We start from the raw sequence: 72,089 nt of genomic DNA, 5'->3' as shown, positions 1-72,089 counted from the left end.
AGTCAAATCTACTGTGATCAGGCAGGGGCATCCTAGGATGTTACAAACACTTACTAAGCCTTCGACCACTGAGCATCAGGGCCACCAATGTTGAAGCTTCAGGATACCAGGTGACAAACAATCCTCTCCCGGGAGCCGAGAGGTTTCCCCCTACTGAACATGCAGTTCTCAGCAAGTAGCTGTGTCTCCGCCTCCCACGCCCTTGGCTGAAACTCCTTGGGCCCTTTGCTGTTGCCATGCCGCTTCACAATCCTGGCTTGCCGTGACATTTCTCACCAGGGCTTAGCCACGCTGGTCCTAGGGCGTTTCTGGAAATTTAGCCATGGCCAGCCTGTGGGCCCTCCGAGCCTCCCAGACGTTCTGCTGGGAGCCCCGTTGCTCTGGGGCTGCTCTGGCTCCTCATCTCCCTCCACCACACTCCTTGTGCCCTTGGTTTATCAGTGAGCTTCCTTCCGCATCAGTCACTCGCTCATGCTTTGGGCCATGGCTCTTTTGCTAACCTTTGTCCCCAAGGCTCTGCCCTTGGCTTTATGATCCAGTTTGGACGTGCCCAGACCCTCATGGTGCTCAGAGTCTGGGCAGTGATCTCCTCATGCCCCTGGGTGTGAAGTGGGACAGTGAGAAGCCCAGGTGATCCTGGTGACTCTGGATTGTCCATCAGTCTCGTGGAAACACCTGTGGAAAGGAGGGAGGTGGATTGTGGTGAGAAAACAGCCAAATGGGCAGAGAATGGGTTAACCACATGAAGCTGCTGCTTCTCAGAGGAGTGAATGCGGTTAGAGATCCTAAGTCAAAAGCAGGAGGGGCACTGAGACGGGCACAGGGGGAGCTCCCAGGGCACACGTCCTCTCCAGGGCCCAGCTTGTTCACGGAAAAGGCCGTGGTGATTCATTCCCAGAGGTCTGGAGGATCAGAAGAGGGTGGTGCTGTCACAGGGCCAGAGGTGGGCCAGCGCTGCCTCCCAGGGGCTTACAGTGTGGGAGTGCAGGTGTGCGACCCCAGCAGCGCTCTCCTAATCTACGAATCTCCAGCTCCCTCTCCAACCTTTTTCCTCCCTCAGGTGGTGGAAGCCCAAGGGTTGCAAAACCAGTTTTCAGGAACCTCCTTCCCAGCCCAGCTTCAAAATATGGACGTGATTGCTACTCAGCAAAAAAACAAAACAAAACAAAACAAAAACCCACAACCCACCAACCAAAAAACCATCTAGTGGCATTTACAACCTCTTGGGGAGGAGAGTGGTGGCTGGAGGACAAAGAGGAGAGGCTTTCCGCTTGTGAACTTGAATTCTAAACCTCTATTATTTACCCATAAATATACAGTTACTTAAAAACACAGCAAAGAATGACCAAGCACATTTTTTTTAAATGTTAGTTGGACAACCTCAAAAGGAGAGGCGGTGTTGCATAAGGGAGGGGCTGAAATAAAGAGCACGGAGTTATACAACATTGTAAACCAACAATACTTCAGGAAAACAAAACAAAACAAAACAAAACAGACACAGAGTTGGGAGTCCGGCGCCCTGCAGGATTGCAGGGGAAACAGCGTCTGCAGGCCCACACACGTCCTGGGGTGTAAAACGCCCAGAGGAAAGAAACTCACGCGATGTTCGCAAGGCCGCCGCAGGTCCGCGGGACGCCCCCTCTGAGGGCAGGCCTGCCGACTGGAAACTCTCCTCACCCGGCAGCAGCTCTTCAAGTAGACTTCACCACTGAAAATTTTCACACCGATGTAGATGATGATCGGCTATTTTTCAAGATAAATGGCCTGCAGCCTTGCAGGAAATTCAGGGTCTTGTGTCTGCTCCTTAGCTCCAGATTTCAATTTAGCAATCACATAAGTAATCAAGACTAATGAAGTCCAATCCATGAAAACAACCAGGGCTATGTTTTCTAAATCTTTTTTGACCACTTTCTTGCAGTGAGAAGTAGATTTTACACTGCAGCCTAGTATACGTGTTCAGGCAAATTCACACACACACACGAAATAATTTTTTAAAAATAATACTTTTAATTACATGGAAAGGACTCAATTTTCTGTTCTTTACCAAATACATTTGGTATTTTTGTGTTTTTTGGATTAAATAGTAATAAATCACCCAAATTTATTTTTAGATATGAATTAGTGAATTCAATTGGTTTCAGGTGAAATTGGCACCAACGGACATATCACTCAAAGCATGAAAGGCTCTCCTGAGTTTCAATGATTTTGTGAATATCTTCCACAGTGAATATTATTACCACTGCATTTTAATCATATGCGATTTACTTAGAGTATGTCATCCAATGAAATCAGTTTTCAGAAAGTCAGATAAAAGTGCGTCCCTTTTGAAATCACAACGTTTCAATTTGGTGGAGTGATTTGGGATGGCATTTGGCCATGGAAATATGATAATACTTTTCTCTTTTATTATGAGCTACATATTTAAACTAGTAGTGAAAACCACGTGTGGTGTGAAAATGAATACGTTTTAGAAATATATAAAGCAAACTTACTTCACAAAATAAAATATTAACAACTTTAAGAAGAATTTTTGTAGCACCCATTACCCAGATCATGATAAAAAAATGGAGCGCAATAGAAATATGTCATTGATTCACTGCATAAAAAATGCAATACCGTGAATATCACAGGACACACTTCAGTTAGTATTTTGGAAACAAATGATTTAATCTTTAGTTGGTCATGTATTGTTTTTTTTTCTCGTTTTTGCACCTTTATGATGAGAACCGTGTCCTATTCATCTTTGCATCCCCTCCTTAGATCATGATGCATTGCACCTTGACTGCCAAACAAAAAAAAAAGCAATAAAGCCATGTCCTTTACATCAAGGTGAAATGTCTCAAATATTCAAAATGTTTTCTAAGACTGAGCTTTAAATCATAATGAAACCATCCAATCCCTTTTCTCTTTCCCAACCTTTTTTTTTTTTTCCTCCTTAGGACTAGTTGAACCGCTACATATATCTTATGCTAGTACTTAAAAATTTGGTACCCAATACCTATTATAATATTTTTTAATCCTGTAATTTTGTAGAATAGGTTCTGATTCTGGTTGAAGTAGCTGAAAGGAAGTGATGGATGAAGTCATTTAAACTGATACTGTGAAAATAAATAAGTAAATAGATAGACAATCAATCTATCCATCGATCAATCTCACGCATTTATTTGGGTGTTTGTCACACATCTACTCTAGCTTGGTACCACTGATTCTTTCATTCAACATGTAACTGAGTGCCTATTCTCCAGCATATATTACCTCATACAAATAATTTAGGGATGTGGAGTGGAACGTGTTTATATGATTTTGTGCAATACTGTGTCCCCATCCACCCAGATAGGGGGAAGACAGCCAGGGCAGAGACTGCAGTGCGCCGTGTTGGGACGCAGGGGAGACTGCCCAGTTGCCTCCTCTCACAGGGAGATAGTCCTGAAGGCTTTGGAGAGAAGGCCACGTCCAGTATGGCAGATTAATGGCATGCACTCTCCATGTTTGGCTGATTACTACCCCTCTTTTAAAATAATCAGCTTTATTGATATATAACTTACATACATTAAAATGCCCCCATTCAAAGCATGCATCTCCGTGAGTCTTGACAAATGTATACCCTTGTGTACCCACCACCCAATGAAAGCATAGAACATTTCCAGCATCCAAAAGATTTCCCTCGTGCCCCTTTGCATGAGAAGGGTCCATCCCCAACCACACTCCTGGCTCTAGGCAACCACTGATCTGCTTTTGCTTTCCTTTTATTGGCCCTGTGAAATGTGACAATTGATCCCCAGCGAATCAAAAGGGAAGTGTTGGGTTAGGGTGGGAAAGGAGAGCTGTACACCGATGAGGCTGGTGTGATGGTGACAGTGTTGACCTATGAGAGACGCCCAAGGAAGATGAATCCTGAGGGATGAGGGTTGATGGGTATAGCGGGGAGACATGCCCTCCTTTGGAAGCCTTGGAGAATTGGCTCAGCTTGCCAAGATCAGTGGGTTGTTTTTTTTTTAAGATATTTGGATGAGGGCAGAAGGACTGAACCTGACAGAGCAGATAGATGTACTGAAGGCCCTTCCTGAGAACGCCTAGTTCCAGATGAGTAAGGGGTTAGAAGTAGGAATTCGACCAGAAATTCTGAATCCTGCTGAGGCCCTTCCCTATCCAAGGTCTGCTTCTCAGGAAACCCAAAATATGATGGTTTCTAATCTTAGGCATGTTTCACATAAGTCCGGAGATTTTATGTGTCCCTAGTTAGTTACTTCCTCGCTCCTCATTTTAAACAGGTTTTAAAACATTTATCATTCTTCTAAGGCCCTTTCCTTCCCACCTCTCCTTTCACACCAAGTGAATGGCCTCCCCTCTAATTCACTGAGAAACTAAAGGCTGTCAGGAAAGAATTCCTCCAACTCCCATCTCCTCTTCTCTTTCTTCTGCTCGATTTTTCTCCGTCAGCCTCCCCAACCCTAGGTGCCCCTCTCCTGTTAGTGGTGGAAGGGACGTCCCTCTGTCTGAGTCTGATTGCTCAACATCCACTCTGGGCCCCCTCCTCTCTTGACTCCTCAGAGACACTCCAGTCAGCTTCCAGAGATGTACAGCGTGTCTTCCAGGTTGGGCACATTGGGCTCAGGCGTCAGTTTGTAAGAAGAGCTGATGCTTGTGTAATCATTCGCTTCTAACCAGAGCATCCTTGACACTGGCAGTCGAGCATCTCTGGGCTTGAGAGGATGTAACAGGAGCAGAGAAAGGAAGCTGCTCTTGAGGGAAGCGTCACAGTGTGAGCCTCTTCACGGGGACACAGCGCTTTGGGAGGTCTCTGAGCCTTCCCACTCTAGAGTGGCTCTGCCTGAGGCTGGGGCCACTCCCTGTTCACCCGTGGCTCTTGGTTGAGGGACAGGACACTGCTATACCTCTTCAAACACTTGAAAAGGTTTGGAGAGGAAGGAGAGGTGGAGAATGCTCAGAGAAGCATGGAGCAATCCTGTTCTCAACTCAGGAGACGTTATAATTCACTTGCTGCTAATCTTAATTTATGACAGTCATCTTGATGATAAGACAGAACACAGAATATTTCCATTGGAAGGGGCCTAGAGATCTAACGGAGTCTTTCATTGCTCACACAAAGGGAAAAGGGAGAGCTAATACTTATTGAGTAAGATGTTTTACAGGTGTTATAAATCTTACAAGGTGGTTATCATCCCCACTTTGTAGATAACGAGACGCCACTCAGAAGAATGAAGTAACTGGCCTAGCAACACGAGGTAAGGGCCAGGGCTGGGACTAGAACCAGGTTTCCTGATTCCTAAGCCACTTGTCTTTGGTAATGGCTTTAACCCAAATCCGGCGAGGCAGTGCTCTCCTAATTTTAATGCCCCAATCTATGTCCTCAGTAGAAGATCAGATCATCTAAAGAACTCAGACAGATACTGCTCAGGAAAAATTTGAAGGTAACATAAGATCAGCCAATAGCATTTCATTACTCAGCCCTTTTGGACCCTAGTTTGACTGGTGGGATGTTAAACCCACTGGAACCCTGCTGTGTGCCTTGCTCAAATTCCACTGAAAGTTTGAGTTAGAGATACACGTTTTCCAGAAGTAGGGAGTTGTTGTTGAGTACAGGACCAGCCATCAGGGTCAAATGGGGGAGAAAGGAACCCATGTTTGCTTATAACAATGAGAACTGAGAACTTTTCAAAGGAAAGAGGGGCTAAGGGAAGAGAAAGGACCACAGATTGTGGAATGTGAAAGAAGAAAGAAGATGCAAAGAGAGCTTTTTCAGGGCAATAAGACTTAAGAGAGTCAGGGCAGTAGCAACAGAGCCCTCACTGAAAACGGAGTCACTTGGGAGGGAGGGAGGGAGCACTCTGGTTGTCATTCTGTGCCACCTTGTGGCCACCTTATCAGTTCCCACCAAATACTTCACTTCTCTTACTCCCTTTTCAGTTCCTGTTATCCTTACCTCCCTTTGAAAGTCAAAGTCACTTGAGTTGTGCCCACCAGCGACACTTAATTTCAGTGATGGGTTTCAGGGCACTGGTTTCTTTGGCCTCTCCTTGGTAGCAAAAAGGATCAAACTGTGGAATTCTGAGAGCTATGGAGAGAGGGACAGGGAATAGAGGAGGTTCTGGTGTGTTTCCTTCCAAGCTGCTGCTGCTACTGGTATGGTCAGAGTGGAACTACTGTTGGGAAATTACACCATCAATGCATGAGGGTTCACACTCAACCTTGTACTGTATTAGAAATGAAAACAGATTCTGATGCTTTTACTGAATTTTAAGCAAAAGCTTGTTTGCTTAATTAATATCCTGCACACCAAGTATGGCCTATGGCAAGAAAGGAACAAGCAAGTATGAGAAATTATGCCCCCATCTCTTTACCCAAAGAATGGTCCTGCCAGAGACACTCACATGGTGGCAAACTGCTGTGGGGTTGGGACTGTGGTTTTATAACCTATTCCAAGCAATTTATATACTTAATCCACTTAATCTTTACAACAACCCTAAGAAGTTGGTACCATTCCATCTCCCTTTTACAGATAAGGAGACTGAGGCTGAAAAACTTGTCTAGGGTCACCCAGATAGGAGGTGCCAGGGTTGGGATCTGAACCCAGGAGTTTGTGTTCATAACCCTCAGCATGCGCTGTCCCCCTCATACCTTCATTCATTTAGAACGCTGGGTTCAGATCTGCCCATGAACTCTGTGTATCCTACCCGAGTAGTGTGTCCTCCAGAGCGGCTTCCCCTGAGCAGGTGCTCTTGAGAGGTCTTTCGCTTCAGCTGTTTCCACTTATCTTTTTGTTCTCCAGCGAATACCTCTCTCTCAAACACTCAGACTATTCAGGAATAAATGGGAAAGTCTAGAGTATTTGACATTTTAACATATAAAGAAAGAGCAGGAGTTGGGGAAGGCAATTCTTATTCGATGTTTTTTTCTTCCCAAGGCTTAGCACGCAGAGGTCCATTTAGATGGATACAAGGTGAAATCAAAGAACAACACACACCACCTGCCCATAGGGTGGAAGTGATGCTGAGAACTTAAGGACAACAGAGATAAGATCTAGACGTGAACAGTCTTGCTTGTACTCTCAAATGGCTTGAAAGCCTGTGATACGACTCATCTAAATACTAGAGGACAGAGTGACTTAAAACATCAGTAAGGTGGGTCAGCTGTATGAAAAGGGAAAAGGAAGAGTCAGGAAATAGTAGACGCTGAACAACTGCCACTTAAGTTGTTGGAAAATTAAAGAGCCAGCCTGAAGTTTCCAACACCCCTCGCACCGCTATACAGTTACAGAGCCCTATGAGGAACAAGATACTAGACGCCAAATGAAGATAGATCCCAGCTCTTAAAATTCAAAAATGAAACCAGAGAAACTCTTGAGGGACAAAAGGAGAACTGACAGAGCAGAGCTGCTCAAGGGAGTGAAAATTAATGGCAGTAAAGCTGGTTTCATGAGACAGAGCGAGAAGACCGTCGAAGCCCAAGGTAAGCAGCACTGGTTATGTCCATGGTGGGAAAGAGAGCTTTCCTTGCGTTAGTAACGCTCCTGGAAAAGGGACTGTCTACATAGTAAGTTCAGAATTACAACAGCCTCTGTGGAAATCAGAAAGAAGCTTGGAAAAAAGTAAGAAACAGAGTAACGATTCGAGCTTGTAGGGAGTGACTTCAGTGAGCCACTGTGAGAACGGGGTGGCTGAATCAGGCGCACTGGCAGAAGAGGAGGGGATGGAGTAAGACAAGGATTTGAAAAGTATTAAGACGTCACGCATGCAGGGCTTAAAAAAAATCCTCATTATTATCCTCTCAGAACAGGCACACCTTCAGAAAAAGGACAAGGTGAGCACAGCAGAGAAGCACGATTTCAAGTTTTACGTGCATTTGATGAAAAACACTGAAGTGAATCTACAATAATTCTGATGAAGGCTTGGCCATATTCTTGATGACAGTAATCTCCCCACTCTGAGTGCTGATGGATGAGAATTCTTCTCCAGGCATTCAGGAGTCCTGTACCCTTCCAGTGCCCAGGCAGTTCCCAGCCTATGAGTCCAATTAACCCTAGGAGTGACAAACAGACATCCTGGATTTTCAGAGGCAGAACTAATTTAAATCAACCTCAACTTTCTCCATAAGTACAGCAGCTCTTGTTCATGTATCCTGACGGCGGACCAGGAAATACGGTCATCTTATCTGCAGGGCAGAAGCTTAGAGACTTTTCATTTTCTGCTGCTTCTTCTCTACCACCCTCTCTCTCGCCCAGTTCAGCTGTTTCCTTTCTTTGTCTAGACTTTTCATTTCTTTCTTCCTTTCTTTTTTCTTTCTCTCCTTCTTCCTCTTTCTCTCTCTCTCTTTCTTTCTCTTTCTCTCTCTCTTTCTCTTTCCCTCTCTTTCTTTCTCTCTCTCTCCCTTTCTTTCCTTTTTTTGTTTTTGTTGTCTTTGTCCTCCTTTTCTCCCTGAAACCCTGTTCCCTGCTAGGCGGTCTTGCTGGTCTGCAGAATGGGGCTGGCAGAATATCTGTCACCTCACTGCAGTCACTTTTTGCTGACAGTATTCGCTTCCTCTGAAAAACTAAACAAAACATTTACTTCTTCAGTTGAGAGCTTTACTTCACCTACATACATGCCCAAATCTTTCCTGAGCCTACACAATTACGGACTTTCATATGACCTTCTGCAACTGTCTCCTCCTAGGGGTAATAATAATAATAATAATAGTAATAATAATAATAATAATTTGCTCCCAGGGAGCAAATCCTGGGGTTGGTGATCCAGTCACCTCCTCTGAAGGATTTATCAGATGCTGGCAGAAGGTACTGCCAGGATCTAGCAGCGTGTGATCGCAGGAGTGGGCTCTGCGGGGTCCTTCCCAGCTCCCAGCATCCAGGGGACTCTCACTTCCTTGGGTTCCTCTGACACTGCTTTCCTAGCCCCACAGGAACCCCTGACGAAGGGTCCCAGCCCCTTCCCTAACTGGAACATTGGGCATTACTGACTAGTGACCATCTCACAGGGCAAGCAAAAAACAGCTCCCATTTCCGTTCTGTTTCTGTTCTCCAACCCCGCCCTCCCTGGGAATCTGACCATTCAATTTCGGGCTTTAAGTGGCAGCGTCTGATTGGTGAATCGCTGAGAGCACGTTAGAGAGGGCTGGTCCCTTTGAGCAGACTCTCTGCGTATCTGTGCTGCGGTGGAAGCAGGTTGAAAATGCGAGCCCCGGGGCGGGGGCCCCTGGGTGGGTGGCAGCATCTCAGAAGCGGCCTGTTACCTTAGCAACGCGGAAGCTCCGGGGCGGGGCCTGCAGTTCCGCGGAGCGCGGAGCCGGGAGTGGACCCCGGAATGCCAGGGACAGTGACCTCAGTTTCTTCAGCAAGCTTTTCCAGATTGACAGGAGAGATAGGATAGCCTCGACTGCCTCATTTCTGTCACTTTTATTCTTATTTGTCAACCTCAAAGTAAAAATCCACTTGCTTTGGCATGGGGATAAGAAATACTTTTATTTTATGGGTCAAGGTACCTGTTGAAAAAAAACGGTGAAAACGTTGTCAGCCAGCCCTTTCTTATTTGCATACGTCATCTGTGAGAAAGCCAGGTTCTCTGCTTGTTTTTTATATGCTTGCCGGACATTTGTATTTCTTCCCACGTAGAGAGATTGCATCGCGAATCCCCGCCGTATTCTCAGATACGTTAACAGATGCAGAAAGAATAAAGGAATATACTGAAGTCACTCAGAGTGGGATTGGAGTCGGCCAGTGTTAGCGACATTTACCCACCATATGGGTTTACCCACCATGCCTAATCGCCTTGGTTTAACCATAACAGACTGCTTTTTCTTCTCAGAGGTGGAGGGAACTCATGGAGAAGATGAGGAGTAAGCAGACAAAAAGGAAAGTGGGATCATGTACCAGGCATTCCTGGATACCCTCAGTGTAGACCAATTTCCCTCTCTCAAATAGTTTTAATTTTATTTTTATGTATGTATGCAATTTCTTCCTTTTTTCAAATTAAGATTTTATTTCTAAAGAGCAGTTTTATGTTCACAGTAACATTGAGGAGCAGAGATTTCCCATGTACCGCCTGACCCCAGACATGCCTAGCACCCCCCATCATTCACCAGAGTGGTACACACACTTATAATTGATGAACAATGTTACCTTGACACATCATCGTCACCTAAAGTTTATAGTTTATTGCACAGTTCACTCTCGGTGTTGTACATTCTGTGGGTTTGGACAAATTATGTACAGATTTTAGTAAATAACCCCAAAGTATTTTGATCTAAGTTTGTGAAATAGCAGGTTAATAGCTGGTTGATCCCAGTTTGGAATTTAAAAGGAAGAAGAAGAAAAAGGAGAAATATTACTATTAGGTAATGTACTGGTTTTCTTATATAGCTTTGAAGATATTTCCAAGAGGAATTCCCTAGACATTCTGAGCAATGTAGTCATGTCACCTGGAAGTAGACATATGGCTTCCCATGGGGGATCCTTTGAAAAGAGATCCTCGTTTGGAGATATATATATATAGTTTTTTTAAAAATATGAATTTGTGTGTCATCCTTGTGCAGGTGCCATGCTAATCTTCTCTTTATTGTTCCAGTTTCAGTATATGCGCTGCCGAATTGAGCACTGGATGTATATATTCTGGTTATCAAAATTTGTCCATGTGTCTCTTTTTTTGCTCCCTCTCTTCCATCTTTGTCTCATTTTCACAAAGGATTTGGGGGCATGGCTTAATAGATTCATTTCAATTAAGGCTGCTTTGAAATGTGAAACTGTATCAATATGGACTGTATTACTATTATTTTAGGCATTATCAAATCATTACCAAAATTCTTAGTTATCACTGACGACATCCTGTAGTACTATAGATATGCTACTGAAAAATTATGTAGCTCAAAATTGAAAATGTTGGACAAAATATTTTCCTGTTGACTTTGAATTGTTATTTGAGAAGCATTAAAGTTTTTAAAAAAATTTCTGCCACTTTGAAATCAGTAGGCATTCCTAATTCTCTCTTTAAACTTTTCTAGCACCCATGTTATTATTGAAATGTATACATTGAACCACATGGGATTGTCAGCATTTTGATTTTATTTGGTGAAAACAGTGAAGTATTGGATATTTCATGTGACTCAACTTACTATCTGGATAAGAAAAATTTCATTTAAAATATTGAAGTTAATCCTTTTTTGATATAAATCACAACCTTCTAATATATTGATTTTATAAGTTAAGATTTTATATGTTGGGTTTCCTTACAGCGGGACTCATTTAAATTTTACCAGACTTTTCTGTTTTGCACATGTGTGGTATGATACCCTGAATAGAAATTCAGGAATCTAAGGGCAACTGGAAACCTTTCAGCACATGTCTTTCACAGCATTAACCACAATCCTCCCTGACAAGTTGGAGGTTACTGACTTTGAAACATAGCCAGTTGCTGAGAACCCAGGGTATAGTCTTTCTGTGACCCCTAAAAACTGGCCTGTTTCCTATTAATGATTTTTTGTTTTGTTTGAGGCACGTTACGGTCCAGTTTCCTGGTTAATTTCCAGATCTTCTGCCATTCTTCTCATACAAGTCATTTTGTTTGTGGTGGGTCTTACCAAAGGACACCACGTACAGAAAAGGGGCTTCTGGAAATTATCATGTTTCAGCAACAAAATTGTTGAAACATCTGACTATCATTTACAGCCAACATCTCTGGTCTCGTCCATGGAAAATATCACACATAGCAGAGAAAATTGAGAAGAGCTGGCAAAAGATATCTGTTGAGTTTGCATCGTGCGCTGTTCAAATGGGTTCCTAGGAGACCTCAGACCAAGGCCATTTTTAAACTTCAGTTTAACTCTTTGGGTCTGTTCCTTTCTGCAGAGAGCCGAAGGTCAGAGTCTGGTTTTGAAGGTGAACTTGAGAAATCAATTAGTCCATCCTCTACCTGCTGACCCTGGAAACTCAGCATCATGATGGTCGTAGAGCCTGTCTCCAAGGCAAAACGAGGCTCTTCAAAATTCTTGGGCAGGCAGGCAGGCAGCGTTCCTGTGGGTGCTCACCCTTGCTGACATGTTCTAGTCCCAAGTCACCCCTGAGTGGAGGTAACTCCATGTGGTTTGGACCAATGGTTTGTCATTCATGGGAGCCATTGACTGAACTGGTTCTTTAAATCCCTTTTGAATATGTCCTATCTTTAAGGGTCCATTGGCTTGTAGATTTCTCTAGCGCCATTTTTCCAGGGTTGTTTTTGATGAGATAAGTAAAACCCGGCGAGAAATTGAGGTAGCCTGGAATTGAGCCTTGGAGGTTGAATTGCTTTAATCTTGGATGCGACACAATAAGATTTCCATGCATTTTAAAAGCGCTGAACTAGATAGGGGGTGAGAAGATTCCACAGCCTTAGGAACACACTTCTGAGTGGAACAGCAATGGTTCTACTTTCTTTAACGTAAGAATGTGAAGTTCTTTGTTAAGCCTGATAGGTCTTCTATGTATATGCTTCTAGTATGTAAATTATACTGTTATTAATGTAATCAGTAGGGTAAAAGCTTTGGGATGATTAGGGAACAATTCGGTCACCTGTACATACAGCCAGAGAAAATCAAGCTTCATTAGTTTCTCCACGATGTGAAACTCCTGGTTTATAATCACAGTTGTCTTAACTGAATCTCAGCTGGCAGTTTTCTGTCCATCAACTAAGGAAGGAATAGATTTTGTTTCATATCCATGATCTTGTTCTAATTAATGTATGAAATGCCTTTATTTATGAAAGCATGTTTGCATGACTTTAAAACAGTGCTCTCTAATAGAAATAAAGTGTTATCCTTATATGTAATCAAATTTTTTTCTAGTAGTCCCACAAAAAGGTAAAAAGAAACAGGTGAAATTAACTTTAACCCTACACTTTGTTTAACCTAATATATCCAACAATAGTACCACATCACCATGTAATCCATATAAAGATCATTAGTGAGATAGTTTATATTTTTATTTTTGTAGGACGTCTTAGAAATCTAGTGTGTATTTTACACGTACAGGGTATGTCAGTTTAGAATAACCACATTCCAAGTGCTCAACCACCACTTGTTGTTAGTGGCTGTTGAATTGGATAGCACATCCGTAAACTGCTACTGGATCTGTAGTTAAGCAGAGGATTTTAAAGGGGAAAGAGGGATGGGGCAGGAGAGAGAGAGAGAGAAGAAAAGAGCCCTTCCTTGATACAGAGAATCCAGAGCACCAGATTTCCCAGGACATGCATCCTTCTGTTCAACATTTCAATTTTAAAACCGAAAGCACCAACTTCCGTTATCTGACACCCCAGCAGGACACCGTGATCAAAACAAGAAAACCACCTTATGGGCTCAATGTCTGCCCTACACAAATTTGAGAAGTGAGAACAGGTGGCTTCTGGCTGGTAGAATGAGAATGGACTTTGGGAAGAGGACAGACAGACCTGACTTCAGCCCTGTTGTGGCTGAGCTGTGAGCTTATGCAAATCTGTAGCCTCTCTGGCCCCTCCCACTCTAGTAATGAGCCCGGAAGTGCCAGTCCAGCAGGATTTTAGTGGGGATTAAATTAGATACATCACGCGAAGTTGCCTAGTTCAGTCAGTGTGTGGTGTACTGGAGATCAGTCTACCGGGGCTGTTATCTTCCCTTCCTCCAGCTATTTTTCTAATTAGGGCCACTTTGTCCAACAGTTCTTGCCTTTCACTCTCTTTTAGGGTTTGAACTGATTTCCTACTCCAGTTCCCAGAACCTCAGTTTCTGCTGCAGCCCCTGCTCACAGGCCTACTGTAATTGTGATTGTGTTGTAAATATAAAAGCCTTATTGTCAAAGCACCAGTACTAATGATTTAAACATTCGATATGTATATGTAGGAATGAAACGTTATGTTGTACACCAGAAACTGACACAGCATTGTAAACTGAGTACACTTCAATAAAAAAAAAATTCAGCTACTGCCCATTCCAAATTCACGTGAAATGTTCCGTTTAATCACTCCAAATTTGGTGAAAAGACCAGTTGCACTTTTATTTTTGACCGATGGGTGGCACCATTGTCTAAGTCACTGCTCTCTGAGCAGGCTGATTCTTCAGTTTCCTTTTTTGTTCTTTTATCTATGGTTCATTCCCTCGATCTGGAAGAGAGCTTTCATCAAAAAGTCTAGGACACTGGAATACAATATCAGCCCCCAAAGTGCTCGAGGAAGCCCAGGACACAGAGCTGCTGTCCTTTCGGACACTTGGGGAGACAGCTCAGGTCCGAAGTCAAGGTGCCCATTGTGGGTGGGTCTGGCGCAAGGGGCGTGGGAGAGTGATGGCGGGATGAAATGCTTTCCAGCAGGTGGTCACCAAAGGACCAGGTGTGGGGAAGGAGAGGGTAGAGCGGCTGACCCTAACAGACTGCATGAAAACTGTAAGAGCCTTCATGAACAGAGGCTGCTGATAATTATCAAATGCTGGCCTAGCAGGGTCACTGTAATAACTCAGAAGTAATTTTCTTACCCTCACCCCCATTTAGTAGGACCTGTCATCTTTGAATTAGAAGAATGTGCTTAAAAATTATTCTTTTTTTTTTTTTAATCTTATTAACTGGAATTTATCCCCTACCCTGGTCCTCAAAACCCAATGCAATGACCATTTGGCACTCTGAATGATCATCTTTAGACATGACATTACTCAACTACCTGAATTAAAGAAAGTCCAATCATATTTGCAGACTTCAACTTCTTTCAGGCTTTCCTTCAAATTTCCTGATTTTTATCAGATGACTGATTTGATATGGATCAAGAGATTAACCAGAAAACATTTAGAGAATGCAGGAAAGCACCAAGGAGAAAACAGAAACCACCCATTAGCTTGGAAAGATAGATATCTTGAAAAATAAGATAGAAAAACTATTGTTTATTGTTCCAGAGATATGGACTAAACCAGAAAAACTTTTGAATTGTATGATTATGAATTTTATGATTAACCATGCTGACAAAAACAAAAGGCTGAAACTCCTTGGATTGTCTTATTTTGTTTGATTATTCAGCTATTCATTTATTTTATTTTTTTGGCAGAGGAGGTAATTAGGTTTAGTTATTTATTTTAATGGGGTATTGGGAATTGAACCCAGGACCTCATGCATGCTAAGCATGCACTCTACCACTGAGCTATGCCCTCCCCACCAGCTATTCATTTATGTATTAAAACACTGAAGAACCTGCTAAGTGCTGTCTATATACTGTGCTAGATTGAGGGGTGGGAGAGAGAGTTGAGCCATAAGACAAGGTCCTTGCTTGTAAGCTCCTTACAATTTACTGGAGAAGAGAGACAAGCAAATCAATAATTCCAGTGTGGTAACTGCCACCATAGGGGAGCATACTTTTTTACAGAAGCAGAAAGAAAGGCATCTAACTGCCCACTGGCAGCCAGGAAAGGATGAACAGGGAGGTGACACGAGCTGAGTATTTAAAGGCAAATAGGAATTGTCTGTACTGGGCCTAAGCAGTTGGAAGAAGGACATTCAGGCAGAGGAAGGAAATATGCAAAGACGCTTGTGTTTGATTGGTTGGTGTTTGTGAGGGATGGCAGTTACCTTGGTCTGAAGCTGGAGCAGAATATGTGAGTGTACTTACTGGGAATAGAAGGAGTGGTGGGAAGTGAGCTTGGACAGAGAAGCTGGAGTGTAATAATGATGGGCCTTTTATGCTACATTGAGTTGCTTAGAATTTTATCTTACAGGATTTGATGGCAGATGGATGTGGGGAGTAGGAGAGTGAGAGAAATATGGGATGATTCCCAGGCTTCTAATTTAGATGATCGGATGAATGTTTGTAACACAGAAGAGGGGCAGGATTGCGGGAGGTGAGAAAGATGATGAGTTCACGTTTGGACCTTGGGGCATGCTGCCCAAGTGACAGCTGCCTCTATGGATCTGGCCATCAGGAGGGAGATCTAGATTTCCAGTTACAAATTTTGGTTAATAATAATAACCGTTTACCGAGGGCTTCTTATGTTGCCAAATTTTCTATTAACCCTTATGTTAAATCCTCTTTCACAACCCTGTAACCACATTTTGCAGATAAGAAAGATCCAGGTACATGACTTGTCCCACATCACATGTCCAGCAAATCGTGGAGCTGGGATTTGAGGCCAGGCTGATTCCACAACCTGTATGCTCAGTCATTGCCTTCTATAGAGTCATCAACATGGAGGTGTGGTTAATTCATGGGCAAAGATGAGACACTCAGGGACAGGATATAGAATGAGAAACGGACTGAGGAACACAGTCACTGTGGGACATGTAGTAGAAGAGAGTCTTGTAGAGCCTTGGACAGCGTTGCCACAGGGGAAGGTGGAAAACATGGAAAGGATATTGTCCAGAAGCCCAAGAGGAGAATTTTGAGGAGGGAGGGGTCAACAGTGACCAATACCACAGAGGTAAAGTAAGACATGGACTGAATGGAAACTTGGGGTTTGTCTCTCTGTGTCTTCCTGTTACCAGCCCCACATTTCCAGCTGATGACCAAACACAGTAAGCACCTAGGTGTTCCACAGTCTTTGTCACCTTCTAAGTTCTGTTTCTGTTGATAATATTGCTATCTTCTCAGGCATCCAGAACGCACACTTTGGGATGATCTTGGATGTCCTTGTCCCACATGACCACCAATGACCAAATCCTGTTGGCCTTAACTCGATGACATGTCTCTTGTCGACCCCTTCCTTTTCATGCCCTCACGGATAACCCAGTTCTTTGCTTTTTACCCACACCGTTGTATTTCTATCCTGATTTGTCTTCTTGCCTCTGGTTGTATCCTCCTCTAATCTACCTTGCGCACGAGTCCTTCTGAAATCTCACCACGCCACTCCCCAGCTCAGGAACCTTCGGTGGCTCTTCATTATTTACAATATTAATTCCAAATTGTGACTGAAGGCCATCCGTGGAATAGCTCTAGCTTGTTTTTTTTCCAGTCTTTCCCCCCACGGACTTTGTGCCCTGAAGCCTCTTTTCCAGCCAGACTGAAAAATGTCTTGTTTCCAGTGTTTTGCCTCCTTAGATCTGTTATTGCTCAGGCCAGTCCTTCCACCTGCATGCACTTTCCTTCCATCTTTCAGGTTCAAATCTCACCCATCCTTCTAAGGTCATCTGAAATATTATTTTCTTGGTGAAGCTTTTCTTGATCCCTTCTACTGGAAATCATTTCAGCCTTCTCTGAATTCACATGAGTATGGCACTTCACCTGTACCTTTCTTAGGGCAATTAATGCTTTCTACCTTATATTATGGGTTTAAAAAAAATATGTGTCTTGACTTCGAGTTTTGCCTTAGAAGTCAGTCTTATTTCTTAGCTATTTTTCTAGTCTTCATCTTGCTTATCACTTATGGGTGTTTATATGTAGGAGGTTTGTTTTGTTGCGTATTTATTTATTGACTGAATGGATGGATAGCTGACATCACTGTCAGGATCTGTGCAGTCTCTAGATATTTCCTTCTCAATCATCTCTTTGGACTGAGCCTCCTAAGTGCCCTGCCCTCTCAGCTGGATGTTACAGACTCATAGCTTAGGTTTGGGAAAAGTTAATTTTGAGTAATGTTCATGAGTGCAATAGAAGGCTTAGGTAGATATTTGATTTTTTTGGGGGTAGGGTGGGCTAATTAGGTTTATTTATTTTTTATTTTTAGTTTTATTTACTTTATATATATCTATTTTATTCTTTATGTTATTTATTTATTTTTTAACGGAGATACTGGGGATTGAACCCAGGACCTCATATATGCTAAGCAGGCACTCTACCCCTGAGCTATACCCTCCCCCCTACCAGATATTTGATTCCTGATACATGCTCTAAAGAACTACATTTTCCTATTTGGGGAAAAATGTGCTGTTCTCTAGGGGCATCTCAACATCTGGTCTGGTTATTCTTGTGATGTTTCATGTGATTTCCCTCCACAGTCACGATGTTTAGAGTATGTCTTTGATGGTAGGTAAATATTAAGGGAAAAGGAAAAGTTGCTCGTCTTGGGGATGGCATCCTGTATCCCTTGGAAATACCTTCATGTTTGGTGACTGTATAACATTTCCAAGTTTTCCCTTGACTCAGATAGAACCAGATTAGAGAATTAGGAACCACAGCCAGGACACGGGGCTCAGTTTGGTGGTGCCTGCCTGTCTTGCTTGTGAAATTCAATCTGGAGTGTGGAATTTCCATAGCTGAACCTTCCATCCTGCACAGGTCTCTTTGGCTTTCTCTAGCCTTTGAGGGTATTTTCCTCTTTAGCCACAAGTGGAAGCGCTGCTTGTTAAGCAAAATGAAGGAGAACTCAAAGGACGGATCAATGGAAAATGCCTCATGGTGTTCTGTTTATTTGGGTTTCAATGTCAAGTTTAAGCCTATAATTTGAGCATACAATCAGTTGGAGCTCTTAGTCTGTTACCAGCTTGGGCAGAGCTAAATTCCTCCTTGAAAATGGAATCCAGGTTTTGTTACCTCCTTTTAAGCTGCTGTTTTTGATGGTGGAGAGGATAATCTAAGGGGAAACTCACATAAAGAGAAAGTTATTCAGATTTGTGAGCTCTCCAGGGTAGACCAGCTGTTTGAGTTTGTGTATCCTACAGAGGACAGCATATCTTCATTAGAGAAGACCACGGGAGTTAACTTTGTTGCTGGTTATCTGCCTGGTATGGAAGCTGGCAAAGAGAGCAATTCAATAGTCTTTAAAAATCTCTTCCCAGCTGCTTCTCCCTGTTCTTTCTTATCCATCTTCCTCTTTCTATCCAGTGATGGACAGTGAACAAGGTAAATGTCATATCTTCATTAAAAGGTGCGGTCCCTCCAATGCTGGGGGAGCGGAGAGTAGGAGAGACACCTGACCCCTACTGCCCTTCTTGAGTAGGTGCGACAGGAGCGGTCTGGTTCTCCCTCCACCTGGCCCGTCGGTACCCATATCCCAAATGTTAAGCTCAAAGATAAAGAGGATCCTGGTGCCACGTCTGTTGGTTTGCACATCACTTTCTTTCACTTTCCCTTTCTTTGTGTACCTTTTTACCCAATCTGGCTGACTCACCTCGACGCCTTCCCACATGGAACCTAAAGGGATTACTTTGGAATCATTTTCACTGGAAATCAGTGGATCCAAATGTGCTCACATTTTTTTCATCTCTTACTTTAGGAGGCATAAAATTGGTATTTTTGCGTAAGTACTCTGGTGACTTTTCCTTAATTCTTTGTTCCTTTGGTCCTGGGTTCTACACACTTTTCCCTTCTAATTTAGCTCTCTTGTAAACTGTGTCAAAAGTTTTTGCTGCTGTTCATTAGAAGCTTGGAGATGGGAGAGATTTTGAGTCCTGTAACTAAAGTTTAATAGGAGTCTGTTAAAAAGGGGATCAGATCAGAAGTATCTGTTGTGCTATGGGTAGCTGAGGTTTGGAAATTTTATGTGGAGTCTGGGGCTGAGAATTAAAAATTTGGATTTCAAATTGATGGTCTTAAGATTCTGGATTCCATTTTATGGAGTGCACCAAAACAGGTTGGGAGAATCAGGTGGCTCACTACATAGGGAAAGGGAACTAATTTTTGAGATTCTAGCCCAGATTGTGGGGTTGTGAAGAATCGTGTTCAGGGAGCGCTTTATAGTTTACTTGTTATTCCTTATGACAAAAGATGTTTTCTTTCTTTCCTTTTTTTAGTGCTTTTTAAAATTGAAGTATAGTTGATTTTACAATGTTGTGTTAGTGTCTGGTGTACAGCATAGTGATTCAGTCATACACATCTATATTCTTTTTCATTATAGGTTACTATGAGCTGTTGAATACAGTCCCCTGTGCTCTTTGTTTATCTATTTGTATACAATAGTTTGTATCTGCGAATCCCAAACTCCTGATTTATCTTCCCCCTCCCTGTCCGCTTTTATAACCATAAGTTTGCTTCCTATGTCTGTGACTCTGTTTTGTAAATAAGTTCATTTGTGCCATTTTTTAAGATTCCACATATGAGTGATATCATATTGTATTTTTCTTTCTCTTTTCAACTTACTTCACTTAGTATGACCGTCTCCAGGTTCATTCATGTTACTGCAATTGGCATGATTTTATCCCTTTTTATGACTGAGTAGTATTCCATTACACACACACACACACACACACACACACACACACACACACACCATATCTTCTTTATCTATTCATCTGTTGATGGACTTTTAGGTTGCTTCCATGTCTTGGCTATTGTAAATAGTGCTGCAATAAGCATTGGGGTGCATATATCTTTTTAAATTAGAGTTTTCTCCAGATATATTCCTAGGAGTGGATCATTGCTGGATCATATAGTAACTCTCTTTTTAGTTTTTTAAGTAATCTCCATACTGTTTTCCATAGTGGCTGCACCAAATTACATTCCCAGCAACAGTGAGGACATATTTTCTCATTTAATCATCACCATATCCTTGTGAAGAAGGTATCACTGTTACCTTATTTTATAGATGTAGTGACTGAGGTCAGAAAGTTTAGGTTAATTGCCCCAAAGTCACACACAGTGACTGAGACTATCTGTATTATCTAACTTCAGATATCAGCCTCCTTCTGTACATGTAAGTCTATATTTCAGTGAGCAAATGGAATAAAGACAAAAAAATTTAACATAGTCACATTCAGAATCTTTCCTCCTCAAAGGAAGGCTTCTCAGGTGGACAGCTGCTTTTGTTCTGTGGAATCATATGAGAAGGGAGCAGAAGACTGAACTACAGTGGCAATGACAGGGAAGTGCTGGAGGGAAAGAGGGGTCTTTCAGGAAGAGAAATGGGAAGGGGGATGATGGCAAATGCAGGCTGAGATCTGACCGGTAATGTTGGGTGTTTGGGAAGCATAGACCATGAACTTGGTAGAACATCAGTGCTCTGTGAGAGAGTAGGAGGGGGTGGGGAAAGAGGGTCTTGAGAAGATTTATTACTATTATGAATGGCGTGCTTCTTTGGTGCCGTTTGAAGAAATTGCAGCAAATATGTCAATTGCTTTTCAGATCTCTTTGAAGGCTGGGGTCTTCTTTCAGAGTCAGTGCGTCTCTGCAGCTAGTCTAGCCTTATGGGTGTTATGTGAGTTAAAAAGCCAAGATGTCAGTCCAGGTTTCCACTCTCTCACATGTAATTAGGTAAGGAAAGAGAGGTCAACAATGTGTTATGGCCAAGCCTCAACAATGCCAAAGGGAACTCAGCGATGCCAAAGAGAAATAGGCAAAAGAAAAGTTTCTCCCTTATCTCCTTAAGTCCGCTGGTGGGGGGTCACAGTTGGGCCAGAGCCAAAGATCCTCAGATTACAATTCTGAGGGTCTGCACTTCTGAAGTCTCTCTTTTCTCCTCAAACCCAAGAAACTCTTCTTGGTGCTAATCTGATCCTTCTCTAGTTGCATAGGACCATGAATATCCTTTTAGTCACAGGAAGAGAAATAGCACAGCTCTAAAGGGACACTTTCTGGCAATTTCCCCCTTGTTTCATAGCTTGTGGTGAGTGTGGTCTTGTGACTCGATTCCCCTGGTGTAACAGTCTGGGCAGCAGTGCTGGCCATGGGCCATGAACGGGGGTATGGACGTGTGTTGCCTTAGCTAAACCACTGACCTTGTCCCAGGAGAGAATCCCCTGTGTCTCGGCCCAGGCAGGGCTGGGAGTAGGAGAATCTGAGGCCAAAGGGAGACTCTGGCACATGACTTGCCTGGGGACTTCAGGTCTGATTTTGTTGAGAATTGGTATTTTATCTGCTGGTTTCAAGGCTATTAGTTTGGTGTAGGAAGCTGATTCCTCCTTAATTGTGTTCCACTGTCCAGAATGGCCTTCCCTCGTGCTAACTGACAGAGCAACAGCCTATTCAGTAGTTTGAGTAGGAGTGGAAGCAAACACTTTTCTTTCCTGTCCCTTGAGCTACTTCCTTCCACAGCATGAAGCAACTACGCTTGCAAAATAATGTGCATTGTTCATTCCAAACTACTGGCCAGTGCTTGATTAATATTGTAATTTAGGAGGTATCTTTTCATAGCCTTTTCCCCCCTTGGGTTGCAACTTTATGTCCCTTAAGATGATTACACTAAAAGGAACTGCTCTCATTTGGATGAATAAATTTTACCTGTAATTAAAAAAAAAAGTTATCCACATGACTTTATGGCCTCACCCTGTGGAGTTCATTTTTTGAATCAAATAGGACTCTTTGGGTTGCAAGCAACAGTTGAAAAGCAAAGTCAATCGAACTAAAGTTGCAATGTAATGCCCTACGTGACTGGAAAGACCACAGGTATATTAGTAAGGCCTGACTGTGTCTCCAAGGCCCATTCCTCCACCTCTTAGCTCATTGGTTGGCTACAGTTTTGTCTATGATCTTTAAGATGGGAATAATCATAATTCATCCACGGAGAATTGTGTGAGTATTTAAGGAGCCCATGAGGGTGTGTACCTCTGTGGCTAAGAACGTGGGCTTTGGAATCACATGTGGCATCTTCACTTACTAAATTACTTGTGTAAAATGAGGAGACTTGGTAGTACCAGAATTACAGGGCTGCTGGGATTTAAAATGATAGCATGTACGTAAAACCTCTAAGAGGGTGCCTGGCACATGGAGCCACTCACTAAATGGTAGGTATGATTTGAGTAGAATTTTGAAGTGACCGTCAATGGTTTGAAATGAAAAAGCAAACCCAGGCATGAGAAATGGCAGGAAAAGGATATGGATGGTGATTCATAAAGGGGGCAGTTTGGGGTTGGGACAGCAAGGTAAGCTTGGGTAGTGCCTGGGTGTAGACATGTGATTCCTGCTCTTTGTGTCAGAACTATGACAAAAAGACAGAACCAAGAGACGGTCTAGAGAAGAGCCTGTCAGCCAACCAGGAGGTCAGCTCGTTGGAAGTTTCCAACAGGAATGCTGTGGTTTTGGAAGTATTCTTTCTGTAGAATTACAGAGTCTAGCTCGATGCTTTATCTTTGATCAGTGTTCGCTGCACTGACTTGAATTGCCTTCAAGGTCAGAGACGATCTTCTTAATCCTTCGATGGTGGGAAATCATCCTTCTCAGAAATTGGATTTTGTAATTCAGAGCCAAACCTAATGAATAAGGTGAAGGATCAAGCTGAGTAATTCTGATTCAGATTTGAAAAAAAAAAAAAAAAAACTCAACTAGTGTGAGTTTGGATGGTTTTCTCCCCTCTGACTTAGACTAGCTTTTGAAAACAACAGGGATGAATAAGTTGTAACACTCTAAAAAAAATCAGCCTCAAAATTTCATATTTTGCACATCAAATACATGAACTTGATAAATTATGGTGTACTTGCTACATACTAGGCATGATATTAAGTGCCAGGGTTACAAAGATTAATAAGTATTTCTTTCTTGGGGAAGAAATCAGGATTTCTTCCTGTGGGGAGTGAGACCAGCAGATGAGTCATTATAATGCGGTGAGATCACTCTTATGGAGTTCGTTTGGGTTCTGTGAGCAGTTCTGTGAGTAGGTACGGGTGAGATGGGGCAGGGGTGTGGCATTTGGGGGAGGTTTTAATGTAGAGGTGATGCTGGTGTAGGATATTGAAAGAGGAGTATGAATTTACAAGAATGAGAGGGCATGGAGTGGTGTGTGTGTGTATGTTCGGAGACCATGGATGTCAGGAGAATGTTCTGAGGAATCAGTAACATCAAAGAGATGAAGCATTTACGGGTCATTTCTCCTCATTTGTCAAAGCCGGGAGAGGCATTCAAGTTTCGATATTTAACTAGGGTTAGCATTTGAAGACTCCTTCTAGGATGTCGTGTCTTAAAAGTCAGCAAATAAAAGGCAGCTGAGAGAAAGACACGGGTTCTATCTGACTTTCCCTCCCCAAAATCTTGTAAAGATTTTTATAGATGAGAAACCTGATGCTTAGGGGTTTAAATAATTTGCCCCAAATCCAGAAGACTAGGATGAAGTGGAACTGGGATCTGAGTTGGAATCTGCCTCCTTCCAAACAAAGACCATAAGACCATGTTCTTCTATGAATAGAATTTTATCTTCATCTGATGGCTCAGGGCTTTGTCTCGCCTTGGGTCCACCATTCTGAACGGGAGACTGTTCCATGCAGTTTGGTAACTGAAGATGTAGCAGCGGGTGCAGGAGGCTGAGTGCACGGACTGACCACAGCAATGCCCAGAGCAGCGGTTCTCAGATTTCAGAGTGTGTGAGGTTGCCCTGGGGGACTTTGTGATGGTTCTGATTCCCACACCCCATTTCTGAGGGTCTGTCTTGTTGTGAGGCACCTTGGCTGATTCTGTTGCAGATGGTCTGTGATTCACACTTGGATGAGCATCACCTTAAATGAATTTCTCATAAGCAATTGGTTCTTTCTCTTCCTCCCCTCCTTTCTTCTCTTCCTTTCTCTCTTGTTTTCTCCTTCACCTCCTCCCTTCTTCCTCCATTCCCTTCTTCCTTCTTTCTTTTCTTCCCTCCTTCCTTCCTCCCTCCAACCTTGCCTTCATCCCTCCCTCTTTCCTTTCTTCCTATGTTCGTCTGAGGGTTCTGTTAACTGGGCTCCAGTGATTGGAGGAGATTATGCATATTTAATATTCCCTCTCTCTTTCCTCTCCATTCCTTGACTTTCCAACAAGACTTCGCTCTCCTTCGGGTGTTCTGTGTGCCTTTCACACACACTTACATAGACATCTTCCCCAGATTAAAACATACACTGAGTACCTAATACCTTCTGATTATAACTAAGCACTTTGAAAAACGTAATTCAGCCAAGGTAGGCATGCTCAGTTATTTGCTATACATTTTCATGTTGTCTCTGTATACTTTTTCCTCCTAGTCTCTGCCTCCCTAGCTTTTCTGCCCTTTACAGGATCCTGAAAGGTCCTAGACGGGTAGAATATAGACTGATGCTTAGCGACTCTTTTCCAGCTCTGGTTCTCAGCCTTTCTCCCAGCCTCTGGCAAACCTCACCCCTTGGGGATCCGCAGACCTGCGCTTCCCCAGCCATGCTCACCTATTCAGATGCTTTTCTCATCTTGTGTCTCTGAAAAAGGGAAATCCCACTTTAGTTTGCTTTCCATTTGGCTCTCCTTGTCGCTGCTGGTTTTATATCTGGATATTCCCCTTTAGGGTCATAGGATGTGAGGGCCACATGGGTGACCCGGACTTGTCCCAGTGAGGCAGATTTCTCTTCTGGACCCTGGTGACAGGGCCCAGCATTCTCGGCATAGTGGATTCCTTGCACAGGATCACACAAATGATGGGGTCCTTTCTGTCTCTCTGCTTTGCCCTGGGGGCCTGGATTCTGGAGTCAGGTTGCCTACTTTGATTCTCGCTCACTAACTGAGCTTGGGCAGATGTTTTAACTTCTTTAAGTCCTCATTTCCTCACCTGTTAAATGAGGACCATAAAGTGGTTGGAGGTTTAAACAAAACGATGCCTGAATGAGAGCGCTGCTTTATGGTAAATGCTGTTGGAGCTACTGGTGATTATTTTCACTGTTAATCCACTTCCCCAAGTCAAATTCTTTCAATCTTGCAAGGCCCAGCAGGAGCTCTGCTTTTTTTTTTTTTTTTTTTTTTTGGTCCACTCAAGCCAGCAGGAAACTCTGTCCTAAATTCTCATGATCATTCATGTCTGAGGTGAATGCTTGATTGCCTTTAATATTTAATATTGTGTTACTGTTGCACTAGGTCCTAATTGGTTTTATTCTTGGTTCCTGCCATAGAGAAAAGTCCTTGAATACTGATAATAAAGACAACCCTTTTCTTTTAGCCTCTCCATCACCAGTTACGTTATCAGCATCAGCTCTTTTTTTTGGGTGTCACGGTTAAAGATGTGGAGATCAACACGCCCAGCGTGAACTCATTTGGGATAAACAGAGATAAATTGGTAGCATCTATACTGCAAATGACAACATCCTGAGGTCCAAAATCCAGTTGGCTCCATCCAGTTGCTGCTTTTACTAGGAGAGAAGAAGGTCCTTACTCAGAGAGAGTGCATTTTAAGGCTTGAATGAGTACCTGATGGAAGACCTTGTTTTGACATCCATCTCCTTCTAAAGCTGGTGATTCTCAGCCCTGGATGCACAGGAGAATCACTGGGGAACTTTAACTTCTACTGATACTCAGGCAAAATTCTGGGCCAGTTAAATCCAAATCTCTTTGGATGGGAGGCGCACAGGTATAATATTTTTTTTAAAGCTTACTATGTAGGGTTTTTTGGGTTGTTTTTTGTTTAGATTTTATGTGTTTAATCTGTTACCAATTAATATTAATTTGATCAAACAAAATTATATTTTAATTGGCACTTATAATTCATTTAGGAACATTCTTCTCCACTAATACACTTGAAAAGCTTAACCAGGTGGTTTTATGATTTTATGATGCAGCCCAGGTTGAGAACATTGCCCTGTTCTAAAACCAAGTTCCTCAGTCCCTCTACCTGGTGAATGGGTTTTAGTTTGAATTTCATGCATTCATCCTGTTTTTCTAGGGTGAGGGGCTGCAATTAGCTTGTAGGAATTAGCTTTTAAGTCAGCATGGATATCTTATGGGTCCAAACTACGCCGTGAAAGAAACAGTTTATTTTTGTGAGCCTGCTCACGCACACTCAGTACGTCTAGAAATAGGATTTTCCTTGCCCTAGGTCACTGGTGCCATAATAGAGAGCTGACAGGGCTCCCCGAGGACCTAAAGTATTTATAACTCTTACAGTATTTCTGCAAGGTGAGCTTTGCTGCCAGAGGCCTGATTCGGGGTGGTTAAGAGTCACTAAGGTAGTGGAGTTGGGCTCAGCTGCCCCAGGCTCCTGGGGAAATAGCTCTTAGCACTGAGAGAGGGGCTCAGGTGTCCTTCCCGGAGAACTGAAAGGAGCAAGGCAGGGAGGCAGACTCCCCAGGCTTCCTCCTTCACCTTGTCTGAGATATTTCACAAAGGAATCAATTAAGATTTGAAAAAAACATATTTACTGAAGTGTAATTTACATAATGTGAACTTCATCTGTTTTAGTACAATTCAATGAGTTTTAGTAAATTTGCAGGGCTGTGCAACCATTACAACAATCTAGTTTTAGAATATTTCTGTCACTCCTAAAAGATCTTTTGTGCCTGTTTACAGACAATTCCTACTCCCAGCTCAGATCCAGGCAACCACAAATCTGCATTCTGTCTCTATAGTTTTGCCTTTTCTGGATGCTTCATATAAATGGAGTCATAACAACATGTAGTCTTTTGGTTTGGCTTTTTTCATTTAGCATAATATTTCTGAGGTTCATCCATGGTTGTAGCATGTATCCATATTTTGTTCCTTTTTAATTGCTAAATAGTATTAAATTGTATGGGTGTGCCACATTTTATTTATCCATTATCAGCTGATGGTCATTTGGATTGTTTCCATTTTTTGGCTACTATGATTAATGCTGCTACGATCACAGATGTGTAAGTTTTTGTGTGGACACATGCTGTCATTGATCTTGGGTAAATAGCTTGGCGTAGACTTCTTAGATTGTAGGATAAATTTATGTTTAGCTTTTTGAGAAATTGCCAAACTGTTTTCCAAAGTGGCTCTGCATGATTCAAAAAAGAAAAAAAAATTGATAACGTAGACTTGATCAAATTAAACACTTAGGAGCTTCAAAAGACACCATTAAGAAAGTTAAAAAACAAGCCACAAAATTGGAAAAATATTTGCAAATCGTATATCCAATAAGGAACTTATATCTAGACTGTATAAAGTGTTGTGGTATCTCACTATGGTTTAGTTTGTGTTTTATGATTAACAGTGTTGAGCACCTTTTCAAATGCTCATTTGCCACTCATGTATCTTCTTTGTCTACACATCTCTTCACATATTTTGCCCATTTGCAAATTGGTTTGTTTGTCTTAGTATTTATTCGTGCTTTCATGTCTTATCTAAGAAATCTTTTCCTACTCAAGGTCATGAAGGTTTTCTTCTAGATTTTAGATTTTCTTCTAGAACTTTTACAGTTTTAGCTCGTATTTAGGCATTTGATTAATTTTGATTTAATTTTTTAGGTATGGTGTGAGTAGGAATCTAAGCTAATCTTTCTGCATGTGGGTATCCAATTCTTCCAGGACAATTTTTGGAAGTTATCCTTTCCCCGTAGAATTGCTTTGATGCTTTTGTTGAAAATCAATTGACCATAAATATAAGGGATTGTTTCTGGACTCTCAGTTTCATTCCATTGGTTTATATGTTTATCGTTATGGTCAATAGCCTATCTTACACCCAGTAGTTAGTGCATCCCACTCCCCAACCCCTGTCTTGCCCCTCCACTTCCCTCTCCCCATCGGCAACCACTCGTTTGTTCTCTATATCCGTGAGTCTGCTTCTTTTCTTTGTTACACTCACAAGTTGGTTGTATTTTTTGATTCCACATATAAGTGATATCACACAGTATTTGTCTTTCTCTGTTCAGACAGCTTATTGAATAAGCCATTTTCACCCACATTTTGCACCAAGGAAACTGATATACAGAGAGATAAAGTCAAGTTCCCAAGGTCACAGAGTTTGTAAGAGGCAGAGCAAGATTTAAACCCAGACTTGCTTAACTTCAAAGCTTCTGCTTTTCCACCACACTTCACCACCCCCACTACCTCCACCAGGTCTCATCAGGGGGTCTACAAAGCAACAATAAATTCCAGGCAGAGCACATAACTCTTCAGTGGAAAAATGGACACTGATAAGTGATTAATGTATCTTGCTTATCTTACTTAACATGTTAAAGGCTTAATTCTTCCTCAAGATTCAGGAAGGCAGATGTGATTTTCATCACCAAGGATTATATGGGAAAAACCAAGCTGAATTCATAAGTGGTGACCACAGTGAGCTATTACAGAAAGGTTTACATGGGTATAGGGATTGAGATAAAAGGTAACTTTTAATACCAGTTTTCAACGTGACTTGACTTGAGCACTGAATTCCACCTTACAGCTTCCGTTTTCTCAACTGTGATATCTTTGGTGAGAGAAAATAGAGGCTGTGGCAATGTGAGATTTCAGATCCAGAGCTGCAAATGTCCTCCTGCGGGTTACTCGGGCAACAGCAGCAGCAAACTCCCCATGTGTATGAGGATAGTTTTAAGTTGAGCCTGCTCTTACAGTTCGCCAGTTTTTTCTCATTTACCGTGCCAGAGATCTAGGTTTGATTTCTAGCAAATTCTTTAATAGGATTTGCAATATGGAGAGTGCATAAGCTTTGCAATCAGATGAATTTTTGTCATTTCCACTATTTGTTAGTTTTGTGATCCTGAGAAATGTATTTAACTTATCTGAGTCTCAGTTTGCTCATGTAATTTGGTGCAAATAATTGTCATGAGGAGTAAAACAAGACAATGTCTGGAAATAGCCTATTAGTGCTGGGGTATGATATGTTCTAGATAAAGAGTAACTTTGCTTCTTTCTACTGGAGTTTAAACTAGATTTAGTTTTAAAGTAATCTCACTGTGAGCAAATATATTAGTCAGCTTTTGCTGCAGTAACAAATAGCCTGCAAAACCCAGTGGTTAAAAATCACATACATTGTTTCTTTCTCATGTCACCTGAGGACTGAATTAACTGTGCCTCTGTTGGGCTGCACTGGATTAGGACCTGCTTGTTGTGTCTTTCATTTCAGGATCATGGCTGGAGAAGTGCACCCTTCTCATGGCAGAGGGCAAACACTCAAAAGAGCTGGAGCCAATAGACACAAGCGTATTTAAAGTTTCTGCTTGGACATAGTGTGTGGTGTATGTCATGTTGGCTCACATCCATTGTCATATACCCAAGTCAGTTGGTGGAGAAGTATACTTTATCTAAAGGGAAGCATGATACGAGCTTCGTAAAAGAACAAACAAGCTACCTTAACAAGCAAGAATTTTGATAGAGGCAATTCTTGGTAATCCAAGAATTATTCATTACATACATGAAATATTTGGGCTACTTTGTTTTTATCTTTCCCTTTGGCTGTGGTGGTTTGCTTTTTCAGGTTTTCTGTTTTAAAAACAGAGCTGCTGACAGACAATTTGTCAGTGTCTGAGAAAATATTTTCTGATTTTCTTCCTGCCTTTTATTTTTCTCAGCCCGTTGCTGACCATCCCTCTTGACTCTTTTAAATGTCAGCTTTCCTAGGTCCCTTTCTCTTCTCATGCTCTTTTCTCTGGGTGATCCCATACATAACCATGGCTTTAGCTGATTACTCTCTGAGGAGTCTTTTTTCCACATATCTAGCTCAGATACTTTGCAGTCCCAGACCCATACTGCCAGCTGCCCATGTGACATCCCTATTCCAATGACATACAGATCTCACTGTAACAAAATACAACGCTTGTCACTCTAAGTGTATCCTCTAGGACCAGACCATCCAGCCAGTTGTACACATTGAACTCTAGACTTCATCCTTGCTCCTCCTTCTCCCTCACTCACTGATCCAGTCCATTTGCAGGTTCCATTGCCTTTATCTCCTAAGGGCCTCTCTAATCAGCCTCTTCTCTCCTTCCCTCACACTCCCCACCTCCAACTGTGATCCTCTATCACCGGGACTCTTGCAGTGTCCCCAGCTGCCTCCCTGCTGTATTCTTTCATTCCCCTTGTAATTTGTTTTCTGCACTTACAACTACAGCCAGAGTCATTAAAAAAAAGAAATTCGAACTTAGCCATATCCCTCTTTGGCTTAAAACTCTTCGATGACTTTCTGTAGTTTTTAGAATAAAGCCCTAAATCCTTCCCATGGCCCTCAGGGTCCTGCACAATCTGGCCTTTTCTGTCTCTCCCATTTTATTTTGCATTACACTTCTGATTGTCTGTGTTGTAACTACAATGTTCTCCCCTTTCAAATCCTTGCATGTGTCACGCCCTCACCTACCTTGGGGACTCTGCACATGCTTCCCTCTGTTTGGAATGCTCTGACCCTGACCCCCATCCTTGAAATCCCCGCTCAGCTGTCTTTTCCTTGTTGAAGCACTCCCCAGCCTCTCCAGACTGAGAGTTGTTTTCTCTTTTATGAGATTAAAAAAAAGTCTGTGCATATCTTTATGTGCATAGGATGCATTTTGTAACATTATTGTTTGCTTATGTGACTCTCCGCCTGGGCTTTGAGGTCTGAGGTCCAGAGTTCTGTCTTACTCTCCAAACAATGTTTTTTTTTTTTTTCCTCAAATTCTTTTGAGCTTAAATAAAACTGTGCAAAAGAGAAAGCAAAATTCTCTGCTTGCAGAACTCTTTTGGACTCAACCCCTGTTCATTCTCTCCTTGGCACAAAGTAGGCTTTAGGAAAATGGGAAATTCGGGGAGAGCGTGAACCACCTTACATTCCACATACGGGAACCCGGCCTTTCAGACGGGACTCGGGGACAAATGTTACTTAACACCTCCCGTTACTTAACACCTGACCTTAAGCTAGTCATTTCATCTCTTTAGGCTTCAATTTCTTCGTTAATAAAAATAAAGTTTGCAGACGGGAGCTCTGATATCTCTTCCACCTGCAAATTTTTGTGTTTATTATTACAGGGTTTAGGTCCTTTATATAAAGAATCTTTAAAGTTTTAGAGCCATGACCAGAGTTTAATCTCCATTTTAACTTGAGGGAAAATGAGAATGACTGATAATATGTTCAAGGTTCACGCAGCTCATGAGGAAATACCTCACTGTGTAGATAATGCTGATCATTATGGTGAATTTCTTTTTACTTGTTGTTCGCTGGGTGGGGTTGAAGGGTTAAGACAAGATGTGCCCGAATAGACTTCTACTGGAATCTGGTAATCCCTAAGTGTCTTCTTAGTAGACTTGCAGGGCTGCAGGGCATTGATGAAAATTTGTTGCGGAGTGGGCCTCAGTGAGACTGCAACTCAGGGAGCTTCACGGAGCTCCTGCCACGTGTGCTGCACGGTGCCAAGTTCAATGAGGTAAAGACTGTAATCCATGGGCTACTTCTGAAGGAGACCAGATCAAAGGATTAAGCCAGTTCTGATCCACTTTGCTCTTTGGAAATGAGCCTAGAATCACTTAAATAGTCCGTTGTGTGGCAGCCAAGTAGACCCCAAGTCAGGTACCATACAGTATTGTTCTTTTTTTTTCTCACTTTTTAAAAAATTTTTTTAATTGAAGTATAGTCAATTTCTAATGTGTCAATTTCTGGTGTACAGCATAATGGTTCAGCCATACATACACATACATATATTCATTTTCATACTCTTTTTCATTATAGGTTGAATATAGTTCCCTGTGTTATACAGTAGAAAGTTCTTGTTTATCAATTTTATATATAGACACATGTACCCCAATGTTCATAGCAGCATTATATACAATAGCCAAGATATGGAAACAGCCTAAATGTCCATCAACAGACAGCCGGATAAAGAAGTTGTGGTATATTTATGAAATGGAATACTACTCAGCCATAAAAAAGAATGAAATAATGCCATTTGCAGCAACATGGATAGACCTGGAGATCGTCATTCTAAGTAAGCCAAAAAGAGAAAGAATAATACCATATGATTTCACTCATATGTGGAATCTAAAAAAAAAAAAGAAGGTACAAATGAACTTATCTATAAAACATACTATATTGTTCTTAAACGTTTATCTTGGCCTAAATAATTCTCCTGCTTAAGAAGCCAACCAGCCCATGCCCTTTCCTAACCTGATTGCATTTAGCATTGTCTTCAGAGTGCCCCATATTCTCAGTGGCTCCTCCCCTACCCCTCAGAAGTATCCGAACTATTATTGCCGGAGCTTAGGGCCAGTGTGCAGTGTCCACCATCTGGCTGCTTGCAAGGAATGGCTAATCCTTTTAAAGTCTTAATAGTAGTAGATGATTTGTTTGGCCCTATTTCCTAGCAGTAGCTTTTAGCCTGTGTCAAACCCACAGGTTTTGAGCTTGAATCCTAGAGCTAAAGAGCAGTTAACAACAGAAAGGAGCTGACAGTGGAACCAGGCAGAATCAAATGGGAAAACTTTATTTTGTTAATTTCTCTAACGTGGGGTCTTCTCTGTACAGAGAGGGAGACTAAGTTGGTAGAGAAAACACAGAGCACGGCATCAGGAAGACTGGCTGGCTGAACACGCCAGCTCTGCCAGGGACTAGTCGGGTGAAACAGGGCAACTGCTAACCTTTTTAAACCTTGGTTTTCTTGTCCATCCAATGGGACAGCAATTTCTTTCAAAGTTGAGGAAAGGCTTCATGAGCTGGGAAATCACTCTAAAAACACTGGGTGCTGTTCTGTGTGGAGCCCAGACCTCTCCTCCTCAGGTGGGCCCTGGGTTTGGGGAAATGTGAGATGCTGGGTGGAGTCGTGGACGCTGTTACCTGTGAGGTGTCCTCAGCGCTGGTGAGACCTTGAAGTCTCAGAGACAGCAGCTGTGTAGACGAAGCAGAGGGTTCTTCCCACAGCCAGGGCTTTGCTTGTTCGCTCCTCAAAGGTCTGGCAGGAAAAGGAACTTCAACACATGGGCTGGGGGGAGGGGTGGGAGGGGGTTAAGGGGTGAGTAGACGCTCTCCTGTCACCTCCCTTGTTAATCGCAGGCACACAACATTAAATTACTCACACCCCTCAATAAATGGCACCATGTCATCATTTTTTGGGGCTAGGCACCCCTTTTTTTTTTAATCTACTACTCTTTACCCTCATTTCCACTCACCATTCATTTAATGTCATTCATTTATTGTGTTTAAAAGTGAATTTAAAAAATGTACATAAGTGATATGGCGTTGCAATCACTCATTTAGTCAGCAAAAATTTATCAGTGCCCCCTTTATAAGAGGCTTTGTTCTAGGCATTGAGAGGCATCCGGGGACAAAACAGCCCCAAATTCCTGCCCTCCCGGAGCCCACATTCTCATGGTGAAGGTAGGGGTGGGGAGACAGTACTTATTACCTTTCAGATGACTATACAATTTACTTATTTCTACGTTTTGTCATTGTCTAAGGTAAAAATGGAGCAGGTTAGTAACGGGGCTGTGTGTGTGTGTGTGTGTGTAGGGGATTCTGAGGGTTTGTAGTTTCAGGCAGAGGGAACAGCCAGGACGAAGGCTCTGCTGCAGCCCCAGTGCCTGGCGTGTGTTAACAGCAGGGCAGCCAGTGAGGCTGGGGCGGAGTGAGAGGTGGCGACAGTGAGAGAAGGTGATGTTGGTGCAGTAGAGGGAGTGATGGTGTCGGGAGGACCAGACCACGTGGGACTTTGTAGAATGTTGTAAGGACTTTAGCTTTCACTGTGGGGTTTGAGGATTTTGAGAGTCACAGAGGGTTCTCATTGTGTTTCTCCCTTTGTTCACGCAGCGTTGTGTTTTAGATCCACCCACGTTGCTATATGTGCATCGAGTTAGTTGCTGGTGACTGTTCTGTAGCACTCCATCCACTTTACCTGGTCGCTCTCCTCTCTCTCTGCCACCACACATGATGGTGCAGTGGACGTCTTCATGTTGTGTTCCATGACAGGCTGTGTGATCACTCCTGCGCGAGATCTACCCAGGAGTGAGTGGACTTGCTGGTGGTCGGGTGGGCACACACTCAATTTGACCGAAGTGGTGCCAGATTGCTCTCCAGACTGGCCGTACCCATCTCTACTTCCTTCGGCAATGCATGAGGGGTCCCACAGCCCCACATCCCTGCCAACATGTGCATGACCCCGCTTCCAAGCTTTTGCCAATCTAAGTCTAGAGTAACATCTGTCGTTTTAATTTGCATTTCTCTGATTACTAATGAGCACCTCTTTACATGCTAGTTAGTTTTGGGGGGTCTCTCCTCTGTATAAGTTGCCCATTCATATTCTCGGCCAATATTTTTGCTGGGGGTTCTTCTATTTTTCTTCTTGTTTTGCAGGGGTTCCTTGTATGTTCTGGATATTATCCATCGTTGTTCTCAGAAGGTTGGATTTGAGGTGGCCTTTGAGGTAATCTAGTCTAAGCACCTCATGTTACATTTGGGGAAACTGAGACCCAAGCAGTGAAGTGCCTTTTAAGATCACACATGTAGTGGGAAAGCTGAGACTAGAAGTTAGCACTTCTCCCCCCATATCATGTGATGTTGGGTCCTTTTAGTGAGGCCAGAAATGATAGGGGATGGTGGGCAGGAGCTGGGGGTTGCTGGTCCCCCAGCATTTGCATTTCTTTGCAGGCAGTAGGACCGCTTACCCTGATCTGACGGCCGAGACCAGATCTGGATCCAAGAGGCCCTTGCTGTCTTTGAGGTCCTAGGCCTAGTGACCATTTCCTCCTTCCCATTCACACCGTCACAAGGTCAGAACTTTATCTCCTTGCACTTGACCAGTGTTTCTCAAATTTCAGTGTGTATAAGAGTCACTGAGAGAACATATCAGAATGCAGATTACTGCCCGCCCCTCCAGAGGATTTAGAAGCACTGATATGGGCGGTCCATGGGCCTGATTTTGTGAAACATAACACCGGTTTCCTTAACTACCTGGTTGATCTTCTGTCTCCATCCTGGAGTCACTTCAGTTTGTCCTCCAGGCTGCTGAACAGAACTAGTCATTCCCTGAACACATCTCTCTTGTCATATCTCCTTGCTGTCACCCTCACCATCCATCTGAAGTGCTCCTTCCTCTGTGAAATCCTATGACTTTTCAAGATTTAAGCCAAACATGGGCTCCCCTAGGAAATCCTCTCTGGTTTTTCTGGGAATTAAGCTCAGAGGCACAGGGTAAATGGAGAAATCTGGCAGGGGGAAGAGCATTTCCTTTGCTGGCGCTTTGCCCTTTGAAATCACGTGGCTACCCATCCTGTATAAATAAGGTGGTTAGAGACATTTCTTGAAGGTGGCAACACCCTAGACCAGCCAGTCTTTTTTTTTTTTAAACAAAAAACCCAACAATTTAAGAAAATCAAATATGGAAGCACATAGTTTATTTAAAGAGTCATAGTTCTCCAAAATTTGTTATGAAAAACAATCTTCCATTCTTTCCCCCCCATGTTTTCCCTTCCCCAGAAGCAGACACTTGAAATTCCTTTGGCTGATTTTTGGCGTATCTGAAAAGAAAATGCTTATGTGGCTTCTATTTGATTTTTCAGTTTTAGGCACTGTTTATTGACTTTCCACTGAAGAGAGTGAGGATCTAACCCTTGTCCTCCCCTCCGTGACTTCCACGCATGCCCTGTTCCAGCCTTCAGGATTGGCCAGCTTTTACATCCAGTACACCACGATGGTTCTCTCTACCAGCCACCTGGCTGTCCAGATCAGAAATCTGGCCATCTTCTTTAGCTCCTTCCTCTTTCTCCTAGTCCCATCCCCCAACCCATTCTTTCTTTATCTCCCGTCTCCAGTCACTCGTGCAATCCTATCAACTCTACGTCTGACATAATGGCAATTCATCCCTCGTCTCGGTTCCCAGTGCTGCTGCCTTTGCACTGTCACCCTTATGTCTCCCCGGGAATACTACAATGTGCAGGTTTCCTCGTTTGCCATCTTACCTCCCTCGCTCTGTTCTTCACCTCAGAGAGAGCCTTCTGAAGCACAAATTAGACCACGTGATTCTCATGCTTAAAATTCTCCAATGAACCTTAGGGTCCACAGAGGACAGCTCAAATTTCTGACCATGGTGCGCTAGACCACATACTTTATCTATCAGTCATAGCATTTTGTCTTCCTGGCACACAGACTGCAGTTGCTTGCCCTAAGGTTGAGGTCATGCAAAATATGAGTGGGAGTGACGTGTGTCATTTCCAGGTCTGGGCAGTTAAGAGCTCCATGCCCACTGCATCTCTTCTCTCTTCGGCAGTGGACCTGAGGCCCATGCTTTAGCTGCTGGAGCTAAGGAAGGAGGAGGGCTGCCCTTCCCACCTTGGCCTTTACACGAGTGAGAAGTGAGTCTTCATTGTGCTAAGCTGCTGAAACTCTGGGGTTTATCTGTTACTGCAGCAGAACTTGTCCTAACTCTGAGTAACACAAGGTACGTGTAAGGCCCTTCAGTGTCTTGCCTTGTTTCTCTCTCTCCCATGGCCTCTCCTCTCTTCCTCCCCTTTGACACTGTTTTCTGGCTATAATGATGGCTCTTTCCCACTTCCCAGTGTTTGCACGTACAGTTCCTGTTACGTAGAGTGTCTCCTTTGCCCACATACACTCCTTGCCAATCTGCCTGGCTAATCCCCTCAACCTTCAAGTCTCAGCTTAGATGTCTCCCTCAGAGAAGAGCCTCAAGGCTCCCTACCACCTACTGACATACCCCCACACCCCGTGTCCTTTCACACCCTGTGCCTGCCCTTCCCTTACCTCTCTGTCCTGAAATCACCCATTTCCTTGTGTCTCCACCAGACTAGACTGTAAACTCCTTAAGCACCTTGAATCTGCTCATTCACTGTGGTCCCCTCAGGGCCAGAGTAGATGCTGAATCCATTTTTCTTCCATGTGTGTGGAAATATCCAGGGCATCTTAGGGGAGAAGCTGTTGTGCAAAGCTGCAATTCAGACTTCTTTTGCCAAGACTTTCTTGGTAGTTTAAATTCCTGAGAGATAGTATTGATCATGGTTTGGGGAAACAGCCTGTAGTCAGACAGAGCTGGTTTGACTTCTGGTTGGTCTTACGGTGTCATGTTGAGCTACTTACTTAAGCCCCAGTGTCCTTATCTAATGAAAATATCCACCTCACACGGTTATTTTGACAATTAAATGAGTTGATATATAGAGAAACACTCAGACCAATGCTTGACATATAGAAATGCCCAATAAATGTTATTTTTAAGAATATCCTAAGTGCAAATGTGGTATCCTGGATTGAATCTTGGGACATAAAAGGACAGTGGGGAATAACTGGCAAAATCCAGATAAAGTTTAGTTAATGGTAGCATGACAATGTCCGTTTCTTAGTTTTGACAGATGTCCTGGGAGACAACTGTAATGTGAGGGAACTTTGGGGAAAACCAGGTGAGGGGTATACGGGAACTGTCTGTACTCTTTTTGTAACTTTTCTGTAAGTCTAAAATTATTCCAGGATATCTTATTATCACTGACATTCATTTATTCTCACAATATCCCTATATGATGTATGCTTTATAATGAGGGCCACTTAGAGTTGAAGCAACTGAGGCATAGAGAAGTTAAATAACTTGCCCGTAGTCACCCGTCATAATCAGGACAACACAGTAGGAATGACTGGTGGGCTGGGATTTAAATAGAATGCAATGATAAATATTTATTGAGCCCCTACTTTGTATAAGGTACTACCCTATGCGCTGTGTCCATAGAGAATGACAGGCAGTCTCTGTCCTCAAGGTCATGACAAGTAGGAAGCCCAAGTTCCCACAGGGGTAAGGACCTAACTGAGCATAGGACCCCTACTTGAGGGCTCATGCTCTTGACCATCACACCAAACAAATTTGGGGGAATCGCATGCAATTCACAGCGGAAGTAGAGATAAAGACAGGTCTGGTTGGGGGTTTCATGGGTGGGGCTTTGACCTGAGCCTAGAACTTGAGCATGATTTGATCTGGGGGAGAGAAAGGGAAAACCTGGAATGGGTCTTTGGGCTGAGCCACCCCTGCCTTCTGCTCTCTTTCCCTTCTTCTAAGCAGCCCAGAGAGCAGGACCACGTGAGTGTATACGTGGCTATTCTGCTTAGAGCTTCATCTGAGAAAGGAGGTCAAGGTGCACAGAGCATGGGCTTTGGGGTCAGGCAGCCTGGGGCTCAGTGCTTGTTCTGCTTCTCATCATCTGTGTGATCTTGAGCTGGTTACTTAGCCTCTCTGAGCGTCAGAGAAATGAGGTAACGATGACCACCTGACCTGATTGTTGTGAGGGTTAACCCTTGGAAGAAGATGTGTGTGAAGCTTGGTAAGATGCTGGGCACTTGGTCAGGTCTCAGTGAACTGTGACCGCCTCTGTGTGCCCCCCTCCTTCATTTTGTCCAAGGCTGACATTTGGTTAAGTGGCTACACATTTCTTGGAAAGCCAGCTTCGTTTAAAGGGAAAAATGTGGACATTGGGAGGCTGGGCTACTGACCATTTGGGTGACCTCAGTCAGTTGTTTAACCTGTCCAGGCCTCAATGTTTTCCCTGTAAACTCGTGTCACTATAAACGAGGATTGCTGTGATCATGGTGAGGTGAAGTGTGAAGCTAGCTCGTAGACACAGACCATTCATGTCTGCTCTGGTCATTGTGTCTTGTGTTTTTCTCCATTTGATCATCTTAACCTTGACTCCCATCCTCAACCCCTCCCCGAATTGTTGCTCTTTGAGGACAGATCTCACATCATGTATTTCTCTTGTCCCTCCCTCCAGCACTTATTTTAGGGGTACAGTTGGTCCTCATCAAACCCAAGTTGTCCTGCTTTTGGGGTGGCCTTCCTCAGCACTTAGAAGCACCCAACAGCTTCTCTAGGCTTTGTTCTATGCCATCCTTCTGAGCTCAAGGCATCGTCCTTGGGCTGGTTGAACTGGAAAGGATCAACCTGCGAAATGGCCACAAAACATTTTATTCATTTTACTAGTAGGCTTCCGTCTGTAAGGCAGCTCCGAGGAGTGGGAAGCGGAGGGCGAGACAGAAGACAGGGACCCTGGGAAAGCTCTATCAGACAGCAACCCCTGGCCACTAAATCAGCTGAGGGAACCCGTCGTGGCCCGATTCCATCCCTCTTTGGAAAATCCTCCTGCTGACTTCCACCCTCTGCCCGTACTCGTCCTCGCCCTCGTCCTCGCTCGACCTGCGGTGGGCGTTCTGGTAGAGCACAGCGCACACGCCCGTCAGCCAGGCGGCCACGGTGCCCGCCGCGAAGATGCAGAAGCCGATGAGCAGCACAAAGACGTAGTCTTGCTGGTCCAGGTGCGTGATGCACATGTACCGGAGCGGGTTCCCCACCTGCGCGATGGGCCACCCTGCCAGCTCTGTGGGCTCCACGCACGTAGCGTTTTGGTCATCTGTGAGGAAACACACAGCAGGCAGAGTGCTGAAACAGCAGAACTCCCAGGATCCGGAGGCCAATGGCGACCTGGAGAGGCCGTCTGGACCCTCGCTACTCAACGTGTGGTCTGTGGATGGGAAGCATTGGCATCACTTGGACCCCTTTAAAAATATAGAATCTCAGGCACCACCCAAGGCCTCCTGAACCGGAATCTGTGTCTCAGCAGATTCTGGATAACATGCAGGGTCTAGGCGGGGGACAGGAGACAGAGAAAACCCAGACCGAGGTATCTGGGCTTGTTTTGCAGAAGTGGGAGACACAGAAGGGAGTTAGTGCAGTGAGAAGCTTCTGCTAGACTTCAGGGTAGGAACCCCAGGGTATGTGAAAGCAGTGATGTCCTCGGTGACCAAGGAAGAGAGGGAGATCAGGTTTGGACTGGAGCCCGAAGCAGGAGGACTGGGGGTAAGGACTGCAGAAGTGAGCTGATGGGGAATGGGGCAGCTGGGTTTGGAGGCTGGAGAGAGCTGTCCAGGCTGAGCGCTAAGTCCTCTCCAAGCTGGACGCTATTCCCTGCACCCCGACTCTGTGTCGGTGTACCTACAGTGAAGTCGTATATTACTCTGAGGAAGATGGTCTGAAGTCTGTGATGCTGTTGAGGACTCTGTCTTTGGAGGAGGGTGTAGACATGGGAAGGGAAGCCAGCCTGGGGGCTGCCACATCCACTGTTTGCAAAGATTACAGAGAAAAGGAGAGGAAGCAGCCTCTCTTGAGAATAAGTGTGGGGCAGCAGCCCGCAGGGTGACCCTGGTCCATGGGAGGGCTCTCAAGTCTCCGGAAAGGGATGGGGCCCTGGGCCTTCACCTCAGGTTGCTGTCAAGGGGCAGGACCACAATTACACCTCAAGGCCTCTCTAGTCTGCCGGGGTTTGAGGACCTCTGGGGTTTTGCCCAGGAGGCCCAAGAGTGGGACTGATGAGAAGGAGGGGAGGCTCCTGCAGTCTTCAGGAATTCTAGCAAGACAGGGCTCAGGTCATCTGCCCAAGCTGCCTGGAGTCCACGCGGGACTATACAAAGAAAGCTGTGTTTGAGAAAAGAAAACGTGGAATTTTGAGAATCTGGAGTGTGCCAAGGGGTGCCTGGTGGGGGATGTGGTTTTCTTATTCTATTTTTAAGAAAAAATTAGGCTTTCAAATTGGGGCTTGGGTGGCAGAGATGAGACTAAACATTAAACACCTATTTCCCCATTTTGGAGCATTACCTTGAAAGGAGCAATTAGGCAGTGATTTTAAAGCATTGTTAGGCTGCTTTTAAGTGAGAGATGTGGGTGTCTCCTTGGGGAGGGTTTTTCTACCGCTGCATTCTCTCTCCCCCCTTCACTGCCTGTCACCGCCAAGGTGGGAGCTCTCCTCGCCTCCTCACAGGTCTGTCTCCACCCGTTCCCAGTTTCCCAGCTGCGGACCATTTCCACACACTCCTGCCAGAATTCCCTTTGGCGAGCTGGGCTCTTCCCAGGCACGCTCTGGCTCAGAACCCTCTTCTGACTCCCCTGAGCACCTGGCCTGGTACTCAGGGCCCTCAGCATCCGCCTCCTCCCACCTTTCCCACCTTATTTCTCAGTGCTCACAGTCACCCACCCTTCGTTCCACTCAAATTAAACTACCTGTTATTCCTCTAGGACACTTCCCCCTGATCTTTAGCTGGCTTTGTTACATCGATGCTCTTTTTTGCAAATATCCCTTTCTCCAGCTTTTGGGTGATCAAGTCCTTCCTGTCCTTCAAGGTCTAGTGTAAACGATTCTCTTCCCAGGACTCCTTCCCCAGCCACCTCGTCCTCATAGCTCAGAGGACACGTGAATTTCCCCACTCCCAGCTCACCTACAGCACCTCCTAGGATCATTCTCACTGCATCTATCACATTCTACCTTGCTTGGTGGTTATTTGCCAGAAAGGGGTGCATCTTTTCTCTCCTACTAGACAGACTTTTAGCTCTTGAAGGCATAATCCATGTCTGATTATTATTGTTCTTGTTAATAAGAGCTATCGTTCATTGACTGAATTAATTTTTAAATATTTGGGGGTTTTCTAGTAATTCTAGTTCAATTCTACTGTGGTCAGAGACATACTCTTTGTGATTTCAATCCTTTGAAATTTATTGAGAATTTGCTTTATGGCTGAGCATAAAGTCAATTTTAGAAATTCTTGCATGTGCACTGAAAAAAATGTGTTCTGTCTTTGAGTACATTGTTCTGTGTATGTCAATTAGGGAGTGGTTTTATACAGATCTTTGTCTCTATTGACTATTTATATCTTTATTGACTTTTTATCTTTTTTGATTTTTTGTTGATTTTATTGATTTTTTCAAAACTATTGTCTCAGTCACTATTAGCCTATTTCTTGTGTATTAGCTACTGGGGAAGTATGTTAAAGTCACCAGTTATGATTGTGTACTTGTCTACCTCTCCGCATAGTTCTGTTAAGTTTTGCTTTACAGATTTTGAAGCTATGTTATTAGATGCATACAAAGTTATAACTGTTACTTCTTCCTGGTAGATTGAGCCTTTCCTCATTGATCAATATTGCTCATTATCTCTAGTAATGCCCTTGCCTTAAAGACTACTTTGCTTGATGACATTAGTATGGCTGCACCAAATTTCTTTTAGTTAGTGTTTGCATTGTGTATTTTTTCCCATTCTTTTACCCTTAAGTCTTCTATGTTCTTATATTTAATGTACATTTTTGTAAGCAGGATGTAACTGGGTTTTGTTCTTCATCCAATCTAGCAAACTTTGTATTTTAATCAGTCCATTAACATTTAATGTTAGACTTTGGATCAACTGTTTGTTTTCCATTTGTCCCACTTTTAATTTTTATTTATTTTAGAATTTTAGGTCTTTTTTGTTTTTTTTATTTTAATTTTTTTAATGGAGGTACTGGGGATTGAACCCAGGACCTCATACATGCTAAGCATGCGCTCTTCCACTTGAGCCCTTCCCCCTCATTTCTTTTTCTTTAGCTTGTTCGTCATACATTCTTTTCCTAATCTGGTATGATGATTTTAGAATTTATAGCCTCATCTGCTTATCCTGGAGTGTCTGATATGTGCTAGGCACTGTATAAGGTGCTTTACAAAATTAAACTCCAATTTGACCACCCCACTAAGTAGTTTTAATTCTTCTCATGCTACAGAATTAATAACTTGTTCATCAATTATTCCCTCTTTGGCTTTCTTGATCTCCTTGCTTCTGACAAAAGGCTACCAGGTACTGTTGTATATGCTGTGTACTGCACAATCCCAAGACTTTCATTCACATTACAATCAGGTGTCTAAGCCCCATATTATCCCTTCCTCAGCTCTACTTCAAGGGTGCAGGGCACCTGCCCCAGTTAAAGTGCCCAGGTACAATTACAGGTATCATTAATGTTTAAATTCTTCCCACAAATAGTTCCTAAGGAAAAATAAACTACCCCCATATTTAGTTCCACATGTGGCATGTTGCTCCTAGGTGGAAAAACCGTCTGCCAAAATCAAATGCATGGAGAAGCAAGAGTTTCTGGGGCCCAGAACAACACCTGTTAGTGCAGGAACCCAGGATGCCTTCCCTTCAGAAAACCTGCTTGAGTCCAGTGTTCACTCTTGTGTCCCCAACATCTAGAATAGTGCTTAATACATACTAGAGCTCAAAATGTGTTGAAGGAATTAAATATTATTTGTTATTAATCCTTTGAGGTCAATGTAATTATCAGTGGGAGGAGAGGGAACCTGGGGAAATAGAAGACCATCGATGGGCCAGCTGGCCTTGGGCCACCTTGGACTACTCTATACCAGGCTTAATACCGCTCCCTGCTTACCTAGTGAGAGTTTGGGGAGGACTCAGCGAGCGAAGGGGTGTGAAGTCCTGGAGGGGGCAGGAGTAGATGGTCTCCAGGACCAAATGGAGGGGTAAGCCTTGAGCTGGGAAAGGGCACCTCTTCTGCCCTCTGAGACTGCAGAGAAGGAAGTGAGTGTAAGTGTAGATGGGATGGCCGTGAGGATGCAAGTCCTTCAGGCACGGTGTCAGAGGTAGTTATTACCACCCCCCAGTTCCTGTTTGAGAATTGTTCGAGAGAAGAGACCCTGTTTGTCCACCTTTGTACCCCTGGTGCCTCACACACAGTGGAGGCTCAATATATGTCTGTTGAATGCATACAGGAGGGGATGCGTGAGTTACTAATCTGATCTCATATAGCAGTTCTTAAACGCTCTTGTTTTTGGTCTTTCTTATTTAGGACTGGTTCCTGATTAGAATTTGAAGGGATCACTATTATATTCTGCTGTATCATAGGTGGCCCAGAGGAGAAGTCTCCCTAGAGGGGAAACTAGATTGGACCATGTAACAGCCCAACGGCACCAAAGCCAACTGGCCAGCAAGGCCAGCTTCTCAGACCCTCATGCGTGGTCCTCTGAGCAGTTCTAGTCCTGGCCTTGGCTTCTACCTTTGCCTACCTGGAGCTCCTTTTCCTTGTCACCCAGCTTTCTTCCCTTGATGGCATAGGCAAGGGTTCAGCAAACTACAACCCATGGACCAAATCCATCCTGCTGCCTGCTTTTGTAAATAAAGTTTTGTTGGAACACAGCCATGCCCATTCATTTATGTTATTTCCTATGGCTGTGTTCATGCTACAAATGACACAGTGAATAGTTGCAACAAAGATCCACAAAGCCTGAAATATTTACTATCTGGCTTCTTATAGAAAGCATGTGCTGACTCCTGGTCTAAAGCATCCTTGGCATCTTAAAAACCTTAAAGATTTGGGTGATTTGGGCTTTGGCAGTGCAGTTCTTACCTGATACAATTATTTTCCCCCCTTGGATAATAGTTCATATTTTGGTAAAGGTTAAACCTGACTCATAGATTCTTGGAACATTACAGGAACGACCTTGAAATCCAGCAAGTTTGACCTGATTATCCCTGTGCTTTAGGCTAAGGACTGGGCTTTTGTATAAGTGGTTTTGTATATATGGGCAAGATTTAGAGCAAGATCTTTTCCTCCTATTGCAGTCTTATGTGCTTGTCAGTACCCGGAATTCTGTCAGCAGGAGATAGAACCTTTCATTCCACTGATAAAATAAGGCTTAAAGTGTAAAAGCCTCTGGAAAAGAAGCCAATGACTTAAGCCCTACCCTGGGGAACCCCTGCTACTGGCTTCCTTGAGCAGTTTAATGGGGAAAGGGAGCCAGCTGCACGGCAAGCCTAGGGGATGGTACCAGGCAGTTCTTGGAAGCTAATGGAAAACTCTATTTTGCTTTCAGCTTGGGCGAGGGCTGGACCTGCTGAATAACTACCCATCTTCTCAGAAAAATCCAGATAGTGGACAATTGTCCTCATGGATAAGGGGCAATTTTGAAGAGTTCTGTAGTGGAAGGGCAGCACCATTCACCAGTCCCCCAGGCAGAAACTTGGAAGTCCTCTTTCCTTCCTTTCTCATATCCTGTAATTCAACCCAGAAGCCAATCCTGTTAGTCCTACCCTCAAAATATATCCCCATTCTTACCTCTTCTCATCTTCTGGACCATTACCCTGGGCCAAGCCCCCATCCTTTCTTGCCTGAACTCTCATGGCCTCCTGACTTGTGTCCCTGCTTTCCCCACAGCCCCCCTACATCTCTCTGGGGAAGCCATGTATATAATTTGTAGGTCATGTCACTTTCTGGCTCACAACCCTTTCATGACTTCCTGTCATGTTTAGAATAAAATCAAAAGCCTCTCATGGTCTGTAGGTCCTGTATGATCTGACCTCTGACTGATATTTTTATCTCATTTCTGACCTTGGCTTCACTCTGTCTCAGCCATACTCACCACCTACTATGTTGAGCTCATTCCACCCCAGGGCCTTTGCACTTGCTCTCTCCTCTGTCTGGAAAGCCCTGGGTCATATTTCCGTTGTTGATCCCCTTACTCCATTCAGTTCTCTGTTCTTCTTGATCTTTTAATATGTTGGCATTCCCCAAAGCTTCTGTCCTTGTCCTGGTACCTTTTCATGCTAAATTCTTTCCCTGGCTGATCTCATCCTTTGTTTGGTTTTGCTGATTGCCAGTCAGCTGATGATATCCAAACATATATTTTATCCTCTATTTTGAATTTCAGGTCAGAACATCCAAATGCCTACTGGTGCACAAAGACCTCTCACTCAACACGTTCAAGACAGGACCTGGCTTCTTCCCTAACCTCCTCACCGCCCTTCCTCTGAGCGAAAAGCTGCAGTTGTCCAAGCCAACACCTTGGGAGTTATACTCAATTTTCTTCTTTCCTTTATTTTCCACATTTCATTTATTTTTTATTCACTCAGTATTTACTGAGCATTTTCTCTGTGTCCGAATCTTTCTGAAGATTCAGACTTGCTCTTTGCTCTTATTAAGACCTTCCTGTCTATCAGGGAAGACAAACATTAAATTAATACAAATGTGTTAATTACTGAGAATTGTGCCAGAAGTCACAAAGGGTGTACAGGGAACTATGAGAGGATCTAGTTCAGCCCCAAGTCCTGTTGCTTCTACCTTCTAAACAGTTCCTGCTGACCTGTCTGACCTCTTCATCTGTACTGCTGCTATCGGCTGCCATCCTCTGTTGCCTGTGTGCCTACAGGAGCCTCCTAGTGCTGTATCCAACTTGCCTGCCTTCCAAAACTTCTCAGGATACCCTGAATGCCCTCTAGAAAATCATTCAAAGGCCCCCATTGTTGTACTCCTCTTTCTCTTCCTATCTGCCTCCACCCTTTGCTGGCTTACTTTTAGGTTGGGGAATTCTTCATCTCTAGAGATGAGAAAATCAGGGTTGGCTGCTCTGGCCAGCCTTGCACTGCCTCCTTCCAGAGGTCCGAGTGGTGTTGGATGGCCAGATGGGTCATGCATGCAGGTCTGGCATTTCTGAACTTGAGGGAACTTTGCATCACCCACTATCAGGGATTCCAACTGGGCTGACCTAGAGAGGTGTGAGAGGTGTGAGAATCACCCAGGATCCTTCCCAAACCACACATCTTTGCTATCCCCATCCCTCCTCGAATTTTCTGGATGGTTTAGGGAATCACTGACCCAGATGCACCCCTCTCAGCTCCCTCACTGCCCTCATGAGGCTGCTCCTCTGGCTATCAGCAGGAGGGAGCCATAAGACCACAGTGTTCATGATAAGGTTGGAGAGACATGTTAATAGAGCAGTTGACAGCCTTGGAAATGTCTGCTGCCCAGCTGCTCCCTTTTTTGGCATCTGGTCTTTACTGCAATTTCTCTGATGGAGGAGATGGGTCAGCATTAATAGTGGAAGAGTGTGAGGACCTGAATTCATTCTGGAAATCTAAGTTTTGGCACAGTTGTAGATGACTTTGTACTTGGTGGACTGAAATGGGGCCATTATCCCATTACATCCCTTGAATACATGATGAAACAGCCTCAGAATGAAACTAAGATGTTCTCTGCTCAAAATGCCCTCAGAATGACTTGGACCTGAGACAGCACATGACCCAGTCCATCTGCTCCCTGCAGATGTCCCCGAGTGGCTTTGTCCCCCTGCCTCGGCGGCACTCCTGCCCAGTCTCCTCTTGGGTCCCCCTCGTCGGGCTCAAGCAGGACTGCTTAAGGACCATAATTTAAGAGCTGGCGGAGAGGGACCCCCTGTCCTGAGACTACCCCCGTGTCCCTGCTAGTAGCCGTCACTTTCTGAGTTCTCACTGTTTCTGGCTGTTCCCGATCAGGCTGCAAATGCCCCTTGAGGGAGATGTATCAGAATATTATCGGTCTCTTTACACCTCAGTGCAAAGCAATTGATTCACTATTTGGAGCAGCCGCTGCAGCTCTAGAACCCAGACCATTGTCATAGCGTTTCTCAATGCGACCTAAGGAGCACACGCACCAGGAACTCACTGAGTCATCCTCTCTGGACGGGGAGCCTGGGCCTCTTATGCTCATCAGAGTTCGAGAACCGCAGGCGGAGCAGACCAGGCCTGGGAGGAAAGTTCAGGGCACTGAGTCCTGGGAGCAGGGGGGTGAAAGCATTGTTCTAGTCCAGCAGAGGGTGCTTAAGACAGGAGGTGGCAGAGGGCAGGAGTTAGAGGTTGCATTTCCTAATTACGTGACCATAGCCCGCATCTCTAGGAGCCCCTGCACCTCGGCACTGACCCGTCCTGCACTTACTCATCTGCCGACCCCTGCTCTCCTCTTAGCTCATTTAAGTGCACCTTATCTTCTATTTAGATGCTGGCTAAAAGGGGTCTTATAGAGTGTCTAATCCCTTTCCCTTATTTCAGAGAAAAGTGCGATTCAGAGAGGAAAGTGACTTGCCCCAAACCACACCCTGGCAATGCTGGGATCAGGGCAGGGCTTCCTGGCTTTCAACTGCATTTTCTCTCTATTGAATCCCTAGATTGTCTTATTAAAGACAGGAATTATGACTTCTTTCCCTGCGACAAAGCATCCCAGCATTATAATACAACGTTGGGCACGTAGTGAACATACAATAAATGTTTCAGCGTTGAATGGACTATGATGTGCTTGACAGTAAGGAAATATCACGGCAGGAGGGAAAACGCTGGACGTGGATGTCAGAGGCTCTTCATGCTGGGCTTCGCTCTAAATCCACTTACCAGTGAGGAGGCTAGATTCCAAAGTCCCAGCTGAAGCATCCTATGTTAAAAGGCTTCCCTGACCAATATGGTGGCCACAACCCATACAGGTGGCTATTTAAATGAATTGAAATGACATAAAATTAACATTTTAGTCCCTCAGTTACACTAGCCTGATTTTAAGAGATCAACAGCCCTGTGTGGCTAGTGGGGACTGTTTCGCACAGCACAGATTTAGACCATTTCTGCTGCTGCAGAAACTTCTGTTGGATAGCGCTGGACCGGACTTTGAGGGTGGAGGGGAGATAGGGGGCCAGGTTTTTTCTGTCCAGGGGCTTAGAGCTGCGTGAGGTTTTGAGAGCATCTTCAGAGGCATTCGACCCTGTCCCACTAGGGAGCTCTATCCCGGGAAGAACTCAATTTCCACTCTCACCTTCAAATAGCATTAATGACTGGAAAATTACAGTTCCGGCCAGGAATGAGTCCTCCTATTTGCTGACCTTAGCCAAAAAGGAAATGGAATTTGTGGATCTGTTTTAACTCTGTATTGATCGGAGCATCCTGGCAACCAGCACATTTTAATCCACCCCCGTTTCGGCTGTGGTTTTTGTGTTTGGAAAGTGAATACATGAACTGTTTGAGGACTGGGCAGTGTTCAGTGCATCTGGTGGGTATAGCATTGGAGAGCTTCCTTTGATGAAGACCTTTGATAATAGCATCAAATCTCTTGTCCATGTAGGGAAGTTCTGACATTCCTATTGGCTGTAGCCTTGTGGTAATAAAGGGGGAATAAAACATTCGGCCTCCTCTGCAGCCCCTCTATGGGGGGAGGGGCGGACTTAGCCAAAGTGTGACATAAGGGAAGGACATGTTATTGCCCTCATGTCTTATTTTAAGACTTCTCCATTTCTTTCCAGGACCTTGGCTTCCTTCAAGGTTCCCCACTGTTGCAGAATTAATCTTAGCTAATTGTATTTCTCAAGAATTCACTCTTCCCTCTGATATGAAAGCTGATAAAAGCTTAGGGGCACTTGCATTATTCCATCCAGGAACTTATGTATTTTTTCATGATCCTCTTCGAGATGGGGGCATTTTCTGGGACCCAGAAAGGTAAATCTCCAATGGCTAATTTTAGCCCAGTGGTAGGCAGCAGATAGGGGGATACTGGGGCAAAAGTACAGCTCGGTAGTGTTCAGATCACAAAATTACACCATGAAGGTGACTTCTTTCTCCCAAGGCCATGTCTGCCCCAGAGTCGAGCTGACCTTCTTGCCCTCATCCCTTGAAAACTGTCTGCATATCCTCCCCTGTTTCTTGCAGGTGGGGCTTGTCTGGAAGGTAGAACTTCAGTTCCAGGTTCAGGTGACTCAGGAAGAACCAGCCCCTAGTCTCATGGCCCAGGCTGAGACTAAGCTTTGATTTGGACTTCTGGTTTTGTTCCCCAGGGTCTGAACGTCGGTATTCATAACTCATCTAATATCCAGCTCCCTCCAGGACTCCCTCTGTCCCATTTTCTCAGGGATTAAAATCCTGGGACCTGCTCGCCACCTTCCCATCTCCTGTCTATATCCCCACGTGCATCTCTACAGTCACGTCTCCTGGACAGGATGCATGTCCTCTAATACGGCTGGGCTCTCCTGAAGTCCGCCACTTGTCCCAGTGACTGGGACAAGACCACCCGACTGACGTTGGCTGCTCTGTTAGTACCCTGTGTCCTTCCTACATCTGCCAGCCATCCGTTTAATGAAGGCTTATGGTATGCCAGGCTTAACACTAATGGCAGTTCACATTAGCAGTTCATCAGTGTTCTCATTTCATCCTTACGACAGCCCTAGACAGATTGGTTCTATTGTTTTACCTTTTTGAAAGATGAGGACACTGAAGTTCAGAGAGGTTAAGAATTTATCTAATATCCTATAAATACTTAATGGCAAGGCTAAGGTTATAATCCAGATCTGTTTCACTCCAGAACCTAAGCTCTAAACACTGGGCTTTCCTGCCCGTGTGGTGGCTGTCCTTCGCTGCCTGCCGCTGAGACTCTCCCAAGTGCTTTCTCTATCCCCACAGGCACATGCTCACCTCTCTTGTCCCTCTCTGTCCAGTGGGGTTAGTTCTGTTGTGCCTGACAGGACCGTGGGACACACATGGTGCAGAGGCTCCACAGTCATATGAGTCTCCATACACAGCCCAGGCTTCTTGGCTGGTTGCCTCCATGAGCACTTGTTTGGCACATAATAAGCACTCAATAAATATTTAAATGGATGAATGGATGAGCTGAGTGGTAGCATGGAAGTCCCTTACTTTGCAAGGGATCTATATGCTGGAATTCTGCTGTCATCCTGAGCTCAATACTGAACCACAGGTCAAATCCCCCAGTACTAAGATTTAGTATCTCCCTGGGTCTAAAATGAAACCCGTCTTTGAGCTGGGTTCTCCTTTATAACCAACAAGGTTATTTGGTTTATTTCATACAAATTCTTCATATACCCTGAAATTTGGACGCATGAGAAAGAGATGTGTAGGTTCCATTCTAGAACATGCCAAAGATGACCATTTTGATAGAAAATGTGGTCTAATAGATGGGCTTAAGGTTGAAAGTTCAACTAGAGTGTTTGTCAATAGCAAAGATATTTTGACCCAACGAGACTTGAATCATCACATAAGAATCACGCGAAACAAATATTATCCATTATGTTGAGGTCTGGCTAAAAGGTAGAGAAGTATCTAATGAATTTTACTGTGTGTGTGTTCAATTTTATGCATACGTGTGTCAGTTCATATGTCTTCTGTGTGTAGCTACACATTTATGTGTGCATGCACATTATGCATATGTAATATGTGGGTGAGTGTGTATGTGAGGAGGTGTGTATATATGTATGGTATATATGTGGGATATAGCTGTGTGTTTGTATATGTGTAAGTATGTATGTGTGTTTGCATGTGTGTTTATGTGTATGTTTGTGGTTGTGCATATACGGGAAGGGAGAACCAGACTGAATAAGATGCAAAGGCGAGCGAACACTGAGATTAGGTCTATTCTTTTAGAGTTTGGATAGATTGGGGTGCAATTGGTTTGCAAGGGAAGTGCAGGCATGTTATAATGAGTTTATGATGGCTTGGGCTTATTATCCAATGAAAATAATTTTGTGTGAGTTCCAGGTGTAGCCAGATAGGAAGTAAAGCTGAAATTTAGATGCTATGCCCATATGCTTATAACACAATTTATGTTTATAAACAAAGTAACTTATTGGATCATAGTTATCATGTAACTTGAGGATTTAAGAGATGGTAGTCACATGGAAAAAGACCTGAATTTGAAATCAGAGAACGTCAAACCATTTTCTCCCCATTTAGTAGCTGTGTGATTTTGGGTGGATCAGTCTATCTTCTCAACCATAGGGTAGGGGTAAAAATACCCATCTTAGCCTCTTCCACAGTCCTAGGCACAAAATTTAAGGGTTGGTGTGAAACTCAGTAAAGAAAATGAGACAGAATGTATGAAGAAAATTCAGTAGCTGCAAAGCTCTATACAAAGATGGGTTGTTCTAAGCCTGGCCTTGGGCTCAGGGATGTTTTTAAGAGATAATAATAGTGAACTGGAGCAATGAGACCATATTTCTGCATCAAGTGGCCTGAGAAGTTTCCTCTAGGCCACAAAACAGCAGAGGGGGACGAGCAGAGGGGGACGGGCAGATTGGCAATTGCCAGGGTGGAGGTGGGGGAGGGGGGCATTCATGTGTCTGCAAAGGTGGTCCCACTGGCCAGTGGGTGAAAACTTTGCCTCAAAAGACATGCTCTTCATTCAAGAGCTTATGGGCTTGACAAGATAGACACCCACTTCTGATGTTTTTGAAAACATCCAGTGAAACAGACTCGGTTTATAATGCTATTCGATCCTGGGTTGAATGGAGTCAAGGAGTCCAAGGTAATTCGCCTGAAAATTCTGAGAAGATACAACTTTATAAAAGTTGTATAAAGCAAAATTCTGATTAAGGGAGATTTGATGGGAGGTGAAGTGGTAGGCTAAGGGACTGGGGAAGAAGCCACTGCACCCTTTTCAGCTAGGTAGGGAGTCTTCCTGGCAAATTGGTGGTTTCTGCTCAAGGGAAATGTGTGTATGGTGGGGAGGGGGCAAGAGAAAATGATGCTCTTCCGTGGGCTAGTTACAGGAAGAATGTTGGGGAGAGTCCTATTTGGGTACCACATTTAATGCATGAGAATGATTAATACTGACCTTCTTTTAGGGAGCTTTCTAGAAACCACTACAGCACCAGTCATTGAGAAAAGTAGAAGACATTATCTCTGGAGAGGTGAGTCAAGCTACCCAAGAAACTGTTCCTGTGTTCTTTTATGATTAGTACTGTAAATAGGATGGTCTTATAGAAAATAAACTTATGGTTAACAAAGGAGAAAGGGGGTGGGGAGGGATAAATTAGGAGTTTGGGATTAACAGATACACACTACTATAGATAAACTAGATAAACAACAAGGATGGACTGTTTAACACAGGGAGCTATATTCAACATCCTGTAATAACATATAATGGAATAAATCTGAAAAAGAATATCTATTGATCTATGTATCTATCTATCTCCTAATCACTTTACTATACATCCAAAATTAACACAACATTGTAAATCAACTACACTTCAATGAAAAAAAAAAAAAGAGAAGATGGTCTGACAAAGTTAGTTCCTTTTGATTTATTCTAACTCAAGCTCAAGTACCTGGCAGCATGGCCAGGTGCCTAGGGTGCAAAATTTAAGGAGACACTGACTCTCAGTGCCACCTTCAGTTCTGCATCCGAGGAGCCTTGCCTGCTGCACCATAGCCCAGCCCCTGCCTGGAAGACATTTTAAGACACGCCCATTGGAAAGCCAGGAGGGCACGTTTTTACTTGCCGTCACCACCCAGCTCCCTCTCCCCCAGTTCCCAACACCTGTCATTTTGGTCAGGAACCTTTCTAGAGCATTGCCACACGGGCAGGACCTCATGTGGAAACTTCAGCAGGACATTTGTGAAGCTGATGCATGAAAATATTTTCAAAACAAACACCCAGGAGAGGCAAAGAAGAAGGGGTTCTGGTAGGGTTTCATTATCTCAGAGGCCCCAGGCTCTCTGTGAGGGGTTATTTCATGTTTCTCTGAAGCTCTGACTTCCCTGGATGACAGTGACATTGATGGAGTGACAGGGTTGAAGGACAAGGGCGGGACAGTAAAGTAACTGAAAAGAAGAGGGAATGAGGCAGCGGAGTGACCCGGGGACCACGGCAGAGGGGTGGGGACAGGGGACAGAATGGCAGCAACTGGCTTGGAAACCTACGAGGTAAAATTTGAGAGTCTGCCTGTAAAATTGGCATCTCCCGGCTTGACACAGTGGGCACCGGCGGCCCACTCTCCACCCATTCATGCCGTTCTCCCTCCCTGCGAGGTTAGCATCTGAAGACAAAGGGAACATCAAAAGCCCTCTCCTCTCCTCCCTCTCTCATGAGTGTCCAGGTGGCTCATGTACCTCTCTTTGCATCTTTGTTGAACGCTCCCTTTTATATATCACACTATTGTATTTTCTACTGGCTATGATTGAATTGACTTTTAGACCTGGGAAAAATTCAGTCACTGAATTAAAGAGATTAAAATAATTTACCCATGGAATTCAGGGTCCGTGTACTACTTTGTTATATCGCAGCTACAGTACTTTATCATTTCCATGCATATCATTTATTTAATTTATTTATTTTAATTTATTTTGTTTCTTTTGGGGGTAGTAATTAGGTTTATTTATTATTATTATTTTTATTTTTATTTAACAGAGGTACTGGGGTTGGAACCCATGACCTCGTGCATGCTAAGCATGCGCTCTACCACTGAGCTATACCCTCCTCCCTCCCCATGCGTATCATTTTATGTTGACATGACAACTCTGTTTGGTAATATTATTGTCTCCACTTTGTGGATCAGGAAACTGAGGCTCAGAGAAACTGTGACTTTCCTAAGGGCAGCCAAGTAGTAAGTGCTGAGTAGGAGCAGAACTGAGTTCTTTGGACGGTTATTCTAGAACCTTTCCTACTGATCCTTACTGCCTCTCCAGTCAACCCAAGGATGGATCCTGCAAAGCAATAAGAAAGCTTTCAATCAGCTTCACCCAGATTTTTCTCCCACCCTGACCATCTTTTGACTTCACCTTTCCTGGCACCAGTTCCTCTTACACTATCGCATCCTCTTCCCCACCCCCAACCAAGCCCTCACCTGGATGGTTCAGATGGGACACTATCAAGTAGATGGAGAAGTCCAGGAAGGAGCAGTTGCACTTCCAGGGGTTTCCACTCAGATACAGGGTCTGGAGTGATACGAGGTTTTGGAAGGCAGCGTGGTCCAAGGTCTGCAAGCCGGTATTTCTGAGGTCCAGATACCTCAAAGAGCTGGTGTTGGCAAAGGTGTACTTGTTAAGTGATAACAGACGAGGGTTGTTGGAGAGATTCAGCTGCACCAGGTTGCTAAGCACGGAGAAACTGTATGGGGAGATCAAGGATAGATTGTTGAAGCTGAGATCGAGGTAGATGAGTTTGAAGACCCCGATGAAGGTATAATCCATCACCTCCTGAATCAGGTTTTTCTGACAGTCCAAGTAAACAAGGTCACTGAGGAGTCCTAGAGTCATCGCTGGCAAGAAACGGATTCTGTTATCACTCAGGTACAGCCTCCGGGTGTTCAGGGGGATGTCGGGGGGGTATTCAGTTAATTGCATCCCTGTGCAGATCACTTCTTGGGTTTGACACTGACAATCAACTGGACACTTTAACCCTGATGCCAGTCCCATTCCAAAGGAAAAGAGTAACCACCCGGGCCCAGGGCCTGAAGCAAGGGGCATAGTAAGAAGCGGCGACTACCCTCCTTCCACTTTCCTGCGGGCGCTGTCCCTCTGATCAGAAGGCTGCCGAGGGGTGGGGTGGGGCGGGGGAGGGGCTCTGGAAAGAACTGTAACACCCTAGCTTTGTGCAAAGCAATTTTCCATTACAGGAGAACCGCACAGAAGTTGAAACGCGAGGCCCGATGCCCCGCCGCCCAGCCTGGTGGCTCTGCCGGATTGCTCACTCCCAGACTGCTGCTGGAAGTCTGCCCGCTTGGCGGCTTTCAAAGGTCTCACCCTTTCCCTGCGTTTGCAAGTGAAGGGGAGCCAGGGGAGAGCCACATGACAATGAGGTTGCCAGTTGACACCTTTGTGATGTCAGCAGCCTCCGGAGGCTGCCCGGCTGAGGGCGGGAGAGTCCAGAGTCTTCTTCTGGGTGGTGTGGGGGTGATTTGTGTAACTCGGTAAGCCGGCTGTCCCTGGGGAAGTCGGGGTCTGCTGCATGGGGCGGGGGGGGGGGGCGCATGGCTTCACTGTGTGTGTGTGTGTGTGTGTGTGTGTGTGTGTGTGTGGTATCAGCTCCCCGAGGAGGTGTGGTGGATTAGGTTGGACTGGACCCTCTGTGTTCCTCAGGCCATAGAGGGACTATGAAAGCCTCCAATCCGACTCCCTTTTATCACAGATATGCAGAGTGACCTGTTGGAGGTCAGTTCTCATCGTGACTCTCCTCTTTGGGTATTGCGTTTGGAGAGGCGCCATTTTTGGGGGGTGTTGCCCGGAGAAGATAAGCAAGTGGCTGGGGGTGGGGGTGCTCCTTTGAAATGATGCAAAGGAAATTCCCTGATAAGGTGTTGCTCTTAGGATTGTTCCCAGTTTGCATACAATCCTGCCTGCACTTGGACTCCATGCGTGTCCCGGTATTTAGTAACCTTTTGAACAAGTATAAGCTACTCCCCCTAAAACAAAACCTAAATGTGTTAAAAAAAAATCTGAGTGTAATGATCTGATCCATCTTACCATTTGTATTTTCTAGGACTTTTAAAATAGTGAATGCCTCACTGGCGCTTCTAGTATGAGTTTATATTCATTAACTACTTGAGGGATGGTGGGAGGCGGGGGTCTTCGGAGGGAGAGATGGAAGGTCTGGAAGTTTAAGGGTTAGGTTGTGTCACCCACGCTATGGAGGAAGGCATACTGGCAGGAACAAAGAAGAAGCATCTCAGGAGTTAGAATTTATATTTTGGAGAAAATAGAGGATTTCATTCTTTAAAACATTCATACATAACATAGCTGTGAATATTAATAAAGTAATGACATTTATATTTAGCTTAGCAGAGAGCCTGGCACCTGGTAGGCAATAAATATTTATTGAATGAATGATGCGTGAATGTCTTTGATGGTTTGCTCGCTCTTCTTGTTTCTCTGCCAAGAGAGAAATTAATAAACTCAAGTGGATTTGTGGCTGGTTAGCTAATGCTTGATTGTGTTTACTTACTCAGCATTCCCAGGGTGACCGGCCATGAATTAAGATGATGACTTTGGAGTGTTTACCAAATTGAAAGTGACCTTATTTAAATAGAAATTCCAAACATTTAAAATAATGACCCAAATGATAATCGTACTAATTGAAGCAGGATTTTACGGATAGAGACGTCACCCTCTACTTATAATTAAAAAAAAGGTAAATTCCTGGCTGGATCTTATATGATTACCCAGGGGAGAAATTTGGTACATGAAGTCTATGGGGAAAAATTAATTTCCAAAGTGATCATTTCTTCTGCGGACTGCGTTGAAGGTGTGTTTTGACGGTGGAGATGCTTTATTCAGATGGGACTGTGTATGCTGTGTTTCCTTTCGATGGGGAGATGGTCACTGACTGGCCTACCAAGGCTCATGGAGGGGTTTTACTGACGTCCCACCTTTTCTTCCATGCCTTTCTCTTTCTCTCTGATTCTTCCTTTCCTTGGGGGATCAGTGTCTCCAGGTGGCCCTATTTAATTTCCAGCCCCCTTCTGTAGACTTTCTCAAGACAGTAGCCTCTGGCTCAGGCCACATGATACAAGCACTGTCACTTAGAAAAGCTTTAGGTGGATAAAACATGCTAAAGCTTATTTACCGACACGCTTTGGCACTCTCTCTCTCTTGCCATTTTCACAGAGCATCATGAATGGTTAACCTCAAGGAATAGTCCTTTGGCTTGAGGTAGCTGTGTGTTTTTTGGTCCTGCAGTCTGAATACCCACAGGCTAGTTTCAGTTTTGCCAGGTTAGACCAGATCCCTAAAATGTGTTCCTCATTTTGAGACCGAGTCAATATTAAACAGAGAATGAGTGGATTAGACAAAGGAGAACGGAAGAATTACCTGATCCCAGAATCTTAAAATTTCTTTTTTTCAAGGAGCATCTTGTGAAGCTACTATTTCCAGGATCCTCTCTTGGGAAAACAGAGACTAGGCTGTCTGCCTTTGATGAACTGGTTTAACACCTCTGGGGCTTTATTTCTATTCCTCTAATCACACCACGTAGCCCCGCTTGTCCGGTGGCTGCGAAGACAGAATAGGCTCTTCCCAGGGGGCTGCTTGTGCAGCTTCAGCTGCAGCTGCGTTGCCCTCAGCATGCACAGCTGTTTTATCAGCCAGCCTCTGTCCCTTGGGTGGCCAGTGTGACCGTCCTTCCAGTAGCCTGGGTGGGGTATCAGGTGAGCGCACTGAGAAGCCCCTAGTGTCAGTCTCCCTCGCTGAGTCTGGTCTTGGGCAGGCTCCTATTTTTAGCTGTCTCTGAGAGGGATGCTGACTTCCCAGCCTAATGATTGCCCTTAGGTACCAGCGTGCCTCCAAACAGCCCTCTCATGATGCAAAATGCAGGTGGATTTTAAAATACTTTAAAAAAGATTATAAAAGAAAAGGGCAGGAGACATAGGGCACAATGGACTCAGCCAAGACAGTGATTTCTCTCACTGTGAAGCAGTGTGACTTTGTGACTTTCAGAGCCTTGATTTCCTTTCTGTAGAAGAATACAGGATGTTCTCTAAGGTCCCTCCCAAATTTCAAGTTCCAGGAAGACCCAGTCAACCCAGGGAGAGGACAGACGCTTGAAGCTTTAAGACCCAAGCACTAGGGACAGATAAAGTAAGGATGACAAGTATTGCTTTTCTGGGGTTGCAGCCCATAATGTTAGGCAGTAAATATTGCACCCAGATGCATGGGTACAAGTGCTCAGGGAAATGCAGTTCTGACATACTTTTAGTGCTCAGGAGAAAAATAGCAGAAAGTAATACATGTGCCATTTTACTAAGTTAAAACTGCTAATGTGTTCAACTTGGTACTTACATGGGGTTAGAAACCTAGGGACACACAGGTTAGACTTTGTCCTGCTTCCTGGGCAGGGAATTTAGGGGGCTGAGGTCTAAAGGATGTCAACATTTCAAGGACATTTGAGTAGGAGCTGCTGATGGTGTCCAGTGCACTCTAGACTTTTGACATTGTCTGAGCCCTTTGCAGCAAGGTATGGGGCGTGGGGCAAGTTCCATGGAAAGCAGATGAAAATGAAGGTCAGCCTAGAGAGAAAAAATACTCCCCAACCATGTTGGGAATGCTGGGTCCTAAGGGCTAAATATGTCTCTGTCTGTCTGTCTGTCTATCTATCTATCTATCTATCCATCCATCTATCTACCCATCTATAATGAGCCTTGGGTCTGTTTTTAGTATCAGCTGGTGCCAACTACTTTTTTCTCTTCCCTTCAGGCTGCCTGAGTTCCTGCTCAGGAGATTAGACCCTTACAGAGTGCAGGCCAGACAAAATCACTCCATTTGCTATGTTCCCCAGTGATGCCTTTGTTTTTGTCAGGCTTCATCCACATTATATATTTCTGCAGCATTTATTATTTCTGCAGCATTTATTATCCAGAGGAACCCAAGGGGAAGCCTCGAAATCACATAATGTTTTGGGAGGATAGGATCACATTTTCATCTTATAATAAATCTATATCCTATTGCTCACGTCTAGTCTTCTGTGAGTAGTCCTTATGCCTGAAATTCACACTATGGCTTCGCCTGAGCCCATGGATGCAGGAGGGGAGCGTGGGCTGTCTTTGTGGATTTCAACATAGGAGAGACAACTGTGGTGTAGTGTGAGTTTTGAAATGAGACGACCCCTCACTGAGTGAATTTGGATAAACGCCTTAGATTTTAGGGGCATTAGTTTCCTTTTTGGTGAAATAAGAATGACGAGTATTGTTTTCCAGGGTTGTTTTAGAGATTGCATGTGATTTAACATAATGCACCCTCTACCATTTCCCATCCACCCTGTGTTGGGCATGTGATCCCCCAGCAACCCAGTGAGTCACGTAGCATGACCTCCATCTTACAGATGAAGACAAAGAAGCTCTAGGAGGTGCCATTTGCCCAGATTCACAGAGGTGGTGAGTGTTGGAAGCGAGATTTGGTCCAGAAAGTTCTACTTTTGAGTGCAAGCCCTTAATGACTAAAGTCTACCACTCCATCCTGTGCACACACCTCAAAATGTTCATTATCGTTTTTACAGGATCCATGCAATAAATTCTCCCTTCTAGCATTGAATGGTATCTTGACTTCAGACAAGATCCAAACCACTGTTGTCATAGGATCTATTTATACTTTGGTGTTCCTTGTTGTTCAGAAGTCTTATGACGCTTTTTAGCTTTAAATTCTTATACTGAAGTTTGAGATTGTTTCGTATACTTGACTCCTTAATGCCCAAGGTGACTCAAATTCCCTATGTAGCCACTCCTGTAAGTAATTCCTTCAAAGTTAATGTAGAACATGTTGAATCCCTTGAGCAAACCACTGGGCAGTGCATACTTATCAAAGCCCCTGAGAGTGCTCATATGATGCAGGAAAAATGGATGTGGGGCATGAGGAGGGCCGTGTCCCAGGCTTCAGCTGAGCCCCTGGGACGTGCCCCGCCAAGTGTGGGTCCTTGGCTTCACTCAGGAAAGAATTCAAGAGTGAGCCACAGTTGAGTAAAGGTGGATTTATTTAGAGAGATACATCGAAAGGCAAGAGAAAGGCCACGAGGTGTGGGGGTTGGGTGCTCAGACTAGAGTAAAAGTAGGTACACATTCCATAGACAGAGGGGAGAGAGAGAGGGCAGTGGTGGTGAGGCGCCTTGTTGCCAGTTTTTATGGGCTCAGTGGCTTCATATACTAATAAGTGGAAGGACCAGTCTAGCTAGCCTGGGGAAGGGGCTGGGATTCCCAGGAAGTTGGCCATTTCCCACTCTTTGACCTTTTGTGGCTAGCCTTGGGACTGCCGTGGTGCCTGTGGGCATGTTATTCACCATGCTAATATGTTACAGTGAGCGTATAATGAAGCTCAAGGAAGTCAGATCTCCCACCATCTTGAGACTCAAGGCCGAGTGGGGGTTGAATCTTTCGCCATTCTGGTGTTAATTGCTAATTGTTAATTGTGTTGTTCCTTGAATGGCTGTGCCCTGGCCCCTTCCTGTCTCAAAACCACTCTAGTGGAAATCTGCCCATAATCCAGTGTGGCCACCCTACCCTCTGGCCTACTCTTTACAGCAATATTCAATACTGAAATTCTAAGGCAGTGAAGGCCTTTGCTGGTCTCTTAATCTATACCTCATGTGGGCTCGTGGGAAGTCAGGGGGAGGACTGAGGGCAAGAGAGTCCTGTCTCTCCTTCAGCACTCCTTGTGGACATATTTTCAAGAAACTCTGTAAGGTGGGGGGTAAAAACACTGAGCACAAGAACTACAGGCAGACTACAGGTTTCTCGACTTGGTGCTACGCAGGGGGGTCACCATGGAAAAGGATAGTACCAATGCTGTGTGAGGCTGGTGACAATGTCTCTAATTCCCCAAGTTTTCCTAGTGTTTTAATTTTTAATTTAATTTAATTTTTTTTTTTTTTTAAACAGAGATATTGGGGATTGAACCCAAGACCTCAGGCATGCTAGGCATGCGCTCTACCACTGAGCTATACTTAACCCACACCTCCCAGTGTTTTTAAAAGGCTGTTAATTTTTTGGAGGCTCTGGCTGTCAGAGCTAAGCGGAGTGATAGGGATATCTCCTCGTGCTGTTCCTGAAAGGGGCAAAAGGAAAAATGGGGGGAGAGCCAGGGGGCTCATAGGAAGAAAGCCTCCTGTACCGTGAGCCGTGTAAGGTCCCATGATGGCTCTCAGGGCCACTCCCATGGGCAGATCTTCCTAGCGCTTCGCTTCCTAGCAGACTGAAGAAGGCAACTTTAAGCCCTGGCTGTAGTCTTGGTAACACCATGTCGGAGGGAAATAGCCACCTGAGCAATGGGTTAACTTGGTATTAAATTCTTTTGCTTCCTTTGCCAGCCAGTCATGCTCTCCATCTGAGCGCTTCTCCACGAGAGCCCCCGTGAGAGCAGATGTGAGCAAGGGATCCCCTCTCCCTTCTGGGTGTCCTTAGATAAACCTAAATTAATCTAAGTATCAGAGGCTTGGGGTTTAAATAGTCCTAGTCTGTCATGGGTCTTAAATACCCTCTGCTTCATAGATCTTGTTCTCTTCCTTCCTGGAGAGCTTGCTTCAAATGTGTCTCCACTCCCCAAATCCTAGAGGGAAAGTCAGGAAAATGTTGATGAGAAAATCCTGGTCCACGTGTCCTGCTGTGTTGTTTGGCCACCCACCCTCACCTATGTTCTCCCAGTTTACAGCTGCCACACTTCCGTGTAGAAACAGTCCACGTTGCATTCCTTCTGAGATAGATTCTTTTGCTGTTGCCCTAGTAACAGAGTTATTAAACCACGTTCCAGCCCCGGGAGTATTTGTGCCTGGTGAGGTAATGTCTGTCGCATCTAGGCTTTCTTTTCATTCCCACTCCCACCCCCTCACTTCAGGCCCCCGGTACCTCACACCTAGACCGATGCACTCTCATCCTCCCTGGCCTCCGTGCCTCCTGTCCACCCTCCCCACTGACTGGGGTGGCTTCCAGCTCGGCAACACCCTTTCTCAGGCTCAGAGATTCAGTGTTGGCCAATTTCCCCATCAGCCTGGCATTCAGGTGATGGTGGCCCCCACCACCATTCCTAAAACCCACAGCACTCCCTGTGCTTAGCAGGACGGATCGTGGTGGTAGGGCAGTGACAAGAAGTGGAACCAAGAGGAACCAAAAAAGGAGAATCTCATAGGGCTTGTCTAGTAACTGGTTGGTTAGGAGGTAATAGAGTGTGATGTGTAAGAATATGGGTTTTGTAATTAAACTGTCTAATGTACCTAGCTGTATGACCTTGGACAAGTTACTTAACCTAAGTCACAATTTTCTCAAATGCAAGAGGGGAGCAATGATAGTGCCTTCCTCATAAGTGGTTCTCTGTACAATTACGAATCTTTTAAAGTGCTTAGCTTAGCATCATAGAAATATGAACATATTCACTGAACACGGAAATACACCAAAAATGTTAGCGGTGATGGTGAAGATGGCAGAGAAATGGGGAAGGGTGGTGGAATGAAAAATGGAACCGAGACTGGCTCCTGATTAGGTGGAAATCATGCAGGTGGAGAATCCAGGTGCAGAAGGAACAGGTCTGTGAGAACAAACCATGCTTCCATTTTTGGGCTTGTTGAGTTAGAAGTGTCCTAGCTCACTTTTATTGATTCTCACGGAGTGCCAGGCACCATGTTAAGCCCATTGGCTTCATTATCTCATATAATTCTCGAAACAAGCCCTTGAGATATGCATTGTTAACACATGGCAAGTTTAAGCAACCTGCTTGCAGATATTAAGTAGCAGAGCTGGGATTTGAACCCAGGTCTTTGTGTCCCCAGAGGCTGCAGAATTTACCACGATACACACTGACTTTTCAGTGTCTTTACTGTAGTTGTGAAGTCAGTCCTTTAAAATGTGTTTATTGTGCTTTTAGTGCTCAGATGGTCTTTGGGGAACATAATGTTCTGCATGGCTTCCTGTCTACACAGTGCTCTGCCTCCCCCTCTGGGGTCCCCGTTTGTAGATTTAGCCCCTGGCTTGGGGACTTCTTCTGCAGTGCTCTCCTGAGCTTGTGCTCAGAGTCGGTGATTCAGTGAGCAGCTCTCACCTTGTTCTTATTGCCTCATTCTCAACCCCTCCCTGCCCCTCACCCCCAACCTGGGACCCTTGGCCTTGAAGTGAATTAGCATCTCTGAGCCTCAGCTTCCTCCTCTGAACAGATGAAGCAGTTACAGAATTGCAGTAAGCGTCAAAAGAGATAGATGCTCCTTGAGGGGAAGAGCTGTTTCCAGTTTCTCTTTGCATCCCTGGCGCCTGGGCCAGAGCTGGGCAGATAACCGGGTGCTCTCTGAGGATGACCAGCAGATCGCGTCTACTAGCGTATACGATGCAGGGTCCATCCCTTTTGTTTGACTTTTCAAAGATTGCTTCTTTTTCCACTTGTCCTCCTGTTCTGGGGTGGTTACTCCAATCTATTTTGCTTTGGGTTTGACTTCTTTAAACTCTCGAAGCCAGCTAAACCACATGGCAGAACTGGGTTCTAATACTGGGGTTGGCTGCTGGGTGTATGCCCTCCACGTGGCGCGGGAAGGGTGAGGAGGCGGTGGGGGATAGCAGGTGTGGAGGGACCAGCAGGTGCAGGCTGTCATATTTCCTCCACAGACTTTCTATGTCATGGGGAAAGATGCTCCAACAACCTAAAGGACATGAATTTACCTGTAGTAAATGCAACCTGGGTACTATGGTTAAACCCTAAAGGCCAATGGGATGGTATCAGGAGGTGGGGCCTTTGCAAGGTGATTACGTCACATAGGTGGAGCCTTCATGAATGAAGTTAATACCTTATAAAAGAGGCCCATTCTCGCATGTAAGGATGTAAGAAGTTTGAAACCTGGAAGAGGGCCCTCACTCAGCCATGCTGGCACCTTGAATTTCGACTTCCAGCCTTCAGAAGCATGAGCAATAAATTTCTGTTGTTATCAGGCACCCAGTCTGTGGCATTTTTCTCCCTTAGCAGCCTGAACACATTAAGACACTGGGTACAATGAGCTGGTTTTCGACAGGAGTTTTCTGTTCTTTTAATAACAATGCTTCAATGTGACAACTTTTAAATATTTTCCCCCCCATAATTCCAGGTACTTTCATTTTCAATAACCTGCATATGGATTTCAATGCTATTTAATTAAGTCCTAAACCTATAAAAATGCACATTTAATACTCAGAGTAAAGCCTGGACTTGTTTCCTGTGAAGATAAACAGGTGAGATATCTTCCTGAGCTCGGAGCTCTGAGATAATTAAGATTAGTTGCCATAGAGAGAGAGACAGAAACACATTAAAATGTATCATGCTTTTCGTGTTTAGGGAATTCATTTAATTAAATATTCAGGGCCATCAAATCTAGCCAGACCCAGATACCTATTAATCTGTTGGTCACATAGCCTCCAGAGTGATCTTCCTTTGTCAGCAAACCTCTCTAATTGCTCCATTCCTCCGCTCAGAAACTTTTTAATGGCTCACCATTGCCCTGTGGACAGATGACGTTCCATCTTCTTAACGCGTGCTATTCCAGGTCTTTTCTGATCTGACCCAAACTTCTGTTCCAAGCCTGTCTTTTTTTTTTTTTTTGGCGGGGGTGGGGTGGGGTGGGGAGGAGGTAATTAGGTTTATTTATTTATTTTTTTAATGGAGGTGCTGGGGATTGAACCCAGGACCTCGTGCATGCTAAGCACGTGCTCTCACTGAGCTATGCCCTCTCCCCCACAAAGGTTTCTTACCACCCAGCCACTTAGGTGCTTGCTGGCACAAGCATTCCAAGTCTCTCTGCGTTATTTATGCTTTGGATTCTTTTTTTTTGTCCTCTGTTGGCTTTATGAGTCCCTTTTCACCCTTCAGGACCCAGTTCAGATTCCTCCTTCGGTTTTAAATGCTAGGCCTTTTTGGATTCCTCCAGACAGACTTACCCTTGGCTTTCTTGGACTTTGCACTTTTATGACAATTCCACCACAATGTACCATAATCGTATGTTTTCCCCACTATACTGTGAGCTCGCTGGGGCCCAGGGACCTGCTCATTATATAAATATTTGTATATTCCTATAATGCCTAGCTCATACTAGGCCCTGATCACTCTCTTGTTGAAGGAAATTAAGTTAATGGCCTTATACTGCCTGTTGATAGTGTATATTACTATGTTACGTAGGTTTTTGAAGTGAATGAATTATTTGGCCCTGATCTTTTTTCTGGTGCTATGTATAAAAGTTTCACAACATCCTGTTGAAGGAAGATTGTCCTTGTATACCTGGCAGCAGTGGTACGAAGCTAAAACTGGGGTTCAAAGATACCCTTTTGGTTAATGGGTAGAAAGATCAGAGTTAGAGGCCATCAAAGAATTCCTTCCTCCATGATGCCAATAGCATCTTATTCACACGCTAAATACTCAGTGATGGGAGGTCATATAACGTGCTGCTTAAAACACGAAATTTAGAGTCAGGTGGACCTGACTTATCAGCTGCGTGACTGGCAGCTTCCTGAACTCCTCTTCCGTTTTGTTATCTGTAAAATGGGGATAGTCATATTTTATTCCCACAGTGGTTTTGAAATATTCAGGCCACATAATTAATAGGGCACTTGGCACATAGGAAAGTGTTCAGAAAAGATAGCAGCCATTAATTCTGCTTGACTTTATAATGGTTCTGAGTTATTAATAAAATGTATATTAGCGACACAGAAAAATGCAATAATGTAAGTTCCCCCAAAGAAATTGCAGTCATAGTTACTAATTTTCTGGTGACTTAGAATTTGGCTTGCTACTAGTAGCTTTTTGAGTCCTGTCAGAGGTGACAGCCCATCGCAGAAGCATTCCAGGAGACCTGCTCGGCTAAGGCCATCCCGCAGAGCGAGATGCTCAGATACCTGCTGTTTTGAGCACAGCGAGACCAGCAGGCAAGGTTCCTGGACCAAACAGTCTAGGTGTGTGTTTGATGAGGCTGGGGCCCGGCTTGGTGGCTACAGACCTTCAACACAGCCACACAAAGCGCACACAACGCAGGCAATCTCTCTGCACACAGCACTGGATTGCATGAGATCACTGCCCCCTACGCTAAATGGGAAACTCTTGACAGTGAACTTTCTTGGGAGCATTACATGATGGCTACGTCTGAAGCTGCCCCTTGATTCTCTCCCTAGAAGGCCTGTAACCGTTAAAGCTTATCATTCATTTTGACCATGAGAGAGAGAGTGTGTGTGTAATCTCTGATGGATAAATCCATGACAAATGGAATCCCATGTCCCTGATGTTTTCTCAGACATTCCTCTCTGTGATGGGGCATCACCATAGAGAACAGTTGCTTTGTTTCATGTCCTCTGCTTTTGCAATACTTTGTTTTCTTTTTCTTTTTTAGAGTTAAGCTACTTTTGCAGTCAACTTAAAGTGCACCCGATTCTGGTGCATGGGAGGGAAATGATGTGTGTGCTGAGGTCTGTGAAGGAGGCTGAGATCTGAGGAAATTCCTAGTGTGTCCCTGTAGGTCCCAAGTGTGCTCAGGAGCTGGTCCCAAGACCTGGTAAAATCCACGAGAGGCCAGTGCCCCTTCAGAGCCTCCAGAAGGAACTCTGGCTACAAACCTGTTCTCTTCCCACCTCTCCAGTTCTCCTGGAAGCCAAGCGTGGGGCCAAGGGGCAGGCTAACTGGGTGGACTCCCATGGCGATCCAGCTGGAAACAGCCTAGAACCAGGAACTTGGAGACCCATTAGTCCTGGTGCTGTCAGAAACTCACTATGCGACCTTGGGCAAGTCCCTCACTCTAGGCTTCCGTTTGGTTGTGTGAGAAACACTGGAGCTATGTCTCTGGGGCTGGGGTTCTGTGGACCAGGTCAGGGACAAGCACTGGGGCAGGAAACAGCCCCTTCACCTCCTACTGGAAGGCATGTCCCAGTTGCCCTTTACAGATGGCGCTGTCTAAGCTAAAGATGCATGATTCTGAGATGGGTGCAACCTGGAATTGGCAGCCTGGGGGTTTGGAACAGCAGAGAGTCACCGGGAAAGCAGGGGAGATGTAACGCGGATACGGCAAAGCTCTCAGCTTCCCTGGGAGAGGAGGGGAGGGGAGGGGAGCCTGTCAGAATAACATATTTATGTGATATCAAACTCTGGTCTTTGGTCTTGGTGGTTAGGAACCTCCTCCCTGCAAAACAAACCTAACCCAAAACTTGGAGGATGTGGTGGTCTCCGTCTGGAGCAATGACTGTGGACTGGAGACATCTGAGGACCCTGGTGGGGCAATAGGGCAGGTTGGAGAGTCTGATCAATAAGGCAAAATGTGTCCAGTTAGAACATGTGACCAGCCAGAGGGGATTTTCTTTTTTAATTGAAAAGGTATTTCGTGCCCATAAGGAAAGAGCTCAAACAGTTCAGATAATTATCAATGAAAATTGCATTTCCCGCCTACTCACCTCCTCTGGACTCCATTCACAGAGGCAACCCCCTGTTACAGTCTGTGCGTCCTTCCTGGAGTAGTCTAAGTGTCATCTTCACTTTGTTTTTTACGCGACATACGTGTCAGAGATTGTCCTGTACTAGCACTTACACTCATTAATCATTTAGGCATATATCTGAGTGCCCACCAAGGCACTGACTGTTCCAGGCACTGAGAACACAGCAGTGGAAAACAAGACGAGATCTCGGCCCTCGTTCACATTCTAGTGACAATACCAGAAGATGCACAAGCTAACGATAATTATGTAATATAATGTCAGGTAGGGACAAGTGCTGTGAAGGAAAAGGAAAACAGCATAAAGATAGAAATGATGGGGACTCTGTTGGATAAGCTGGCCGGGGAAGGTCAGCCTGGGGAGACAACATAAGAGATTCATAACCCATGCCGATGGTGGGGGTATGAGCTTGCCAGGTAGAGGGAGTAACACGGACCAAGACCCGAGATAAGCATGTACCTAGCATGTTCGAGGAACAGAAGGAGGCTGCTGTGGATGGGGCAGAATGAGATGGGGGTGTGATGGGAGAGGAGGTCACAGAGTTAGGCAGGGGACACAGCCCATGAGGTCCTAAGTGATACATGAATCCATCGGGTGGTTTGGCCAGCGGATAATAGGGGATATGTTTTTAAAAGATCCTTCTGCCTGTTGTGCTGGTGGACAGGCAGTCAAGGGGTGGGAGTGGAATTGATGGAGACCAGGTGGCTGTCGCTATAATCAGGAAGCAGGTGACAATGGCTGGGTCTAGGGTGGTAACAGTAGATTTACATTTTGTGAGTAGAGCCTACAGAATGTGGCGTGTGAGAGGAAGCAAGCAAAGTGACCTGCGCGAGTGGATGAATGTTCCCCATTTCTTAAAATGTGGGGGTCTGTGGGGAGGGTGGGGCCAGTTTGGTGGGGATCGCTGTTTCCTGGCTTAGGTGTGTTATACTCAGGGTGGCTGTTTCATGTCCCAATACGATGTACGATTCTGGAGGGCACGGCTTTAGGTTAGGGCTGGAGAGGATAAAAATTTGGGTGTCATCAGATATTTTAGACCCTGGACCCAAATGTGCATCAGGAACTGAACGCAGAGAGAGAATGTAGCGAGAAGGCTGGGATTGGTTTGTGGTCCCTCTAACATCCAGAGGTTGGCATTAAGAGAAGGGACACCCAGCAATGGAGACTGAGATGGGACAGCCAGGGAGGAAGGAGGAAAAACCTAAGAATGTGGCATCCTGAAAATTCAGTGTAGAAAGTGCTGGATAACTGCCCCCCAATTATTTTTCATGTCTGTGTTGCATTCCACTGTACGGCAGTGTCATAGCCTATTTAAGTCTCTACCATTGGCATTTAGATTGTTACCAGCAAGACTTTACCAGTAGTTCTGGGTGAGACACTCACAAGGAACTGTTTAAAGACCTCTGTTTCCCCTTGAAGCACGATGAGCAGCTCTGGCTTGCTGAGAGCCACATTTACACACAGACAAATGGACGCCGAGGGAGCCAGAGGCGAAGAGCAGGAAAGCCCTTTAGAAACCACTCTTCCCAGCCATTCCTTCTACGGGCAAGAAAACAAACTTGTCCAAAGTCATCTGGTACCTCGTCCACAGCCAAGGTTAGAAGACAGTCCCTTGACTCTCAGGCCGCTCTTGGCAGGGCTCCATCTCGCATGCCAAGGCATTTCCAGTGATCAGTTCCCCCGGATTTGCCGAGTTGCAGGATATGGATATATCTTGATTGAAGGGAATGAGGTGTAGATGAATGAGCCAAGATTTGGGGTCAAACAGACCTGGAGTGAATCCTGTCTTCAGCTCTTACTAGACGGGCAGCACCACACTTGACTCTGAACCTTGTTATTTTGCAGAGTGGTGATGATATCACAGATGTGTGATGCCGGAGACCCCTGGCCCAGCCCTGCGTGTAGCCGACTATAAATGTGAACTCCCTGACCTCCCGCCCAAGTTCTTTTTCTTCCTTCCAATGCAGTTGTGTTGAGAGAAAAATTGGAAACTTCCTCACAAACCTTGAAGGAAGCAAAGACTTCAGAAAGTGAACCGAAGACGGTGCTCTGTGTGTATATGTGTGATTTAAAGCTTTGTCTTGTTCTGAAAACAATATGTCTCTAAGCAAACTATGAATATATTAGAACTCTCACTTTCAAAAGAGTGTGTGGATAAGAGCAAGAGAGATTAGGGAAAAAAGAAATCCCTCTATAATTCTCATTTGAAAATAAAAACCCCTGTTTTTCTAAGTATAACACTTTTTCCCCCTGATTATTGTGCTTTTTGCAAAAACATGGAAAATATGGAAAGGATAAAGAAGAAAATAAAAATAATACATAATTCCATAACACTGTTAACATTTTGGTGCATTTGCAGTCTTTTTTCTGTGTGGATACTGATATGTGCAGACATCCCTTCATAAGAGACCTGGCTCCCAGCTGTGACCTCCGCTGGGACTGGCCTCAGCATCCACACCAGCCTCCCAGTGCTCTAGAGGTGGCCCGAGCCGTGACTGAACAAAGTTGTGCCACAACAGTCTGGCCGTTTCTCAGGCAATTTCCCCTCCCCTCTGTTTATTGTTTGCGTTTTATTTGGCTTTGTGACATGTAATGTTTTACATTTTTATGTAGACTGACGGATCACGTTTTTTCTTTCGCCATCTCTTTCAGTGGTGAAAAGTATTTCTTCATTCAGAGATCAGGCAAATCTTCAAATGCATTTTCTCCTTTTGTTAGCAGCTTTTCTCCCCCTATGTTTAATTCTTTAATCTACCTGAGACTTATTTTCGTGGTGACAGGTGAAGAATCTAGAGAGTGTCATTCTCAAATACTTTTCCTAGCACCGTTTATTTCTTGACAGAAGGCAAATTACTTAGCCTCTTTTAACTTTCATTTCCTTATTAAGAGAGGATAATGTAAATCCAACCTCACAGGGTTAGCCTGAAGAGAAAAACTGAGGTCATGGATAAGAAAGCATTTTATAAATGCTATAGAAACGTTGGTTTTTCCAGTTGTTATCATGCAAGAAAATCATGTGTGAATGAACGCCCATTTGGTGAAGTCTCGTTCCAATCCACTTACGAGAACAACCCCACACAGGGCTAGCTCCCTACATCCCAACAAACCTTTCTGGACCCACAGAAAGGTTTCTTGATGCCACATCTGAGACCAAAAGTAGGCTATTTATAGTAAGTCCAGTTCAAAGGCACATATGTTTAGGGGTGAGGAGCGAAGGGGAATGCAGGATCTGTGTTGGGGTTGGGGTGATGACCACTCAGGAAAAGTGGCCAACGCCTTGCATAAGTAGACAGTATCTGATGACAGGAAGCACTTGGTTATTCTTCTCTGAAATCCTAAAGGACCACACAGAGGGTGGGATTTCAGGAATTCCTTATGTGATGGGAGACACATGGCTTGGCACGGTGAGAGGGCTGGTTTTCCAGGTGTGCTGCTCTGTCCTGCAGCTGGCTCAGGGGCTGGTGGAAGTCAGGCTTAGAAAGGTGAGTTGGACCGTGCTATCTTGGTGTGGCCACGATTTCAACTCTTCATTTAGACAGGAAGAGAGACGTCTTATTTCTCATCTGAGGAAGATGCAAAAGAAGTTTTTTTGGCAGATAGAAGCAATTTTTAACCACTCAGGAGAGAACAGCTGTAGATCTAACTAACATAAAGAAGGTTCTCAAAATGTAACCATTTCACCTCTGAAGCCAAATCGTTTCCTGATTTGTTTTCTTCTTTTCTCTTTTTTAAATCTACCAGTGTGATTAAAATGTTTAACAAGGAAGGGCTACAGCAGGTCTGGAGTTTGATGGAATCCCCAAAAGAACACCGTTCCTAAGAAATGGTGGAAGAGAGAGAAAAATATGGAGGAGGGAAAAAGAGGTGAAAATACATTTTTTGAAATTAGGAACTCTACCTCCTTCATTTTTTAGTGACTTAGGGAGTTTAGTACGGAGAGCAGGACATAGTGGGTATACAGTTTATACTGGTTGGGTGAATTAGGTAAAGCACAGACTAGAGAAATAGCCTTTGGTTAATGGAGAGTTAACCTGGTGCTCTTGAGGAGTAATTGGTGGTGGCTGGGTTCTGGTAAGACTATGCATTCCCTGCTAAGTGCGCATCTCCTGTTCAGGATGTGGATTTGATGGGGCCTCTTAAAAGTAGGTGCCTTGGACAGTCCTTTTTATTGGGGGAAAAAATAAAAATAATTTGGTCTGGCTTTGGAACCTAATTCTCATTGTTCCTCATCATAGGGCCTTCCTCCTCGCAGGGCAAGTCTATTCATTATTCTCTGCATCTAAATAGACAGCGCAGATCCCACCTCTGTGCCTGTGTTTATGCCGCTCCTTGCAGGCGCTACACCCACTCTTTCCCCCTCTGCTCAGATCCTACCTACTCTCTTCTTCAAGACCCAATTCACCTTCTTTTGTAAAGCTGCCTTGAAAACCTTT

General features: G+C 44.3%; 1 protein-coding gene and 1 non-coding gene across 2 annotated transcripts; both read right to left on the bottom strand.

Annotated features, from left to right (window-relative positions):
- Positions 1–10,499: 10,499 nt before the first annotated feature.
- Positions 10,500–10,607, bottom strand: LOC116148239 (U6 spliceosomal RNA). The gene has a single exon (XR_004131758.1). It is a non-coding gene; the product is annotated as a U6 spliceosomal RNA (small nuclear RNA).
- A 28,860-nt stretch (positions 10,608–39,467) lies between these two features.
- On the bottom strand, positions 39,468–55,234 carry LRRC52 (leucine rich repeat containing 52). The gene is made up of 2 exons (XM_010984437.3): positions 54,613–55,234; positions 39,468–39,793 (listed from the first exon to the last, which is right to left on the bottom strand). The coding sequence occupies exons 1-2, from the start codon at positions 55,232–55,234 to the stop codon at positions 39,468–39,470; spliced, it is 948 nt and encodes a 315-aa protein (XP_010982739.1).
- Between the last annotated feature and the right edge of the window lie 16,855 nt (positions 55,235–72,089).

This window comes from Camelus dromedarius, chromosome 23 (genome assembly GCF_036321535.1).
Source record: "Camelus dromedarius isolate mCamDro1 chromosome 23, mCamDro1.pat, whole genome shotgun sequence".
NCBI lineage: Eukaryota > Metazoa > Chordata > Mammalia > Artiodactyla > Camelidae > Camelus > Camelus dromedarius.
The sequence above is the reverse complement of the archived record's forward strand: the minus strand, read 5'-3'. Positions and strand labels throughout refer to the sequence as shown.

What these genes read in the sequence shown, in the direction of transcription:
- LRRC52 (XM_010984437.3), bottom strand. Translation starts at nt 55,234, where the DNA reads ATGCCCCTTGCTTCAGGCCCTGGGCCCGGGTGGTTACTCTTTTCCTTT. An exon ending in GTCCCATCTGAACCATCCAG is followed by an intron (nt 39,794 to 54,612) that starts GTGAGGGCTTGG and finishes GTTTCCTCACAG; the next exon opens with ATGACCAAAACGCTACGTGC.